Below are 72089 nucleotides of genomic sequence, written 5' to 3'. Positions count from 1 at the left end.
TGGTTTCGTCCAAGAATATAGTTATCCGCCCAGTCAAAAGGAAAAAAAAACGAAAGTGATCTTCAGTGTCAAATGTCCATGAATAAACAGGGCAGCTCGCGCACCTTTATTCCATGCTGCGACACGAAATAGTTTTATGACCCCAAGATATAGCGTTATTTAGGACAAGAGACTGGTATCAAGCGATGAAACTGTATGAAGCATTTAATACTCAGCAGCGCTCGTCCTTGCGTACTGGAACCAGCGCGGCACCCACACAACCAGCGCAGTTTCCAGTGCGAACCAGTGCCTGCACAGCACAAACCAGTGCGCCCCAGCGTCATGGCAATGAAACCAGCGTCTCTTCCAGTGTGACCCAGCTCTTATCCTGCGTTCTCACTGCTGTCCCAGTGAGTCCCAGCGAGCGCCAGCGTACCCAGTGCGATCCAGTGCCAAAAAACGCGCTGGTTTCACACTGGAAGGCACTGGAAGACGCTGGTTTTTGCAATAGAGTACTTTAGGCAGAATTAGACTTATTAAAAATAAATTTTATTGCATGCACGTTTCTGCAATTTGCACCGTCCCCATCGTTCAACACCTATAAACATTTTCTCAATATCACAATTTATTTACAGCAATAATTGGTGCACAATGCGTAAAGTAGTAGAAGCCCAAGTTTGGAAATGCTAAAAAGCTCGCGAGTTAATTGGCAGATATATGAAGCTGCTTAAAGGCTACATCTGTACACCTCACATCTGCGTTCAGTCATTTTCATGCGTCTTCTGTCCCCCCCCCCATATACTCGCATCCTGCTTCCTTTTAACTTACTCCACCTCGAAGTAGTGCACGCACTCTGCCTCTGGGAAAAGCAAGTGCGTTGGTATTTATCGATGAACGATTAATTGAACAAAAATATCCCACGAAACGATTAATCTTCATCAATGTCCACCTTTCATTTAATCGACTTCAATCAACTGAACGTGTTCGATTAATCGTTTTTTAGAGTTTGACAGGAGTGCCATCAAAATGTTGAAATCGTAGAATGGCGGAGCACGAGCATTGACTGTGCGGCTGTGATAGAATGACTGTCGACTGTTTTTGCGAGTCCCAAATGATGTCGAGCAGACTGCTTCCCTCTTCCCTCACACACCACCACAACGCCCGAAGCCGGAAAGCTTGAAATGTCCTCACAATTCAAGGCATACTATAGCAAGCCATGTTGTTGATCGTGGTGCCACATACTCTCAGTCCACTACAGACATGGCACAGCATTCGCATCGGCTTGGAGTGTGTATTTAACATAGCGATGGAGTTCATGTCGATTCCAGCAAATCTATAGCTTCGGATTGAGCGTCTATTCTCGCATGCTGATTGCGTGGCCATTTAAAGAAGCCGTCGGTTTCACCTGAACAACCCAGCCAATTGACGATTCTTCATTCTGTAGAAAAGAGCATGTGGCTTAAAATCCTAAACCAATAATTTTCTTTTCCCCTGTGTATATTGCAGTTTCTTGCATATTTTAGTTGGACTTCACCTTTCACTTTTGCCATTTTTCCTATTTCTTGTTTAACTGTAACATACAAGGATTCACTTGTGCCATGTATATCATTTAATTCTGTTCCAAGTTCCATTTTATAACACATATTGTTTATCTTCTCAAAAGCCACTAGTGCAAATTCTATTTAGCCTTTATTGAATTAAAGATTATTCTTTATCAAATTTTATGCACTAGTATATGTAACTAGGTTCCATCTCTCAAACTAACTGTTTTTCAGCCTTCTTAAGTGCCCAGAAAAAATTTATATTAATAAATTAATTGATGAAAACCCTGCATCAAAAGCGATTCACCGGTTAAAAGCTAAAATGATGAATGATTAAGCATTAATCAACCATTCCTAGAGTGGTGGTACCCCTCCTGAAAGATGCAGGGCAGTCTGAATGTGACAGTTCAATCCCAAAGACAATTAAATGCTTTGGTCTACGCAACACTTTTCGTGCTTTTAATAGTCAGGAGAACCAGTTATCGATAAAAGTAGTGCATTGTTCATAGAAATCTACTTGAATTCTAATTAATGAAGCATTAAATTTTATTACCATAAGCAATTCGTGCAGAAATTTCAGTAAGACCTCTGTATGGTACACAATTGTTTGCAAGTTTAAAGCACAAATGTATAGCGTTCAAAATATTGTACTAAAGACTGATTCTTGCATACAAACAGTATACAGTTAAACAACACTCGGTAGCTTTAGTGATAGCACAGTCAAACAAAAGATTTCACTGAAGCCAACATTTCAAAAAAGGTCTCTGTCAGGGACAAGTCTCCTTGTCGAAACAATGGCTTCAGCAACATTCCTTGTTTAACTACTGCTCTTCACTTCCAAGTTTACATCTTCCTTTGAAATTGTCGTTTTCAGTGGCTTTAGAGTGCATATTAGTTTTACTTGCCAGAACTAATGCTTTTTAGGTACAGTTCAATACATCTGTAAGAAGTTTTGCACCTAAAGAACAACACTTTAGTCTTGAGCTTATTAGTGTCATTTAAATTCAATAATTGCAATGCCACATATTTTAGCAAACATGATATCTAAAGGCATGGGGTAGAGATCAGGACAGTCATGTTTTCTACAGTACCTTATGTGCAGCACTTCAGCCTATCAGCAAATGCCAGATGTTTCTCTACAACCTTATTTAAGCATGAATGTGTGCAGTAGTGCACTATTAGGAAGCACTACTATCCGGGAAAACATTTCTTATGCACAATTTGCATTCACATTGCATTATGATTGCAATGTGAATAGATGCCAGAAATGAACGAGAAACACATAAAAGCAGATGCCCACAGGGCTTTATTCATTGTTGCTGTGAATTGCCATCGCAGTGACAGGAGGAGTACTGATGTTTTACAGCGAAGCTGCATATGGCTAGCATCCCAGCCATATGATTCTTTCGGGTTCACCGACAAAAACTATCATCATCAATGGCTCAAGCAAACAAAAAATGCAATGGCTCATATCCCCATAAGGCAAAGGTACAAGCACTCAGCAAAGTGAAGCAAACAGTGGTTACATTCTTTGGAATTACACATACAACATATAAAATAGCGTGCTGAAAACTCATTATCAATGGCTCATACCCCCATAAGGCAGCAGAGCTACAAGCACTCGGCAAAGTGCAGCGAACAGTGCATACATTATTTGGAATCACACATACAGAACAGGATACGTTTCAATACACAACAAGCTCAAAAAAAAAAAAAGGCATCTGAACCACATAATTGATGATAACACTCGTGATAGCAGTGCAAAGCAAGTAGCGATCCCTGCATACATTTCCCTGTAAAGATTACTGTTGCGCAAGCTGCCGTGGCGACGCCAGCTTGCGACTCAAGGTGTAACGTCCGTAGCTTTTCATATATAAAATAACCAGCCTAGCAACTGATTTTAATGTTGTTGCAGCACTGCTACGGGCAGCAGTGTGCTGCCAAAATTATGATTACTCACATTCCTACCATTACTCTAAAATAGCACTGCTACCATTACTCTAAAGCCCTGAAGCAATGCATACCTTCCTATGCACTTGTAGCGGTAGCTTTCAACAGCTTCGCTGCTGGATGTCCTCTTTCGGAGCGCCGGGATGACGAGTTTCTTTGTTAGTCGGCTAGAGCAGTAGCATCATATTTCATGACACCCACCAAAGTTAATTGGGAGGCAGCACTTTACGAATGCTTGCAATGCAATCAAATATGGCAAAGCCTTTAACAAATTGCCCAGTGAAACCTCTGCACGACTTCAAAGTCTGTTCATTTGACACGTCTGCATGACACCACCAATTAGTGTAACAAATGGAGAATGAAACAAGGCAACTAAGTGCAAACGGATGAAAATTTCTCGTAAACGTTCTACTAACACTTGTAAGTATAGCATAAATGATTTCCATCTCGAAGAAGTGACTACTAGCAAATACTTAAGGGTCCACATTAATTCTAACTTGTCTTGGCAACCACACATTAATTGTACTGTCAATAATGCTGACTGTATGCTTGGGTACCTGCGCTGTAGTTCTTCAATGGCCCCTTCTTTATAAGCCTTTAGTTCGTTCCAAACTAGAATATACATCAGCTGTGTGGGATCCATTTACTGAAAGTCTTATAAGTCACCTTGCAGCAGTAAAAAACTGTAGCGCACGCTTTATTTTTTCTAATTGCTCCCATCTATCCAGTGTTTTATCTATGAAAACAGCGTTATGGCTTTCGTCCCTTTCCTTATGCAGGAAAATAGCATTTCTCTCCTTATCTCAGAAGATTTACTACCATAACCTTTGTCTTAAGCAAGAATTACTTTCCCATCCTTCATTCATATCCTCTCGTATCGACCATAGTCATAAAGTGTTTGTTCCTCGTTGTCACACTAACCAACACTTCCATTCCTCAAACTTGTAATGATTGGAACCACTTGCCCACCTCCACTGTATCTATTATGGACCCAGGTGACATTAGAAATGTGCTTGAATATGTTACTTGACATTTGCCGTTTTTTTAATTGTTTATTTTTACCACTCCCTTCTACAATGCCTTATGGGCCCTGAAGGTATTGAAATAAATGAACCACCTGGCTCAAGGTTGCCATTAAGAAAGAGGAAAAGGGGGTTTTATATTCAGACTTCACACATCATTAACTAGCGTGAAAAGGACAACGGATGAGAGCAAGGAGCACACAGGCCAGAATGCTAACAAAAAATCTGCTTAGCGAAAATCCTGTGAGCACCAGGTGGCCTGTAGCGTGCAACGCCAGGCTAGTCGACTGCGTAGTGCCAGGTTCACTGGAGACACAACAATGCCAGTGGTTCAGAACCTCATTATTAGGTCCAGCAACACCGACAGTCCCCTAGGCTATGTGAACAACCTGGTGCCGGTGCCATACATGGACACCGCACCGCCTCAAGAAAGTAGCAGGGAAGTGCAGTGTTCCAGTCGTTTTCTTAGCACCACAAAAGGTATCGAGATTGTGCCACATGGTGAATGAAGGTCAATGTACTAATGCCTGCTTGAAAAAGCATGCCACATGCTTTGTTGACTGCCATGTGGCCATTGTTTACATAATTGCCCTATCCTGCGGCAAATGCTATGTTGGCCAAACGGGTTGGTGTTTAAACGACCGCTCGAGGGAACATAGGGTAGCTGTCAGTGCCTTAGCGGCTGGTGGCCATCTGGCTGATCATTGCCGTAGGCGCTCGTGCACCGCAAAGTTTCAAAGCACTCATGTGCTCAGGTGGCTTCAGAGGCAAGTCGACAGGGAACTATTAGTACTAGCATTTTGTCCTATGTGCTAGTCACTGTCATTCATTGTCCTTTTCACATTAGTTAATGATGTCTGAAGTCTGTAATAAGCACCAACTAGCCCAACTGTCTTCTCTGACTGTGCTTTATATTTGTGTCGAGAGCCCAAATATAACACGAGGCACATTCTTATACCAAACATGTTTGGGGAAAACATTACATTCGAGCAAATATGGTGGTCTGAGAAACTTGGAATGGAACCACATATCTAGCTGTAAAAACATTGTAGAGGTTTCTAAAAACTAAGTTCACTAAAAAATTATTTAAACTGTCACCTTCAAAAGAGTAATAGCAATATAGAGGTAAACAGGAAAAAGAACCTCCTACATACACATAACAGCAAGTATACGCCTTGTCAAAGCTAAAAGATAACCTTTTTTTAGCACTATGGAACAAAGGCACGCGTAACATTTTAAAACAAAGGAGCACACATGCATAACACACAGCGCAATATCATTACAAAGAAACGCATCAGCAGATAATATAACTATACAAGAATTTTCATTAGGAACATGAAAATTCAATACAGCATTGAAGAAGACACTGTGAAGGGTTACACAATAATTTCACTTGGCAATTAATGAATCACTCCCTCAACATGTGCTTCTTGTGAAAATGGCACAGAAAAGTCACCTGATGCATGCAACCATTTAAAATCACGGTTACAACTACAGGTACACGCAGGTTGTGTACCAGCTAGTGTAACTGCTGGTTGACACACACATTAAAACATGCAGAGTTCAATTTTGAATAACAGATGTACAAAGTGCAGCAAAATGAACAATGCAATAACAGTAAATGAAAGGGTGCACACAACATAACACACATTAATGCCCATTTGATAGGTATGCCACTAAAAAGTTATCTGCAGAGACCATCACCTGATCATATTCATAACAGCTTAATTACAGCTTTATTTACCAACTACAAAAAAACTTCAAATTCATGGTAATTAACCAATAATAAATGTGGTTTGTTTCCCCTCAAAATAAATATAACACCAATTGACAATGTAGTGGACAGTACTCACAAAGCCACGTGGTGGAAAAAGAGACTGGACTAGCGTCATCAGGCATACAGGCTCAACAATGGTAACCACAACATCAACGCAGTCCAGCGTACTGCAGTGCAGTCCGCCTTACAGCTTCCTGGGAAATCGTCGGGCCAGTCACTGATGACGGCTAGTGCTACTGGCTCTACATCAAGCCGTCTCTTCTACATCACCGACCTTGTCATGAAAGTTCGCTATCTTGTAGACACTGGTGGAGAAATTTGTGTAATTCCCCCTACTTTTCGAGACGATAGGAGACATCACCATGACAAGTCTTTTCTCACTGCCATCAAGGGTTCCAATATTAAAATGTACGGCCAGAAATCTGTCACTCTTGACCTTGGTCTACGACGCCCTTTTCGATGGCTATTTACCGTTGCTGACGTCTGCAGGCTGATCAGTGCTGATTTTCTGTGGAAGTTTAACCTTATCGTCGACCTTCGCAATTGCCGCCTTCTTGACTCAACAAACCCATCCGTACAAGGTATCACCATGTCTGCACAACCTTTGAGTTGTGTACAAGCACGCACCCAGGTACCAAAACCGTGGTCCACCATCCTGCTGGAATTTCCAGAGCTGTTCAAACCACCCTCGCCAGATCATCCAATAGTGCACAAAGTCACACTTCCCATCGTGACTAAAGGACTACCAATATACGCCTGACCTCGCTGCTTAGCACCATACCGTCTGAAAATTTCAAAGCAAGAATTCGAACACATGCTCGAGTTGAGCTTCGTTCATCCTTCCACTAGACTTTGGTCATCTGCTTTACACATGGTGCCCAAGAAGACGGGTGATTGGCGACTGTGTGGCGATTCCATGCCTTAAAGAAGTGACAATTTCCTATAGGTACCCTATACCTCACATCCACGATTTCACTGCATCGCTTCATGGGTGCTGCATATTTAGCAGGGTGGATCTAGTAAAAGCCTTCCGACATTCCTAAAAACTGCAATCATTACCCCTTTTGGCAGGTTTGACTATGTGCGCATGCCATTCGGCCTTCGTAATGCCACTTAAACATTTCAGCGGTTCGTCAATCAAGCACTTTGCAGCCTGACTTGTTGCTTTTTCTATTTATACGACATTCTTGTATTCAGTCGCTCTGCTGTGGAACACGAATCTGACCTACGTAATGTGTTTGAACGCCTCCGTCAATATGGCCTGGTTGTAAACATTCCGAAGAGTGAGTTTGGCATTGCCTCTCTCGATTTCCTGAGCCACAGAGTAGACGAGCATGGCCTCCATCCATGGTCCCACCGATGTCCAAGCCATTAAGGATTTCCCACGTCCATCTTCCACCAAGTAATTACGGGCTTTTCTGGGCCTCATCAATTACTATCGCCATTTCATTCCTTGTGCTTCAATTTTGCAGCCTCTGCACACCATGAGCTAGCACGCCGCACGCCTATAATGTAGACTAATGCTGCTGAATCTGCTTTTATCTCCGCCAAGAATGCCCTTGCTACCATTACTCTACTGGCACATCTGCAACCATATGCTCCAATGTCTGATCTGCTATGGTAGATGCCTCTGACATAGCTGTTGGCGCCGTGTTTCAACTACTGGTTGGCAAGACATGGCAGCCTATATCTTTCTTTTCAAGGAAGCTGACATTGCAAGAAACCCGCTACAGCACCTTCAATCGCAAATTGCTAGGACTCTACCTCGCAGTCTGCCACTTCAGTCACAATCTCGAAGGGCGTCTGTTCTTTATTCTCACCAACCAGAAACCGCTCCTTTCTGCTATTACCTCCAACAGTTCCTCGCACATTCCCCGTGAAATTCGCCAGCTTGCATATATCTCCGACTCCACTACTGATATTCAGCATATCAGTGGTGCCGATAATCCTGTCGCTGACACTGTCATGGATTCATATAAATGCAGGCCAAGCAAGTCGTTCCGGCACTGACTTTGTCCGCCTTGCTACCCCTCAACGCACAGACCGTGAATTTCAAACACTCCAGAATGCGAAAGATTCTCTGCGCTTCGAAGATATCTAACTGCCTGGCTTCAATGTCACAGTGATATGCGACATGTCTGTGGGTCATCCTGGACCGTACATTCCCCAACAATTTCGGCAGCAAGTTTTTGACGCACTACACTCCTTATCGCACCCTGGAGTATGTGTCTGGTCACTTCCCGCTACCTGTGGCTGCGTATGAACATTGACATCCGATGCTGGGCTCAAGCATGCATACAGTGCCAACACGCCAAGGTCAATCGACACATTATGAGCGCGCCTAGTCATTTTACACCACCAGACGTTCGTTTCGGCCATGTACACATCGATATCGTTGGTCTCCGGTGGAAGAAGAGACTGGACTAGTGCCATCAGGCATATACGCTCGACAATGGTAGCTGTGACATCAACGCAGCCACCTGTTGGCAAGGTAATTCTTTGTGCGCCTTCTGTTCCTACAACATGACAAATGAAAGCTGCTTTACTAGGTGTTTACGATGAAATATGCTATGCAAATAATACTTATGCTATACAGTGGATCTTTGTGTTGATAGTATCTACAGGCAGGGCAAAAAACTATTAAAAAGCATTTAATTTGAAGCAGTAAGCCTGAGAAACAACGGCAGTGCAATAACCACAACCCATGAATTCACTTTGCAAGCCGGAAAAAAAATTCGTTCCCACAGCCAGAACTACACTGAACCATGGAATCTCATTATGCATGCAATGAGCAGCCACTGTCATAACTTTCTGCAATGTTTATGCCAAGTCCACAAAACCCATCAGTGGCCATGTACGTCACCTTGTATTTCGTCCCTTATCATCTTGTGTTGCAAGACATTCATTGTGCTCCGAAAGTGCATGTTGTAATGCCCAAACTGCAGCCTTTAACCGTCATATAGTCTTGCTGTTATTCCTATAAGTGGATGTACTTTCGTTGACGTATTCTTTAGAAAAAAAGAAAAGTTACTCAGCTCACTGCCCATATGTGAGGTCTGCCCCAAAAGCTCATGCAGTGAGTCAACACAAAAGTGGAAGAGGGTGCAGTACCGCCTGCCTCAACTTGCCCTCTCCAATTGAAAACACTGGTTGACCTCTACTACGAATTGGACTGCTGTATGACAAGGCAGACCTTCAAAAAGACGGATGAAACAAAAGATCAAAATAATATTTCTTGTAAAACTGGGCAAGAATGAAACAGAATTAAATCAAATGTTGCAAAAGGCCTATGGATAAGATACCTCAAAGAAAATAGCTGCGTTGTAATGGTCCCAGCATTTTCGGGAAGGCTGCCAAGGTCTCAAGGAAAATACAAGACTGGAATGTCACTCCATCTCATGCAAAGATAAGAACATTGATCGCATGAATTCCGTTGGGCTCAGCCACCAATGAAAGACAGTTACAATAGTAGCATTAATTAAACAGTTTTGTGCCAAGATGGTGCCAAAGCTCCCGACTCCTGAGCAAAGGTTGCAACAAAAAGAATTTTGCGAGTAATGGACAACTTCAGGCGCCAGCAATAAGTTCTTGCAAAGGATCATCACTAGTGACCAACTCTGACTTACAAATATGACATCTAGCTGAAGCAGCAGAGGAACGAGTAGAAGAAGAATGAGCCAAGTTAAAAAAAATATCTGTGCATGGTGTGCTATGGATCATAACAGGCGCTACATTAGAGGATGAGGCTGATGCACGCATCACATAGAAGTTCTTGAGAATGTGGTAGTGCACAATCTTTCATCCCGGTAATACAAATGGCATTGATTACAATAATGAGCTGCTACACAGCACATAACCATAACGGATGATGTGCCAAGAATCAAGTGGTTGGAGGAAGACAAAAACGTGGATGGCGTGTGTGGCTATGACAAGATACTGCCGCCGCCACAAAATTTTTTACATAGTATGTAGCTTACCCCATTTACAGTGGCGAGGTGCCCAATACATTGGTAAGGCAAGTCTACAGAAAAAAATTGTGTGGACATATTGTGCATGTCAAACATGCTTTTAATTCTGTGCACCCACAACCACCATATAACCACTAGATTCTTGACCATTCCTTCTGGTTATTTTGGGTGGGAGAGAATTTCACTGTCACAGTAAAGTCAAGAGTTGAAATAAATAAGGGGACTAAAGGCACTCAATCCCCTTAAATTTTAATACTTCCTTGAAACCTCATTGTTTGAGCAACTGTGCCTAAATTTCACAATTGCACATACACAAAATAAAGAAAAGCACACATCTAAATGAATGAGGTAGCACTCCAATAATTTGAGCAACCAAAGAAATATTCCTGCAACTTAACAGAAATGGATATGTGACTTATGCAAGTAGGGCCATGATCAAATTGAGGTACTGTATTTGCACAAAAATAATGCGAGCAGAACTATAAGGCAAACAGCAATTTTTAAGCTCTACGAATACATATAACAATTGCAATGCAAAGTGATGCTGCGTTTAAACAAAAAAATAGTTTAAGCACTACAGAAAACAGAATTTAAAAAAAAAAATACTTCATTACATTCATGTAACTTAACTATAAATGAGTCTGGAAAATTTTTTTAAAGCTTTCTTATATATTTGTGCAAATACGGTAATTTTGCTTGCTGACAATGTGGCTGAATGAACACCAGAGATGCACGTCTATGTGCTAAAATGGGGCATTGAACATACATAGTACCTTAGTATAGCGAAAAATAATAATGTGAAAAGGCTAGTTCGAGGGTTTAACAGGCGAACTCTAGTATGCGGAGCTCTGGGTGCAAGTTGAAGAGCCTGATGTGGTCCATATTAATCTGCCGGCCACGGCGGCCGCATTTCGATGGGGGCAAAATGCGAAAACACCCGTGTGCTTAGATTTAGGTGCACGTTAAAGAACCCCAGGTGGTCAAAATTTCTGGAGTCCTCCACTACGGCGTGCCTCACAATCATGAAGTGGTTTTGGCATGTAAAACCCCAAATATTATTATTATTATCCATATTAACCTGCAGGCATCCCCTAAAACTCTCATTAAGCACTACAGAAAACAGAAACATTGTTGAGATGTTAAATCCTATCAATAAAGAAGCCTTGCCAATCTGAGTAACTCTTAGATCAATAACAGCGAAGGTTTATAAAAAAGTTCTTGCACCATTCAGGAGTTCTAGGGCTCTGTTCTGGAGCGCGAGGTCGCGGGATCGGATCCCGGCCACGGCGGCCGCATTTCGATGGGGGCGAAATGCGAAAACACCCGTGTACTTAGATTTAGGTGCACGTTAAAGAACCCCAGGTGGTCGAAATTTCCAGAGTCCTCCACTACGGCGTGCCTCATAATCAGAAAGTGGTTTTGGCACGTAAAACCCCATAATTAAATTAGGGCTCTGTTTTGCACTTATATGAACTCTACCCAAGACTTCGAAAATGCTTCACTACATCCAGTGCAATTCAATCACTATTTTTGAGCTGGGGTGCATGTGGAAGGAATTCTCAGATCATGAACAGCAGGTTGCCATTATCCCTCAAGAGAAAAGTGTATAACAGCTTTGTCTTACCAGTACTCACGTACGGGGCAAAAACCTGGAGGCTTACGAAAAGGGTTCTACTTAAATTGAGGACGACGCAACGAGCTATGGCAAGAAGAATGATGGGTGTAACGTTAAGGGGGGGGGGGGGAATAAAAAGAGAGCAGATTGGGCGAGGGAACAAACACGAGTTAAAGGGACACTAAAGCGAAACAATAAATCAGTTTAGAATGATGAAACATTGAGAACCCTGCAGGCAGTCATTTCACAAAAAAAAAAAAATAGTTTGGTTATTAGATGAGAAAATGAAGGTCCAAGTATCAGTATTTGAATTTCGCGCCGAAACCCCAGCGTGACGTCAGGGATACCAAAGTATGTTTCCGCATTTGGGCCGCGTTGGCTGAATAAAGGTTCCCGAAACTTGCCATGTTTAATATTTGGTTCCTTTAGAACACAATGTAGTCAATCTGTACCGCTATATATAATTAGTAGGCCCTAGAAGATGCCATCAAAATACAAGATGTCACAGCCCCCAGGCGCGGGAACTTAGGTAGGCGTCGCCACCCGTATTTCGTTCTTGCGCTTTTTCTGGCTTACCAAACGTCTCATCGTTGTAAGAGTGGTGTTTTTGGTGTTGCAGAACGGTAATTTACTGATGCAGAAGAAATCATTTTTCACTTTCCTTTAATGGCATCTTAGTTGAAACCAAGAAAAAGAAATGGGCATGGGCAGGACATGTAATGAGGAGGGAAGATAACCGATGGTCATTAAGGGTGATTAAGGACTGGATTCTAAGGGAAGGGAAGCGTAGCAGGGGGCGGCAGGAAGTTAGGTGGGCGGATGAGATTAGGAAGTTTGCAGGGACAACATGGCCACAATTAGCGCATGACCGGGGTAGTTGGAGAAGTATGGGAGAGGCCTTTGCCCTGCAGTGGGTGTAACCAGGCTGATGATGATGATGATGCGCAAGGAAACATATTTTAAAACGATTTATAATTGCATTTCAAAACAAATTCAGACCTCAAATGCAGGCTTCGTTGCTGGCTGTTCTTTGGCATTTGATACTGACCATGTTAGACCGCACACCTGTTTTTCCCAATGTCGGCTTTCACCTTCACTGCATGAAAACCACTATAAACCTCCACTTAACAGCTTCGCCATAATAACCTTACTGCTGACCATGCGAAATTACGCAAGAGCAAGTACACAGTTGAAACACAGCTTACTCTGCCTATAAGCATTCAATGCTTGAAATCACTTGCTGGTACTTCATTATTACAAGGTACAGTCTTGGTCAAAAAACTTGAACCCGCTGTGAACGGTCGGGGAGCGGCTGCGCTCCGCTATGGCGGCGCTGCCGCCGCCGGCGCGCGTTGCTGCTCGCCTGGGCCGAGGATAAAGAGAGCGAGGGAAGCATGCCTCTTACTCTCAAGTATGCTTTGATAACAGGGCTCGTGAAAAACTAGTGCCGCGTTCACTCTGCCAGCTGCGAGGTGGTCTTGCGGCCGCCGTGGTACGGCGCTTCATGCGAGCAAATGCGTTCGTCTGGGCAAAACTGCCCGGCTTCCATGCAGCGCATTATAGGACAAAATTTTCCTAATTATCAATTTATAACAATTTTATTCTACACATTCAAAGGCGAGAGCCCTCGCATTATGCTTTTAGATAAACATTTTGAATATGTTTCTAAGTGCGATGAAAACAAAAGATAAAAAATAAACTAACATCTCTCAGTGCTGTCTAGCATTGTTCCAGGTTTTATTATAATATGTGGGCAATTCAATCATCGTTCGTTTAGAAAAGACCAATTTCGACTACAAAGGCTCTCGGGGAAGGGCCTGTAACTACCGTTGTAATATTTGAAATACGTTGACCGCACTTCTCCATTAAGGAACGACCAAACGAGTGCGTTTGGCGTTCAAGTTTTTAAATTAAACCCACAGTGTGATTATGAAAACTTTTCGGGACTACATGTTTGCCCTGCATCGGTAGCAGATTGAGTTAGACCCATTCCCTAGGCATTTTGGAAAGTGCCCACTACCTCGCCTTTTTTCATATCTTCCTGCATACTGCATCATTGTCGTTAGGGCCCACTTTCATAAACACATGAGGCCAGTGTAGCTTCATCCCCTTTGCATTAGGCATCACGCGTTTGAATCGCCTAAAGTAGACCAGGGCCACAAGATTATAGGATTATCTCATAGTGAAGGCGTCACACCGGCGGTGCTGTCGCTGTCACGGGTTCATTGGAAGGAGTACTTAGATATAGTTTACTGAGGTATTGTTCGTCTCTACTAGAGAAGGTTTCACAGGCAGTTTAAAAGAAAGTGTTATACGTAGCGTCCTTTCAACCAGAGACCTTGGCTAGTTTACAGTCAAGCACATGGGTAAGCTGCAATTGTTCGGGGCAACCACAGACCAAGCCACACACAATGCCTTGAAGGCATGCTACCCCCTGTGATTTCGTCGAGAGACGCTGGTGCCACCCTGAAGCTTATGCTTTCTTGATTAATTTGTTACTTGTGACATCCATGATTACAAATTCTAGATGCCATTGTGGCACGTTATTTAATATATCATTAAGCTTCTGAAGTCAGATCTCAGCTACGATCCTCGCAAGGTGCCCTTGTTCGAGCATGCGCAGGGCTATTCACAGCGCTGTTCCTTTAATTTGGTCCCTGAAAACAATAACTAATGATTACGATATTTGGAATTGTGAAATTTGAGCCTATCACGTTTGACAGCGGTCGCCAGAGACCCCCGCCCGCTCATCCAGCATACGCTGCAAACAGCATGCTAGCCGGTCGTGTGGCTTCCGCTTCGCCACGGTCGCGTTTGCGCCGCGCTTGTCGTACTAGTTTTTCACGAGCGCTGTTATCAAACGACTCTTGAGAGTGAGAGACATGCTTCCCTCGCCCTCTTTATCCTCGGCGCAAGCGAACAGCGGCGTGCGCCGACGGTGGCAGCGCCGCGATAGCGGAGCGCAGCTGCTCCCCGGCCGTTCACAGCGGGTTCAAGTTTTTTGACCAAGACTGTACATGCACATCATTATTAAGTACTCCATTGCTTTGGAATGCCTTAACATTTAAATCATGAAGCTTCCAGTACAATTGTGTCACACAAACTGCACAGGTAAGTAGTTGCATTACATGTAAGAGCCATGCACTTTGTTACTCCAGATGCTTCTACAGTTGCAAGTTTACCAGATGGTTTAACTTGTTCAAATGTTAAGCTGTTGAAGCTGTATCGACCTGCCAAAACAGTTTCTGTAGATTCAAACATTTCAATGTGAAGGCTAACATCTGCTCTGTGGGGTGCGCACACACAACTTTGCTGACCACATTCACAAGGAACAGAGATGTCCAATATTCGACCAAAGAGAGAGCCCGACTTGATAAAAGAATTGCATCTCCTTGACTTGTCTAAATCTGCTGTGCAAAACAAAAAATGACCTGAGCCCATTTTCTTGAAATGGACCCTACCATTGCGTTTTCGTCCCCTGCCATACAAAAATATTCCATCCACATGCACACAGCTCTGCCTTAACCTGTAGCCCTTCAACAAGTCTAGGAAGTGCTTATCAATGGAACTTCCTCTTTTTCCTGCAGATACCTGCTGCCAAAGCATAGGCAGGGAAGAAAGAATGGAGAATTTATGTATTATTTGCAGTTCTGCATATCGTGTGCCAGAAACAAATTTTCCTAATCTTCCATTCATTGCTTCAAAAGGATACAGCGAGTAACCCCAGAGTGGGCCCCATTCTTTAACGCTGTCGACTAAATGAATGAGCAAATGAGCATTGTACGACATGTTCTCTTTGCCATAGAGCAATTCATATTCCTTCAAAAATTTTCGCATCTCATTTTTCAATACGCTGATCATTTCCAAGGAAATTTTGGGAGCAAGCATGCAGTGCATCATCTGTACAAATTTAATCCAATTTTTGAAATTTCTAGAAGGAATGTAACTCTGCAAAATGATGGGGGAATAAAATAAGAGCCAATTTCTCCATTCTGAGGATTTCCATCGCTTTGACTCTGAAAGAGGCCGTGAGAGTCGCGACAGTTCCCATGTTGGCGACATTGCCATCAGTTTAGTGCTGACCTCCTCCAGGCAACGGCGAATTCTGAAGCCTCTGCATTTTTCAGATTCTAGCCAAAGCAGTGTTGTTGCCTTCACAAAACCTGAGCACACGGCATGCATATAATCAACAACAAAGCCAGAACTAAAACTAAAGTAAGCAAGCATGGTCAAGACACTCAATCCCTTGACACCACAACTCACTTGCTTTGGTCTAGTTTTGGCTTTTTGTGCATGCTTTAGGAAAGAGTTATGTGTCCTGAGGCTTTTGGAGGAGGACTTTGAAGGGTATACACGACAGTGTCCTCTACCTTTTTCTACGACCTGTCCAGGATCTTCACACCAAGCACATCCATGCTTCCCATTAAATTGAGTCATAGACATGACCTCGCATCTAGCAACGCTATCAACAGCACATGGCCCAGGAAACACTTTTGATGTTCTTTCAGAACCATGCCCATCTATCCAGGTCATGCCTTCCCTTGACAATTTGTTCATTGTCTGCACAAAAGGGAGCAAGAAGGTGTTCATAGCAGGCTTTTTTTGCCCAAACCACAAGCCAGCAAGCAAAATCTTTGACACACGGTCTTTGTACTTAAGCTCATTTACCTGCAGCAACAAAGGCCACATTCCGTAGCCTGAGCTTTCGTACAAAGGTACCCCATCAGTGTTGAAAGTGACAGTGAGGTCTCCTGGACAGAGTGGGAGCTTCCGATAGCCTGGGCTCTCACTTATGTCACTAATTTCAAAGGATGGCATTGGCTTATCAGGTGTGCTACCTCTTTCTTCCAGTATGTGTTTCAGTTGAGTTTCAAAGTCTAAAGTGTAAAAATAAAAAAAATTCGCCAACAACACACTGACACGGAGCTTGGCTTTGCAATTAGTGCACTCAACTTCCACAGCATTTTCTTCAATCATCCCAACATATGCCATGCACTCATTGCAATAGAAATGTTGGCTCTTTGTTTCCCCATAACTAAAGTTCTTAAAGAAAGCATACTTTGTTGATGGGAATCCTGTACCATTAGGCAAGTGTGCCTCAACAAGCTTTAGCACACTCTCCGTGGCCTCCTTCGATGCCGAATGCCTCAGGCTGTGTGCCATGATTAGCAGAACGCTTTCTGCTTTGCTTAGTCTTGCACCCGGGTACAGCGGATCATCCTGCAAAAATAAATGTAGGCAAAAATTACTACTGCAATATTTGTCAGTTTTGAAAGTGTTTGGGAATTGCAGTAGCAGCTTAAAAACAAGGCATTATTTGATAAGCCTAAAAGAAATTGCCCGTTATAGCAACCAGAAACGGTACCTTGCAGAAAGAAAACGGATTAAGCACAGTAAACGAGTGACCAAAGTGCTGCATATGTGTAAGCAGATTCTTACCATTTTTGTCTGTTCCTGCTGATCTGTCCTTTCATCGTTTCCGCCCGATGAGGTTTCCCCGCTGGACGATTCCGACGAAAACTCGTCATCCGACTCGCCGCTGTTGTCGGTCTCGTCACACGAAAGGCTCAACGCAGAAAGCACACCATCTTGACCAGATGCTGCCGCGTTAGGCGGCTCATGCAACGCGGACTCGTTGCTTTGAGCCTCGAGCACTTCTGCCTCTGCCGACACGCCGCTCTCCGATTGCCGCGGATGGCGATAAAGAGCATTGGCAGCGGAAACTCCATCTTCCTGGTCGTCTTCCCTTTCTGCAGCTTTTTTGAAACGATACTTCGACCGCAGTGGTACTTCGCAACTTGGGTCTTGTAGATACCGACCGTACTTTCTCTTGTATGGCATTTTGGATAGCTAGCACATGGGTCGCGCGACTCGATCGGAACGGATTGGGTGGACTGCCAAACCAGATACAACCAGACAGAACTAACGACTCAACCTTACAGGCACAGAGATTACAACGTTACAACACAAGAGATAAATGTATGAAGTGTGCTCCTTCTGCTCTTTGAAGCTAGATAACAACCAGCGCCACTAAACAAGCAGCTTTTGTTTATCTTAATTTTTTAGAACTTTAATTATTATTATTTTGTTGTACAATGTACGTGGTGGCCACGGTGTATTGTTTGACCGGTTTCATTCGAACAGCAGGCTTAGTCCTATTTGTGTTCAGATCGATCTAGTTGGTATTAAGCCTGTCACTTTGTTTCCTATTGGCATATACATACACTGAAGGGATCACATGTAATATTTTGCTGGGTAATTATTCAGGCCTGCCAGAATGTATTTTAACAATTAGCCTAAATGCCAGATGATTTTAATGTGACATCGGTGTTTCACACAGACGCAGTGCTGTTAAACATCACGAAATGAAAAATAATTGCGCATCTAAGGTCCAACCCTGAAGGAAAACTTATTTGTAGTTTAAATTTGTATGATGAATTTAGCGGCCGTTACACTTAATAAAGTATGCCAGAAGACTACACATTCATTGCTACGCAAATGAGATTGCATTAGTGGGATACAATGTGTTTCAGTTAACGAACGACACAGAATTTAGTCCACTGCACCATGCGGACCCCATTTAGCGAAAATTAAAGGAGTGCAGACACCGAAATCTTGTGTGATAATTCTTTTTTTTTTCTTAATTAATGCGCAGTCTTTTAAGAAGCCTAAAACGGCCGTCATTTTCCCTATCTCGTCTGTAGTATCGAAATACCTACAAGCAATGTGGACCGCACACCTCATTCATTCATTCATTCATTCATTCATTCATTCATTCATTCATTAGCGCCAATAAGGCATTAAAGCGGGGGTGATTCGCAATGCAAGGGTGGTGATTGAAAAAGTACATAAGGCAGTACATGTCAAAAGAGTGAAAAAAAGTACTAAAACATTCTCACACACTGATCACGGCAGCAAAACAAGAAAAAGGCGTCATTAGAAACTGTCATTGTAACATACGGCAGTAACTATTCGAACCTGAAATTGTTCATATTTGATTTTCGTAGCTTTATTGATAATATGATCAACTCGAGAAGAAATGTAGTGTGGGCGGAATATATATATATGTCCCGTTCTATATGCCTGTTCTGCAATGTAATATTTTATAAAATGTTTCTAATCTCAGTTTTTGTTCCTACGCTTTTCAAGTGCGCCCCATCCGAGGTACGAGGTACCTTGTCACCAAATTTTGAACTCTAACATTTTTTGTCGTTTTGAAGCCATGGGTCCCATCTTGTACGAGCGTACTTAGCATGGACCGTACATATCTGTTTGATATAGAAGCTGTTTGGCTTTCTGTGGGAAATGCTTGGAATTTCGGCACAGGAAAACCAACACTCTGGAGGCTTTTGCTGTGACGTAATGATTATGTATGTACTGTATATAATCCTGATGTTAAGAAGATACCTGATATACGTCTGAAGACACCCCGCTTTCCGCCGGCTACACCCGGGGGGTGACAGAAGACCTAGCTACGCCTCTGGTCGTAAGTATTGAATGGAAAGAAAACATTTTTTTTTTTCGCTCGCGTAAGAATGACCTTCGTTTTTGCCGTTACTATTATCACGTTATGTTTGTGTGCGGAAGAGGGTGTGCGTTATCAGCAGCACAAGCACGTTGTCTGCGCATGGCGGATTTGTTGGCTTCCTTAGTGCACCACGGCTTGCTTTCACTGCGCCGTGTACACGACATCGCGTATTGTTCACACAGTTCAAATAATTTCGATTTAAATATGTTCCACAACTCTTGCACGTCCTTTGATTCAGTTAGTGTTTCAACACGTCATAGTTTTCATCGAGTGCGAGATATATGTCGCGTGTTTTGGCTTTGTAGTAGTGACACATAAGCCTGGGAACGTTGTTTGGTACTTTTACGTCGTCTATTGGAACTTCGCCTTTACCCTGATCGCTTATCCCGGGCATGACCTGGGTGGACTGCACTACAGCAGGTAGTATATTGTTCCTGCGGGTGGGCTGTGCTACGCATTGATGCAGTGAAAAGGGCGCGAATATGGCAAGCATTTCCTGTTTTGACACATATCCTACCGATTGCTTCGCCATTACGGGACCAATCGAATCCGGGAAGTTTAAAGTCGCCTCCTAGAAACAAGCAATCTGCGTCGACTGTTTCAATGGCGTTCGACAGATGCTAATATTTCGACAGATGCGTTCGACAATTTCAATATTTCTGCCGGCAGGTAAACGTTGACGAACATGACGTGCCACCGACGTCACGGATGCCACCTGAAGCACGAAAACGGTGGTGACAGCAAAACGTGCGTTGAATGCCAATCTCTAAGACCACGTATAATGTCAAACCAAAACCGATTTTGAGAACTCAATATACGTCATGACCGCCATGTTTACAACTTAAATCCATAGTCAGCGGTCAATCCAAGTCTGTAATGTTTGGACTTCGCCAGCCGCCAGGCGGGCCATTCGCATGTTCGCATTCCGAACTTTCTAACCCGACACTTTCCAGCACGAGCGAAATGAGCGAAATGAGCCACGTGTTAATTAAGTGGACTGAAGAACAAAAGTGGGACGTATATCCTATAAGCTGCATAACAGACGTGGCCATAGGATATCGTTTATATACAGACGAAAGCGCCATCGAAGAGTTACGCGGCACTGTGCTGATGTGCACATGGGAGAAAGGCCAAGAGGCTGCCCCTGCTGAGCTTTTGGACGTAGGTGAGATGCCAATGTTTCATTTTTTCATAAATGTTTAACGCAACTGCTTCTGCACCACTTAAGCCGTATTATATATTTTGTGCAGGCAAGCCGCGCGCTCTCGAAAAGAAGCGCGCGCGACTCGTCGCAGCCGCCGTAGGCGACATCGCCGCCGCCGATGACTGCTGCCTTTTGTCGGACGCATCGGGCACTTTCAGTGTTGATGAGGGAGAATCGGTAATTTTTTTGTTTTGCCTAGCGCGTTGTGGCGTGGTAGAGTGCTAATACCGTATTGCGTCACCTCGGAATTGCGCTTGCACTTTGTTATTGGCAACTGTGTCAATCTAAGAACCGTAAATGCAAGGCTTTGTGCAATTTTATTCATTGTAGCGATGACGGTACATGTTGTTCCGAATATGCAATTCATGGCAGCGTGACAGTGACATTAGCCTAACCAGAGACTGAGCATGTGATCATTTAACCTGTTGTTTTATCTTTGTTATTCGCTGATTTAACCCGCGGTTTTATCTGAATTTGCTGAATTAAATTTGCAGACCGCTTCACTGTTGACGAATATAGGACGTTTCAGGGTGAACCACGAGTGTGGCTGTGCTGGTAAACACGTGGTCGGGGATTCGATTGCTGAATGTAGCCGCCACACTCCCAGGAGCGGGGAATGGTGAAATAGTCGTGTGCCGAGCTTTGGGTGCACGTTTAAGTACTACAAGGGGTCCAGATATGATGTTCTCCAATGCAGTTACCCTTAATCCACTGTTGCAGGTCAGGGACACCAAACACCACAATTTAACTTCGTTTGAGGATGTTCTGCAGTGTGCCCATTTTTTATAACTTGTGCTTGTGCGAGTTGGTACTACATGCTGGGAAATTAAAATGGCAAAAGATGGAAGACCAGGAAAAGGAGGCAGACACAGCACTGACTCACAAAAAGGTTTATTTGTCCCAATCATGCAATATATACTTGCACAATCTATAGCAAAAAAAGAAAGAAAAAAACTATGAAAAACATTGTAAAATGAGTAGTCCATCATACACCATCACTGTAAGCCATATAAATTACTTTAGAAGTACTGACTGTTGGGCATGTTGGTAATCCATACTTGAGGAAGAATGGTGCAAATAAACGGGTACAAAATAAAAAAAACGTGGAAGTTTTTCTATCTTGTTCATGTTTGTTTGTGCCATTTTTCCTTGAATACAGATTGCACGTGCAAACATGCAATGCCAAGAAATTACAAAATAAATTTCTTTGTTAGATAAAGCGATTGAAAGCCTGCTAACACATGTTGCCTCGAGAATTTCGTCTGTCAGCTGGTCCTGGGGATGCTTTAAAACATCACAACGCTGAAAGTCAGGCTTGCAGCTACAGTCTTGGCAGTGACTACCATGGTGGCCAGATGTTGTCAAGAGTATGCTGTAGACTTACTCCCCTAGCCACTCATTGAGACAACAGCCTGTTAGGCCATTTTATCACTTGCTGCATGACAGGGGTAGGATATATACCACAACTTCAGAGCAAGGGACGAAATGATTACAGTGTTTCATCTTACAAGCTCAGTTTTCTTGCGCACTTGTGTTTACGGCCCTGCACAACCTAACCAGCCTTTCAGGTGTAGAAAAAAAAAAACCATTACATATGGCGGCAATATTTCAGAAGTTGTAGGCCATGCCGTGAAGGCACAAAACAATGACAAGATTTCTTCTGTCTCACACCTTTGTCTAGCTTGAGTGAGCATCCCAGGACTCATTCTGACAGTTTTGAAACTGTTTTTCGCTGCTTGCTTTAATTCATGAAGTTCCTGAGGGTAGGTCCATTAGATTCTTGGATTTAATATTAACATTGCGTCCTATCCACACTCTTTGGGCATATCAGCCTTGTCCTGACAAGCCATTGCTCCCTTTTGGATCTATGCACACAAAGGTTGTAAAGTGGGCCATTGTGAAGACTTGCTACACTAATGCCCTGCAAAAGTCTTGCCATCTCAAAATCTTGTTCAACTTTAAGAAGCAAACTGGAACGCCTCATAAAGGCTGGGTTCTTTTGTTATGTTTTGACATTTGCCAAGTGCCTGCTGAAAGAAACAGAAATGAGTCCTGGGATGCTCACTTGAGCTCGTCAAAGGGGCGAGACAAAAGAAGTTTTGTCATCATTCTGCACATCTACGGCATCGCACACAACCTCAAATGTGTCGCTGGTGGATGTAATGTTTTTTCTGCAGATTAAAGGCTACTTAGGTTGTGTAGGGCCGTAAATCCAAGTGCTAAATAAAACCAAGCTTGCAAGATGAAACACTGCAATTATGTCGTCTCTTGCTTTGAAGCGGTGGTGTAATCCCTGCCCCTGTTTTGCGGCAAGCGGTATATCAGCCAAACAGGCCGTTGTCTCAATAAGCGGTTAAAGGAGCATGCCTGCAGCATATTCTCAGTGACATCTGGTAACCTTTGTATTCACTGCCGAGACTGTGGCTGTGTGCCTGACTTTCGGCATTGACATTGTGATACGTCACTGGGACCAGCTGACCAGAGAAATTCTAAAGGATTTGGAGATGGCTAGGCTAGGCAACGTGGCCTTCCTTCATGTGTGTCAGCAGGCTTTTGATTGCTTTATCTAACAAAGAAATTGATTTTCTTGTTTCTGGACTTTGCAAGTCTGTGCACAGAATTTGTACGTCTTACAGTGATAGTGTTTGAATGAACTATTCCTTTTATTATCTTTATCATTGTTATTACTTTCATGGTTTTTTCCTTCCTCTGTTATTTACTGTGCAAGTATATATTGCGCGGTTGTGGCAAATAAATCTTCTTAGTCAGGGCCGCATCTGTATCCTTCTTTTACTGGTGTTCCGTACTGATGTTCGTGCTGATTTGAATTCCAATTATTTGTCACTTTAGGTTATTTTGACAGCGCTCAAAAACAGCACATCTGTGCAATCTCTTCGTTGGCATGCATGGAGGTTAGGTAAGTTGAGAACAAATGCCTGCTATGGTTTCCATGTGTGACCTTAGTGGAAGGTGGAATCTTCAGTCACTCAGTACGTGGATGGTTATACCACAGTCAGGCATGCAAATTTAGTGTCATTTGCAGGCTGTTGCACAGCAAGGTTTAGTGACACACAGTGTAGAATGCTCTTGCCAGTGTGTGCATCTGTCACACTCACTTCGCCCATCAAAGCTGTGTAACCTTGATAGCAGTGCTTCAAAAAATACATTACTCTAGTTGCAGGGTCGGCACTTGTTCTGAAAATATTTTTGTATGATTTCAATGTTACATGTATTACCACATTACATTCCATGAGTAGTCATCTGCAATCAAAATTGTCCTTCCTTAGCTTGGCTTCAATAAAGTGTTGTGTTGTATTAGGTTGTAATGATGGATTGTGTTAAGGTATGAGACCATGTTTAGAAAAAAAAAAAGCTTTGAATAAGAGTATGAAGGCTGATTATTAGGCTCTCTTACAGAGCACATTCTTCTGGGAAAACTAGTGTTGTATAACCTGTAAAAAATATTTTTTCTGGTTTGTAAACAAAGTGGCTCACACCAGCACTTGTAACATAAATTTAGCCTGCCATAGTAAAAAATATTTTTGGCAATCGCTTGGGAGAGATATTAACCTGTGCAATGAACCAAAACTAAGAAGTTCTGAAGTCCTGGGAGTGTGATCTTCAAAAAAAAGGGGGGGGGGGGGGGGGCTCTCTTGATAGATGCGCATTGCTATTAAGATGGACCCATACTGAAGGTTATTGTGCAAATTTTTTTGGGATGTTCATTGCACTTTAATACTTTGCAAAGTGCAACGTATAATTAAAAAATATTAAGTAGAAAACAGTTATGTCTGTTAATGTACGAAAGATCTGCATAAAAAAATTTCTTTTGAGAAAAAAAAAAGTTTGAAATAACTGCACTGCTCACAATAAACACTCAGGTAAGCTAAAATTTACCGAAATCTTAGCTTTTCTGCTCATGGTTTTTGTTTTTGTCTACTTTTGCTCTTAGGACACCTTATAATTCTAGTTCATTTCACAGCATCAGTACTGTAATGGAATGCCTTCACATTAAGTGGCTGGGGAATTGTGAGACAAGCTTTTATTGTGTTAATGCCAGGTTCTATTGTAACTGGTTTCCGCATATGAAGTACTTCTCGTGAAATTGCTGAAATGACAGAAAGCATCAGATTCAGCAAAGTTGAGTCGGAACGCTCAGATAGGTGTCTTTTCTAACTCTTTGCATATTCATACTCCATATTTTAAGGAGTCATTTAAGTCTAGACAGTGTTTCATAAAGTACCAAGGTCTGTTCTATTTTGCTTCCAGTGCAGAACTTGATTTTACAATATCTTGCACCCTCCAAATGTAAAATTCACGCACAAACTCCTCTGGTAGTTGCCTAAGTATGCGTAAGCATTGTGCCACTTGGTCATCTCAACACAGCCTGGTGTCACTGTCAATGTCATGAAACTTGATCTGACCATTATAAACCCTTATCGAACATGATCCGAGCCCTGCAAACTCTTTATCAGTCCTTATTAACATGGATGTCCTGTGAGTAGAAGTAATGTCCCCTGTATTGTCGTTGGTGTCATTGTTTTTTGGCTTCTTATGCTATGATTAACAGAATTAGCCAAGTTACTTTCCATAACTGTATTCCAAAATAATGCCTTCTCATGGTTAACACGAAACTAAAGTGCAGTTTTCGTTTAGTGATGATGCATGAAGCATAGCCAAATATTTCATATTGTTTTTCACGCTTTACATGTTAGTCTATAAAACAGTATGTTTGAATTGTTTGTCAATAAACCACTGTAGGTGTGCACCACATGTGAGCAGCTGAGGGAAGAGTTGGCAGCCCTCAAGCGAAGAAATCAAGAATTGGAGGAACTGCATGGTAGGCTTTCTTACTGTTTTTCACATTATTTGCCATATGGTGAGGCTGCCACCAGAAGCTTTTAGAAAATTTACGCCTTAGTTCTACCTTATTTGAATGAGGCCAAATTATTTTTTTTTTTAGAATGCCACAAGATGGTGAAAAAGCTAAAAAAAATGATTGAGGACGATGTCATCGGGGGTAGTGTGAAGCCATGCCCAAAGGTAAGACCTATGTTTAATGTGTGTATAATGTATAATTTTTGTAAATGTGTCTGCCATCTATATAGGGCCCGACATCTGGTCTAACGTCGCAATCAAAAATCCAGTTCCTATGTGTTGTCTGTCCATATAATGATATATGTGAAATTTTACAGATGAACATTATTGCAACAAACTCCCTTAAATTCACGAAATAGTTTGTTGTCAACATTCGCTACATAAAGTTACACTGAAAAACCTAACAGTAGTGCATATGAGTTGGCAGCCAGCATAGAATTCATCAGACATGTGAACGAAAGCAACTGTTCTTTGTGGCAAAAAGGACATAGGCAGCACTGCTTGTTTTTCCACATTAATGGTGCATCATGTTATGCCTTGCTTCACACTTGCAAGGCATTTCATATACTCTAGCCCAGTGCTTTCCATTATGGTAAAATAATGCCACACCGGAGTTAAGGTAGCTGCAGCCTCACAAGAAGTTGGGAGCGTAGGAGTCTTCAAAGTCCACAGTTTCAGCCTTGCAGGGTGCTGATGTGTAACCTTGGCAGCAATTTTCAAATCGGTCAGTCTATCAGCCACGTGTGACGTGCGTAGCATTTTCTTTGTGCACAACAGGGCTCCAGTGTGTGCCCGTGCCCATCCTCTCCAGTTTGGCTGCGCTGCATAGTGCGGACCGACCAGTTTTGCCCTTCACCTGCTTGACCAATGGATAATAGCCACATCAAATTTGCACATTCTGAAGTGTTGTCAATAGCTTGTCTCCCATGGCATCTAGCCAGGAGCAGCCTGGAGGGGGTGTGCGCTGGTAAGGATACATGTGGTCTGACCTTAAATTTTGCCTGCTTCGAAGCTAGTTTTGTTCAAAGCTAATTGAAATTAGCGAGGCTCAGCAGCTACGACACTCATAAGCAGGTGGTCAAAGTTTAATTCTTGCGTGGGCGGTGGCAGCCAAGCATGAGCAGAAGATAGCCAGTTTTCTCTAGAAATGTATGTAATTTTTATCAAAATTCAAAACCAGCTTTTTGCTTACTTGAGCCTGTTTAATAAAGTGCTTCAATAAATACACACTGTAACTGTAGGAAGAAACGGACGGATACACTCTTCTTGATTGGTATCAGCCAATAGCAGACGGCATATTTAAGCTGGTGACAGTTTCAAAGTGGGTGAAAAGGCCTCGTTTGAAAAGAGTTTTTGAAAAGTACTTGACTTCACACTCTACTTGTGAGCTACATGCTCTGCGCACGACTGAAAAATTTGGCTGAGATGTTCACAGTAGCATATGCCATCCATGGACTGCATTCCTTCAATAACCTCGATGGGCAGTTCAGGACCCATTAGGTGGGAGGTGGGTTAAAAAAAAAAAGATATCTTTGAGATGTGGGGCTGAAAACTTTATATATGTAATGTGACGAGCTTACTTTGAACATGCAGCCTATCTTTGTTTATGTCCTCTGGTTCTAGTTTTATCCGAGCTTCCTTTACATAATTTTTTCAAAGATTTGCAGAATACCAGTTCCTGAAATTTTGCTGAACAGGGTACCAATACCTTCTGTATGATTCAAGAGTGAAATTAGACCAACCTTATTGGTTTGGCTTGCCTAGAACAATAGCTGCAAGATTTCAAAGTTACTCGCCAAAAGAGCACCTTTTCGAGTTTCAGATTAAATTCCATACCTCGCAGTAGCCCCTAATCTTCGCAGGAGATAATTAAGGGAAGCTTGCATAGAACTTGAACAAAGAAGATAGATGAAAATGACCTTATATATTCAAAATAAGCACATAATATTACATATATGTACAAGTTTTCAGCACTATAACTCGCAGAATAACCATTAAAAAAATTTTTGGTATGCACTCACATTCCCTTTTAAGAAAGGGATTGTACAGAAAATCCATGTTATGCTTACAGTTGACACCTTCTATGACTACATAGTTGTCTTGGGAGTCTTGTGCAAAATTGCAACACATGGCTTCAACAACTCAGCTTGAACCTGCCGTGGTTGCTCAGTGGCTATGGCGTTAGGCTGCTGAGCACGAGGTCGCGGGATCGAATCCCGGCCACGGTGGCCACATTTCGATGGGGGCGAAATGCCAAAACACCCGTGTACTTAGATTTAGGTGCACGTTAAAGAACCCCGGGTGGTCGAAATTTCCGGAGTCCTCCACTACGGCGTGCCTCATAATCAGAAAGTGGTTTTGGCACGTAAAACCCCATAATTTAATTCAGCTTGATTTCCGATTAAGGCTCTTGGATTTCAGCTTCCATACGGTATATTGGCTCAGTTTAGAAATGTGAGCGGAGAAATGTGAAAACAATTTTTGCTAGAGTTCGGCAATAAAGTTGGATGACAAAGAAAGACCTACACTGACTAAATAAAACTTGAAAGCAAAATGTTGTGGCTTCCAAGCCCCATATTAAGGCTTACACAGATGTTTAATAGAAAGCAGCATTTATATGCCACATTACGTTCCTTATTTCACAAAGACTTGTGAACAAGTTCAGAAGTCCAACAACTTTGTAGTCACGAGTTCGATGAAAGCCTGTCTGGTCAGGATGAAACATGATAAAGAAAGATGTACACTGACCAAAGAAAACTTTAAATGCAAGGCGTTTTGGCTTTCATATGAAAACCTTGGGAAAGCCTTCCTATGAGGCTTGGAAGCCGAAACGTCTTGCTTTAAAGTTTTATTTGGTCAGTGTAAGTCTTTCTTTGTCATGTTTCATCCTGACCAGATGGGCTTCTGTAAAACTTTCGATTACAAAGTTGTTGGACTTCTAAACTTGTTCAGAAGGCTTCGCAAAATAAGGAATGTAATGTGGCATATAACTGCTGTTTTCTATTAACCACCTTGTTAAAAAATGTAAGCTGAATAATTCTTTAAATAGGAATTTGGCAGTTCTTTATGTGCATTGGTGCTGTATTGCCAAAGTTTAATTTTGTGTGCGCTTTGTCACTGTTCGGCATTTTTCGCAGATGGACATCGGAGGCGGAGTTGTCGTAGACAACGCAGTAATTGAAGGACTGCGCCGCAATTGCCCTGGGGCCCCTGCTAAGTTTGCAAGGGGCCTCATGCGGCATCTGTTCACAGCAGAGGAGCTGCGTGGCAAATCACTGTTTGGACGGCGGTCCAATGCGCATCCTTGTGCACCTCAACGGGAATGCCTGGACCCTGTCAAAGTGAATGCCATTATCGGTAAGCCATTTTCCCATTTTACTGTGAGCACGTATGTCAGCAGTATGTATGTAAGTTCATGATTTGGCACAAATTATGTGCTTTTATTTGCAGACCTAATTTTGATCCTTTATGATTCGCGTGAGCAAACAAGCATTGACCGCACGTTATATTAGCGCCTTATAACAGCAGCAAGTGCTGAGATAGGCAGTCATATGTGCACATATGCAATGCATCGTTCGGTGCAACTCTCTGCTGTGCTCCCCCCCTTAGGAGGGCACCTGCTCTGTATTCATGAGGCTCCATCATCAACACAACTTCCTGACCATACTTTGTGCATGCTGATAAATTCCCATTATTAATTTTATTCATTCCCTGGTGCGTGCATATCTGCAATGCACTTCCAATTTTCCTTTTGCATTACTGCACCAATAAGTACAACATTTATTATCTGGCACAGTTCTCTCACACTCGCCTTTTCAGGTGACCTTAAAGGGGGCATGACATGATCACCTAACATTTTGCAGTTTTCCGCGAGAAATTGTAATGAAGGGTCTGTTATGGCTATACACATTTAAAAACTGGGCGGTAAAAGCACATTTCTGTCCAAAATATGAGCAAGAACTCGCTGGCTCTAAGCGCCGCCCTCTGGCGCCCACCGCCATATTGCCAATCCATGCGTGATGTCATTTGCTGCATAAAACCGAGCGATCGTCTGGTACAAGATCAGCCACTGCACCACGTGAGGGCGGAGCATAGCTGCCGTCTGAACACCAACTTCGCGTGATCAAGCAAGCAATGAATCTGAGCAGCAGAAGCAGTGAAAGCGCTATGCATTTCGACTTCGACCTCATTGCCACCAGCTCAGTGAGGAAACATGGCCTCCGAGGTATGTGCACACCAGCCATGGGCTAAGCTGGCATATGCACATCTTCGAGGTCACGGCCAAAGACAGCCTAGTAAACATAGTCAATGTAAGATGATGACATTGGTACTGAGCGAAATCACTGAGTGAAAGTGCGCTCAGCCAGTGAACTTCTCACAGTGGCCACAGTGTCTATGCTACGTAGCACACTGCAGCTGTAGTGGGTATGTGCAGCATTTGCTTCGTGCACGACAGGGCTTCAGTGTGGGCTTGTGCACATGTGGTCCAGTCCGGCCATGCTACAGACCGGCTTTGCCCGCAGATTGATCAACGGATAGTGGTCAAATCCAACTGGTGCATATTGAAGTGCAAAGTCTGCCAAGGCATCTAACCAGGAGCTGCGACAAGTGACAGTGCGCTGGCAAGCGTGCGTATGTTCTGACCAAGTATTGTGTGGTTCTAGGCTAGTTGAAGGCTCCAAACTAATCGAAATTGGTGAGACCCGACCAAGCTGATGGCCATGACACCAATAAGCAGGGTAGCCAAAGTTTAATTCCCATGCGGGCGGCCGGAGCCATTCATACGTGAGCAGATAATAGTCGGCTTCTTGCAGAAGTGCGTAATTATTATCAAAATTTAAAAGCAGATCTTTGCTTACTCCAGCCTGTTTAAACTTCACCAAAAATTCTCTCAGTAACAAAAGGGAAAAGGGCACTGATCCAAACACCCTTCTTGATTGATGTCAGCTATTAGCCAATAGCAGCCACATTTTCTGGGCACTTTATTACGAAATAAATTGTCCGGAAAAGAGTGACGGGCAGGCTTCTGTTGAAAAGAGAGCATTTGAGAGGACAAAGACTTTGCACTCCGCTTGCGAGCTCCACATGCCGTACCTGAATGCAAAACCTGGCTGAAATGTTCACAGCAGCAAATGCTATCTGAAGACTTTATTTCACCATGCCTGAGTGGTGGTTCAGGACCCCTTTAAAAGAAAACTAAGATGTGTGCAAGCCACTGCGCTGCACTTCTGGTAAATGCTTGTGCATATTCCTTGTACGAGAGCAGCCATAGTTGTGCAACATTTTTGCCTCAAATCATTTGTAGTGTGTCATTCAACCAATGCTCACTGTGCATGGATACTGTAATTAACGTGGAAAGTTGGGCTAGTTGGTGTTGATGCATTTGCTGTGACATAGGTACTAGCGCGAACAAGACTACAGAAAAATGGTGGGACAGGCCAGAGCGCTAGTTTTTGAACTGTTGAAAAAGTAGTGCTCTGTCCTGTCCCACCCTTTTTCCATAGTCTTGTCCACGCTAGCAACTATGTCACAGCACATGGATGCTGTAAACACTGCCAGTCATACAGGTGTCGCTACTGCAGTTGGTAAGCATCTCTTAGCTGATAAAGTCTAAAGAGGAAGAAGGTTTGCCACTTGAGGTAAGGAAAGGCAGTAAAGAGAGAAATTATTGCTGACAGCTGCTACATTTCACTACTTAAGGATGCTGAAACTTCACAGTTACGTTGTCTGTTCAAAAAATAACTAACAATCTGTTTACTAATTTCTCTGCAACTTCTAGCAATAATAAATTTGTTGCAACTACCGTAAAAACCCGCATACAGTATGAACTTGCATATAGTGCGAGGTGAAATTTTTGAGACGCGAAATGGGAAAAGAAATTTTTGTCCACGTATAATACGAGTTAGGAAACTCTGAGGAAAAAATTTATTTAAATTGCACTCCGCACTTCAGTCACTGTCTTCCTCAGCTGCGCTCTCTTCGGATAGTTCCTTGTCGGACATATCTTCCCAGAGGTACTCATCCTCTGTGCCATCGAGCGTGTTCAAGATGCCGCACTTCTTGAATGTGCAACGCACAAGGTCCTCTGGTATGCTGGCCCATGCATCCATAATCCACTTGCGTAGCGTGGCTGGCGAAGCCCGCTTCAGCAGACCCGCTCGGCGTCACTGCAGGCTCACCTGCGCGCATCCAATCTACGTAAAACCGTTTGACTGCTTCCTTGAACGGCTTGTCCCCCAGTCATCTAAAGGCTGCAGCTGCGACATCCCACCTGGGATAATGATGAGTTCAGTGCCGGATTGGCGCAACAGCCTCTTCATTGAGTTGGCCAAATAATGAAATGCGTCCAGCACAAGGATAGACAGGAACAACAACAGTGCGCCGGGCCGCCTACACCAGACGGACTTTATCCAGTCGAACACAAGATTCTCGTTTATCCAGCCTTTCTCATGGCATCTCAAGACCACATTTTTTTGGCAGGACCTCACCTTTAGGCACTGTCTTGCGCTTGAAGACGACATAGGGCAGGAGCTTGTGTCTGACTGCCGTGCACGACAGGACGGTAACTTCGTGTTTTTTCACGGCCAGAGGACCAGACATAAACTTGTTTAGAGCCCTTGTTATGCACGTTGAGGGGTGATGGCATGTCCAGATAAACCGGCGTTTGGTCAGCATTGCTGATTTGTCCTAGCTGGAAGTTCTTGGACATGCGCAGTGAAATAACGTGGTGCTGGAAAGCCACAGCTCTTCGAACGATTCGGGCAGCTTTTGCGAAATCGAAGTTTGGCAACGTAAGGAAAATCCAGCAAGGCACGTGTAGTGATAAATCCAGTGCTTGCTTGCTTTGATGGTGGAGCGCGGTAGCTTTTTTTTCTCTAGCAAGCTCCTTAGCTTTTGCCTGTGTAAGCTCCACACTCACAGCTAGATGCGCGGCTCACTGTTTGCGTATGAACTCCGTCAGGCCTAGTTCGATTTCAGGGAATGTCCCACTTTTCGGGTCGTGAAAGCTTCTTCGCGTTCCCCTGCACGTGAAAAGGGCTTCCTTCTGTCGACGCCATCCGTGAATGCTTCCCTCGACGCCAAACTGCCTTCCGGCCGCACTGTTGTCAATGTCCTGTGCGGCTAAAATAACCTGTCTCTAGAAGGTAGTCGAGTACTGTTTTCTTGGTCTTTTAATGCAGAATTAAAAAGATGCACTTCGCGAAGTGTGGTTTGCACGTGTGCTGCCCAGGTGCACACTCAACAATAAAGAAACGATGCTGTAGTCGGGCAGCAATAACGAAACCAAGCTGTAGCTATGCAGCAATAAGGAAACGAAACCGTAGCCACTCAGCAATAAGGCAGTCAAGCCATAGCCACGCAGCATTAACGGAACCAAAACTTCTAGCCCAAATTTCTGACTGAAATTTTCATTCGGATCCACATATAGTACAAGGCGAAAATTTGGGACGCTAATAGGAAAAAATTATATGCGGGTTTTTACGGTATGTGGTTTCAAGCACCTTATTTCTTCTGCCTGGCCTATAGAACTTCTATGCAATAAACTTTAAAATTTGTGTAATTCCTGAGCGTAATTATTTTTCCATTTTTCACATGCCAAGTAGCAATACGGACCAATTTTAATGATTACCGAATTTAAAATTTTCTGCACTTAAAACTCAGTTCAGGGTACTCCTTAATGTACATGCACTAATCCTAGATTAGAAATTGGTAATTATTTCAAAAACTCAAAAAGCACAAATATACTGTCCCTGTTTATGTGACAGTGACATTGTGACTATGTTCCAAATATGACAAACTGGAAGTTGTCCAACTTATTTTGCAAAAACAATCATAAAGGTCTTATTGGCCCCATGCAATGAATACTTACATGTATGGTTATCATGATTGCTCAAAGTGTGAAGCTCCACAGGAGAAATTAAATACTAGCGTAGTTAAGCACAGTGCATACCAACTATTGCCATCAGTGCAGGGAACAATAATTTTTTTTACCCACTGAACAATAGAAGCCAGTAGGTCATTCCCTTTGTCTTCCAAAAATGCATTTGCTATGCACAGTGTGATATCTGTGTAGCAGTCATAGTTCATGGTTGTTCCTACTTGCTTATGTTATAAGCGGGAAGTGACTGCGTTGCTGTCTTGGGGCCATGTTCAACAATCGCTCTTAGAGATACTTTTAGGTCACTAGCAACGACATGTTAGCACCATGGGCATTGGTTCATTGCTAGTGTCACAAAATCTCTGGAAAGCAAAAGTATATTCAAAAGTGATTGTCTAAGAACTGCCCTTCTTCGCTACAGAGTGGGCAGGGAGGTCTGCTGCTTTATTGTTACAATTTGTACATAATATTTCCTGAAATACTGAAAGGAAACTTAGCATAGTGCCACAACTATATACATATAAATATTTATGGCATGTTTGTGCTGAATGTTCATTGCATCTTCTTAAAGATAATTTCAATTGTATTTTGCAGGCTTCACCGTTGCAGAGTTCCAGGCGGACCCTATGAGGCTGAAAAGTAGCCTGTCGTCGCTGCTTTCGCGGGAAGTAAAGTAGCTCGCATCAGAGCAGCAGCTGAAGCGCTCCGTACAGGTCAGGCTGGTGGTGTAAACTGAAATGCTAAGGCAAAATTTGTTTTTTGTTTGTGTATTTACTTATTTATTTATTTATTTATCATGCATACCTTACAAGCCTCCTGGGAGGAATATTGTTACTTCAAACTAGACATGTCATTCAAAAAGGGAAGAAAAAACATCCAGACAGCTCAGTAACATAATCATATTTTATTAGGCAATACACTTATACAAATAAAAGAAATGGCAAAATTTCAAGAAACGAAGTTGTATTGTTTTTGACCTTTAACTCTTCAATAAAAAACTAGATAACTATTCTATTAGTTGCATCTGATGCCATACTAAGGTTGGCAAAGTTTTTGCAATAAAGGGAGAATTCACCCCTTCATAGCAATTGCTACAAAGGGAACCCATACGGGTTCCACGAAAGAAAAGTCTCGTAGTTGAAGAAAAATTCCAACAGTGGTCCCAGGACTCGAACCCGGGACCACCGCCTTTCCGGGGCAGCCGCTCTACCATCTGAGCTAACCAGGCGGCTAGCGGAGGGCAGGGCGAAGTTGAATTTGTCAATAACTCGAAGCAAAGGCAAGAGTTTGACGTAATAGTTCTGCAGAAACCCGCAAGGTGGAGAGAAGTAATAAAGGGAAAATTAGACATCCACCCATTCGTAGCAATTGCTACAAAGGAAACCCATACGGGTTCAACGAAAGAAAAGCCTCGCAGTTGAAGAAAAATTCGTCCTGGTCCGGGACTCGAGCCCGGGACCACCGCCTTTCCGTGGTCCCGGGTTCAAGTCCCGGATCAGGACAAATTTTTCTTCAACTGCGAGGCTTTTCTTTCGTTGGACCCGTATGGGTTTCCCTTGTAGCAATTGCTACGAACAGGCGGATGTCTGATTTTCCCTTTATTACTTCCTTCTCTCCACCTTCCAGGTTTCCACAAGACTATTACTTCAAAGTTTTTGCTTAGGTATTGCATGCGTTAGTCTGGTTTGTATTCCCACCCTAATTTTGGAATGTTGTCTGATCTCAATTTATCTTCTTTTAACAAAATACAAGCTTTTAAAACTTTTTTGTCTTCGTCAAGCTTCTTTTTGTCAGGTGTCAACTCTAGTCGAGTCTTGCAATGTTATTTCTTGTTCCATACTCTAGTACCACCAGCTTGACCTGAGGTGCGCATTGGCAGCTACAGTTTATGTGTGCATGTTTGTGCATCCTAATTTGCTGCAGAAGACATGTCTTGTGCAGTATGGTCTAGTCTTTCAGTGCAATAAATGTTTAAAACAAGTCACTTCGTTGTAGTGCCAATTTTTTTGCGCTCATATACTGTGGTCTCTAAATGCTACAGTGAATTTCTCTAGAACTTTGGTAAAGAGTGAGCAATATACTTATAGACATGGGTTCTACAGACATTTGCCTTATAGGGTCTCAAAAGCAACCGCATAGAATTTTCCATTAAAATTTGCTTTTAGCAAATTTAAAGGAATGCTATAGAGATTTGTCTTTACTGTGCTTAAAGGAACTCTATAGAAATTTGTCTTTAGGATCTCTAAGGGAACTACGTAGGAATGTCCTATAGAAATTTGTCTTTAGGATCTCAAAAGGAACTACGTAGGAATGTTCTATAGAAATTTGCCTTTAGGATCTCTAAAGAAACTATGTAGGAATGTTCTATAGAAATTTGTCTTTAGGATCTCTAAAGAAACTATGTAGGAATGTTCTATAGAAATTTGTCTTTAGGATCTCTAAAGGAACTACGTAGGAATGTTCTATAGAAATTTGTCTTTAGGATCTTTAAAGCAACTCGATAGAAATGTTCTATAGAAATTTGTCTTTAGGATCTCAAAAGAAACTACGTAGGAATGTTATATAGAAATTTGTCTTTAGGATCTCTAAAGGAACTACGTAGGAATGTTCTATAGAAATTTGTCTTTAGGATCTCTAAAGGAACTACGTAGGAATGTTCTATAGAAATTTGTCTTTAGGATCTCTAAAGGAACTACGTAGGAATGTTCTATAGAAATTTGTCTTTAGGATCTCTAAAGGAACTACGTAGGAATGTTCTATAGAAATTTGTCTTTAGCATCTCTAAAGCAACTCGATAGGAATGTTCTATAGAATTGTGTCTTTAGAGTTCTTATAAGAATGCGGTGGCCAAATAACTTTTGGAACTCTATAGGAAAATTCTATAAGAAGTAAAAATAAACACAATACAATTCTATTGAACAAGTTCAAAAGACTTTCTATAAAAACACATTAAAAATTTTTGTAAGGGCATCTTCCCGCCGAAGTTGTAGGCCTTATTAGTTATGAACAGTTCCGTGAAGCCTTAGCTAATATTGTATATACAGGTACCATTTAAACACTCATGTAACCAACTGTCTTTGTCTTTTTGTATTTACCACTCCCCCTCTGTAATGCCATTGGCCCTGAGGGGTATAATAAATGAAAATGAAAAAATTATGTGCGCCGCTCGAGCTGACGCGAGTATAAGCGTTGGGACGCGCTGTCGCGGCCGATTGGTCAGAGGCCACTACTAATAGCCGAGGATGCCGCGTGCTTACATACTCGAGGCGCGCTCTGATTCGTCATCACAACGTGGATTGAGCCGTTCTAGTGCACAATTGTATTCGACGTTCGTGGCTGTTAAAGGCAGCAGCATTAATGGTGTGTTGTGAACTGCTGCCTAATGTCTCACGGGCTCTGTTACCTTATGCGTGCAGTAGCCCAGCTTTTCATACTCGTCATGACAATCTTTTGGGTGGTAGCAAACAGAAGTGCACAGTGTCCGTCCCTGACCATCGTCGAGTTTGTCATTGATATGTTCTCAGCATCTCTTAGCCTCAGCCTTACTTCTATTATATCGCCGTCACTTTCAATTCAGCACCAAGTCGAAGCGACGTACTGTGTCTATGTCCACGCTCATCATCTCACACGCCCACACGTATACGGGCACACACACACACACACACACACACATGCTCAGGCTCGGCAGGACCTAGGATCAATGTTACGACACATTGGTCTATCAGATCCGGTGCCATCGCGGCAGGCTAGATCTGTCCGTCCCGTCGTGGGGTTAGTCGGGTGCGCGTTTTATACCGTTTTGCTGGACCCAATAAAAGTTTACTCACTCACTCACTCACTCACTCACTCACTCACTCACTCACTCACTCACTCACTCACTCACTCACTCACTCACTCACTCACTCACTCACTCACTCACTCACTCACTCACTCACTCACTCAGATCAGGTGACATACCCTTGCGCGTGATTGAGCGCGCACGCGCGCGCGTATGTGATTGTGCCACTTGTAGTCGTTCCCGCTTCATAGCAAAACGAAAAGATTACTACTGCTTATTTGTCTTATGCAATGTGAAATGCAATCGGCAGCTGATGCAAAAATTTCGCTGGTGCTTTGTTTGAAATAAGCTGCAATACTTGTAACCTAGTAGGTGCTTCATCTGAGGGTGGAGTCACGAGTGTTTGTCGTTTATTAATGTATGACTTTGGGTTCACCTCATTTGTAATTGCCCATCTGTCTTTCAAATGGCATGGCATGGCATGGCAAGAACTTTAGTTTGGTCCAGAGAAACTAGGGCCCGAGGGCACAAGCCCCCAGGCTAAGTCGGTGGCTCTGCCCACGTAGGCACCGGTAGGCCAAAGGATTTCCCGATGTCGTGAGCTCTCCGGACGGCCAGGAGTTGATCTTGGAGGACTTCGCTGGACATGCGCCGACTCCAGTCCTCCTCCCTCTTGAGGTCCGAAGCCCTTTGGTTTGATGCATGCCGCTGGGCTAACTTCCGAATAAAAAAAGACAAGAAACACAGGCAGATGCATGTCGTAATCTAAGTGATTCTTAGCTTGTTTTAGTTAGCAAGGCAACGGCTGTAGCACATGACAAACAAGGTCATGCGTGATGCTTGTCGAAGGAAGAATGTTGTGTGCTGTAAGCACAGGAAAGTACGACACACGTCAGCACACATTCAAGACTTTGTACCCCTTCTGTGACAGCTGCACGTCCGTTCTGGGGAGTCGGCCAGGATTGAGCCCATAGCCACTGGTTCTGTTTAGTTGTCTACTCGGCAAGAGAGCGCCGTGCAGCAAATCGTCTATTCGGGTACAGATCCAGTGGCCCCCAACTTGCCTATATATATGTGTATATATATATATATATATATATATATATATATATATATATATATATATATATATATATATATATATATATATATATATATATCCACAAATAAATCCATGGCCGATGAAACGATGACGAACATCGAATTAGGAAGATTCAAGGAAAGCTTCGTTATGAAGCGACCGGAACGGAGCAACAAACAGCGTGCCGGCATCTTTCGAAGAAGAGAAAATTGAGGCGGTATCAAGACCACGAGCGCGCGTACCCTCTGGCCCCGTTCCGATGGGACTGGATTTTTCGACGCGTGATCTAGGCACGAGCTGCGCGCCCTGCTCGCAGTGAAATCGTTCCACGTCTGCCGTCGGAATCTGGCTGTCAGAAGCAAGGTTCCCGGAGCTTTCGCCTATGCTACGTGTCACAGCCCTGGCCAGCTTCAAGACATATGTCGACCGTCGCTGCTCGGAATCGGCACAGGAGGAGGAAGTTTGCAGTCGAAGCTGTCGTTCTTGGGTCCGGGGAGCATCGATTCCAGCCCCTCGCCGTCCGACATGCAAGCAAACCTTCCGGAACTCTTCGCCCTTCTCACGACGCAGCCGCAGGCCAACGAAAACGAGCGTCGGTGCGACGTTGCCGGAAACGCAAGAGAACCACCGGTCGCACGGCGCTTTTCGAACGGTGAGCTTCCGACTACTCCCGGAACAACGACGACTGTCAAGTGCGAAGCTCGGCCATCATCGGACAGCGCCAAGCCTTCGGACAGGAACGAATGCGAAGCAAGCGTATCTGATGTCGTCGAGAATGAAACGAGCTTCATTGCAGAGGAAAAAGTCGACGTCAATGAAGAGCCAGAGCCGAAGGCTCTCACCGCATCCGGCGTAGTCGTGAGAATGGTGCGAGAGATGTTGGAGGGAGGCTTGGCCGAAGAGGTTGACCAACTGGAGAATCGGCTGGTCACTTTTCCGGCTCGTATAATAATCGACGGCGCGCTGACTGCCTTCCTGGACCGGCGGCCGCACTTGTACTCGTCCATCTATCACCAGGATCCCGAACACGAAGAACGCGGCTTCCCATCGCTCGTTCAAGATGGAGCTACCGCCAGGTCGCGTTTGCGTCGTTCCAACGACAGCGAACGCCAGTACGCGGTGGCTGGTGACGGCAGACCTCGGCGCACACGTGCCCGTTCCTCGAGCAGGCCATCTTGCGAGTCCCCCCGGAAACGGAGAGGACAAGGAACAAGAAGAGCGCACAATGATGGAGGATTGGAGCCACGTGACTACATTTCCCCGTCGTCACTCGCGAGACCTGCAGGCGGTACGGGGAACGTGCGATGCCGACGCCCCAGACTTAGCAGTGGGAGCCTGTCCGGTGGTTCACGGAGCCCAAGAAGACACCAGTAACTCTCCAAGAGATGCGCATGCCGGCGAGGTGCATCAGCTTCGCGTCGAGATCAGGAAGCCACTCCGAGACACCGCCAGCACCATCACGCATTGGGTCCGAGGTAAAGAACAACTGCACTGCCCTGGGAGAGCAGAGGCACACCGCCGCGAATGGGACAAGCACGCAAGACGGAGCGCGGTCGTCCCAGCCGTGGCCAGTGCTGCCCCAGCGGTCTCCACCACCTCGTGCTAAGCAAGCACGAGAAGGGATAGGAGTCGCGCATGCATCCCATCGTACCGATGCGCCATCCTGTGTCCCCTGCTGACAAAAGAGTTGACGAGGTCGTTCGAAGCGACTGCCGGTGCCAGAGTTCCATCAAGTGCCCGGTCATATTAGGCAGGCTGCAGGCTGCTGCTCCGCGCTCGGACGTGGAGACCATACGTTCTAGCCACGGAGGGTCACCTGCGAAGAACAAGCCTGAGCAGCGGATGCCGATGACAGCGCAGACGGAGAAGAAGCAGCTGCCTGACTACACTGGCTCGGAGGTCCGTGGGCTGGTCGGACCACTTTCGCCGGTCACGTGGGCGGCTTCTCGCGGATTACCTTTCAACGCTTCGTGGCGCAGATCGTCCGACTGAAATCGGGACCGCAAGGAAAGGCAGTCCGAGGTTGCGGAGGCAGCGCGTCCCGAAAAATAGACGGGGACAAGAGGTATTCGCATGCTGCGACCACCTCTGGGGCACTGCGATGCCAGCTACGATTTTACTTCCGGTTTTTTGTTTGATTTCGTGCTTTCGCCAATTAAAATTTGTGTTAATTTGGTTCTTGTCGTATGCGGTGCCAATGTCGAGACGTTATAAACACCACGATTATTCGATTTACGGCCGAAATGCGGCGAGATTACGTAGGAATTCGTGATGTATAGCGCCTGCACAACCTCGTAAACCAGTTTTCTTCCTAACTCGAATATTTTCCCCAAGATTTCCCTAGATTTGCTCAAAATGTCGTTATCAGTTTCTCAAGACCATTTTTGTGAAAATAAATCTTTCGTATTCTTTAAATTAACTACAAGTTTCATCAACAAAATTTATCAAGCATGTATTGGAATAATGAAAAAATAATTACCGCCCAACCAGCGAAGCTGAAAAGTGCTGCCCCGCTGTTTGTCACAGGAGTCGCACGTCAGTGGCGGTATGCCCGCAGTCCGCCGCTGTCGCTTGCGTTTGATGTCTCCAGCTTGCTCGGCCGCGTGGTTTAGGAGCATTCGCCCGCCATTGACTCTTGCGATTATTCAAAATTCAATCTCGCCGTCACGTAAGACAATGAATGGCTCACACCCCCTTAAGCAATGGCTCATACTTCCGTAAACACGGCCTCTCCTCTACGACGGCAGAAGTGAAATTCTACGCTGCAATGATGGGGGCAACGGAGCCAGCTGTGGAAGAAGACGACGATGACCAACACGGGAACAGTGGCATGAGCGCGTTCCCGCGGTTGCGCCGAGGGGCGCCAACGAGCCAGCTGTGGAAGAAGACGACGACGCTCGAGCCATTGCTGGTGATGATAGTTTTCTGTACACAGGCGCGGTCGGACGCATTTTCTCTTCGACTAGCCATATAAAGCTTCGCTTTAAAAATTTATTGCCTGTCCACTCCGTGAAGAAGGGTAACCAGCAAAGCTGTATTGGGACGCCTGTATTGACAACTACAATGATTTTATGGTTATTGCAATATTTATTGAACAAAGACACGTAACTACGTGGTTTGGCAGTCGAACACAGAACGAACGACACGTGGCACCAAACGGGTTAGCCACAAACTCCCCGCTCGAACCTCGGCGTCGCCCTGGGGAAACGTTGCGACAGATTGCCGCCACGTCGTCGCCTTGCGTTTTCCTACTCACGCTACTCGGGGTCCTGGCGGGCGCATCTCATACGCTTGGCGTTTGCGACGCGCCCTATATACATGTGCATATATCATCGTAATGATTATCATCATTAACCTACACACGCACGCACGCACGCACGCACGCACACACACACACACACACACACACACACACACACACACTAGCTCGCACACCTCGACTGTCAAAGATTGGCAGGTAGACTGTGACTCGATAGATGGACGCAGAAATTTTCAGAACCTTGCCATATACAGCTTCGCTTTAATAATGAAGTCACTAGACTGGACGAGAAATGATGTCGCAGGGCAAGCTGTTATTGTTACAGTACAGCTTCCTGCTTACACGAAGCACTCAAAGATAGGCGGCCAGTTTTTATCTTTCCTCCAAAGCAAAACTCGCCGAAACACACAAGCACTGGGTTGAGTTGTCGTACCGCAAGTTGAGTTTGCGGTACGAAATTTAATACGGGGATGGTCGGCATTTATTTACGCTTTTAATATTCAACGTTTTGTTTTGCAGCGAAGCCGTTGGTCACTAGTTGGTCGGAATTTTTCGTGTGCGCGTCCGTTAGCAAAAATGTGGACCGATCCCGGCGGAATTGCAAGGCCAGGAGCAGTGCCTCGTACTCCCGTAAGGCAGAGGAGGCTTCAAGCACTCGGCAAAGTGAAGCGAACAGTACATGCTTTCTTTGGAATCACGCGTACAACATACGGAACAGCATTCCTTGCAATAAAGAACAAGCACAAAACAATCATCCGAACCACACGATTAATGATAAGGCGCTCCTGACAACAATACGAAGCACGCATACTTTTCCCGGTAAAGATGAAAGTTGCGAAAGTTGCCGTGGCGACGACAGCTCGCGACGTGGGAAGTGACGTCCCTAGCCTTTTGCACACGAAAGAAACAGCCTGGCAACTGATTTCAATGTTGTTCCAGCACCGCTATGGGCGGCTGCGTGCTGTCAAAATTGCCATTGGCAACTTTTGACAAGTCCGCTTGTTGGTACGTTGGCTCCCGCTTTCACCTTGTTCTCGTTTTGCTCATCGTCTTGAATTTCCATCTCCTGCCTTCCACCTGTGTTCCCTGTCTAACTGTCTAGCCATTTTTTTGTCTACCTGATTCACCGGGCAGACCGTGGTCGAACATATAGAGCGTCGGGTCTGCCGTGTTGAGGTAACAGGGTTCGAAACCAAAGGTCCGACCAACTTGGCTCACTGAGCATGTGTCAGTGTGTGCACCCGTGAGCAGCGATTTCGCGATAAAACTAATTTTCTCGGATGTCTGTGAATGCAACTTGGAATTGAATACTGCAGTGCAAACTTCGTTTCCCAAATTTTCCAGTGCTCTGGTCAGTTTCCGTTTATGAGTGTTAATTACGGAGAACTTCCGTTACCTCGGCGACCCTGTAGTCCATATGCTTTTGCTCATGGGGGTACATACGTGCAGATCTTCAATGAACCACTTTCACGTGGATATGGGTCTCCGTAAGATGCCGAATTGGGTAGGTACCGCTGTTCGAAGAAACTTGCGGACACGGACTTGGTTCGAGCCCTGGGATATGTGCCACTCGGCCCGTGCTGGTCTCCAACGAATCTATTTGATGCCAATTTGGGTCGCTGGGCAGGCGCCGTTAGGTGTGTCCCACTTTTAGATGGGTTCTGCCGCAATTTTTGTCCAACGCACATGGTTTGTTGTGACCATGGTAACAACGCCGTCGAAAAGAAAGCTTTGCGAAGTACACTACGGAGGCGAGACTTCCGATGTAGCTCTGCAAGAGGCCCGCAGTGATTGGAAACAGCCAGTGAGGTCACCATAGAAGAGTTAAATGCGAGATGAAAGGTTTTCCTTCGTCGTCTGCTTGCATTTTTAATATAGCAGCCGAGTAACTTAAGTTGCCACGTGGAAAGTGATCATTGTTTATTCGTTCATCTCAGTATTCTATAATAAACGCACTCCAGCAGTACAGAATGAGGTCGAAAAGCGAACAGCGCTAAAAACGGGGCCAAACAAAACCAAGACAGCGCACTATCGTGTGTCTCCTTGCTTGCAAGCCAGACTTTCTATAGCCCGGGTAACAGTGGAGACAACCGTTGTTTTCCAGCCAACTCTTCTAGGGAGTGCTACGGCCACGGCTGCGTACGGAAGAGGGCGGCCACTATTTTGCTAGCCCCCTATCACTGCTATGCTGTCGACATGCTATATTATTCTGGATTTAAAAGAAGGCAGGGTTGTAAAGACGGAAACACTTTAAATGATAGGCGACCTTAATTTTTGACTTAGGTGTCCTTTAGTGGCGCTCGCACCTCGGCGTTGGCTTTCTTTAGGTTAAGCGACCGAACGTATTTTCCCTGGCGTGACATGCGGGCGAGGAGCGTGAGAGGGCGAGGAGGAAACGCAGCGCGTGCCACCTGGTGGGGTGTAGCCCCCTAGCCAGTGGCGCACGAAACACATATCTCCGGTGGTGACGTCAGAGCATGCAACGAGCGAACGCTCGCAGCTGCTGCGAGCAAGCGAGCGAGCGAGCAGGTGTGCGTCAGGAGAGAAGCAAGAGAGGAGGGAGTGACGTCACATCCGCTCTGCTAGGCAGCTGTTCAGTCTCTGCCACGCAACTGTTTTCGATTAATCAGCCGGTTAAATATCGTGCCACCTTGTCGCGTGTGACGTCATTAGTGACGTCATTACTTCCGCTTTCTACTTCCGGGTTTTCAGGAATTTCGCCAAAGTCAAGCTCACGTGGCGGGTCTCTGAAGTCTACGACTCTGTGCTTTGGTTTGCGGTAATCAGTGATTTCAGTTACTCCCGACACTTCAGTAATTCCATTCGTAACTAAATGTATGCTCTGATATCCATAATGAAACCCATGAATTTTGTACGTACTGTACAACGCTATTGTACAACGCTTTGTACTGTACTGTACTGTACTGTACAACGCTATTGTACTGTACAACGCTACTGTACAACGCTACTGTACAACGCTACTGTACAACGCTACAACGCATTGCTATTTTATTCTGATTTATTTTGAAATTCGTCCCCGGTGGTTTCAGGAGATGCACCGGAAATGCTGCGCAAGAAACAACAGTGTGCCTCGATGGTCGTGCCACCAAGAAAGAACGTTGCAGGGCCCCCTTAAATGAAAATGCAAACGCTCCAAACCACAGAGAAAGCACTTAAAAGCGTGTGGGTGCTTTAAATAATTTAGTACAACTCCTGTTTCTACGACCTTCTTTCAATTCCGGTGCGCAGGCAAAGGATGCGTCGTGACGTCATTATACGTGACCCCCGACATAACACGCCGCTACACGCGAGCCTAACCAGATGGAATGCTCGCGGCAGTGTTGTTTATTTATTTATTTTTTACTCAACGGCGTCATCATGCCTAAGCCTTATCGTTAGACACACTCAGCGCATTTTGCTCCGACTCATGACGTCACGACAACGTCGACGACGCCAGGTCAGGGATTCCGAAACGTATAGTAGTATTAAGCTAAGATATGCTGTAAGCGTTTCCAAACCTTCAAACGAGCTGTTGCGGTCGAGACCCGTGGTTTGAGTTTTCTAGAACTTCGAAAAATATGTGTCACTATACTCCCTTTAACTATACTTAAGTGCTGCATATGTAGTTCATCTATCACCCCCCCCCCCCCCCCCATCCTCCTTGGGAGAGGTAGTTGGAGCTTGCTATGTCCGTCAACGAATAGATCTTTTTTTTTTTGCGGTTGGAAAATAGGCGCGAAAAAAAGTAAACAAATGGCCTGACAGGAAAGAACGTCCTTCACAAATGTTTATTTCCTGTCCGATTGTTTCCTGACATTCTTTTTTCGAGTATTCTTCCACCGCAAAAAGTACGAAATCACTATGTTCCAGCATCGAATAGTACTATACGAGCACTACGCCGAAGGTTTTCTCGGGCTCAGCGGGCGCATGTTTTGGTCGTACAGGTGATGGCGTACTACGTTCGCAGTGCGCTGTAGTTGCGCGCCCTTTCTCGTACGACGTGTGTTCTACTGGAAGACAACCTAAGCCCGAGCACTCGCGGGCAAACTTATAGACGATTTATAGACAACTTATGGACAATTCATGGAGTATTCATAGACCATTTATATACGATTCATAGATAATTCATAGACGATTCATAGATGATTCATAGATGATTCATAGAGGATTTATAAACAATTCATCGAAGATTCATAGACGTTTTATAGATGGTTCATAGACGATTTCACACCACCCACCATTCCAGTGGTTTATCAGTGTAGGAAAATGGGCTTATTGGGGGTTCACACTTATGGCTTTTCTTGAGGGACGCGACTGTCGTCGCATAACGGGGACCAAAGAGGACACGAATGACGTCACGTGTGTTCATTTCTGTACTCTTTTATGTTCCTGTTCCTGCGCGTGCTATTCCTCAAAGCTATTTAGCAGCGGTTCCTGTTTTTTCCAGTCGCGCTACACTGTAAAATTTTTAAAATAATTTATGCCATTAAAAGTCATTAAGTGTGCGAATGGGTCTATGACCCACACCCTTTTCAGGGTGTGTAAGGGTGTCAGTTATAGATCGATTAGCACTCCTGTTCGTTTTTAGCGCGCAAATTATTATGCAGTGCTTGCTTCATGGCCGGCCAGATATTCGGCTGGCTCTCGCGAGCCCGGACTGTAGCGAAGTAGTGACTGTAGCGAAATCTGGCGTCCTCGGCTCCCCAAATCACTAAATGACGTCGTCCTTGGTGCTACCGAACGTAGTGGATGTCGAGCTTTAGGAAAGCCAGTCTTGATAATCTCTAGACTGGCTTTAGCGCGGGCGTGACGGAGGAAATCCATTAGCTCGGTACTTTTGCTAACTTTGTTTACGCGTAGTAGGGCACCTTAGGAGGGGAACAATATGGCGGATCACTCTTACGGCCCTTAGGCTCCGATATCCCGAGGAAATGGAGTAAAAGTGGAGTAGCTTTCGTTCAGTATCCAGGAAGGCATGTAGGGAGTCACCATGGGCGCATGCCGGCCTACCTGTGCGAATTCGGTAGAGCTTGAGTAAGTAGGCGTTGTGCGCCTCTCGGTGGCAGTTGTCAGCTTGCTCCCTCCGTTTCTTTTGTGTGTTTGTATGTTTCCATAAGTAATAATAATAATAATAATAATAATAATAATAATAATAATAATAATAATAATAATAATAATAATAATAATAATAATAATAATAATAATAATAATCTCCGTCGAAAGGCGCTGCAAAGGTGTAGAGGTGTGGCTCGCATGAGCTACCTAAAGATTTGTCTGGCTGCGTATGACGTCATATATACCAATTAGCCCATAACTCCGTCGTATCTTGCAGTTGACTTTGCTGAGAGAGGGAGGAATATCGATACAGAAAGGGAGACGGCGTGTGCGTGTGTGTGCTTGTGTATACGCGAGTTTCATCGAATGTTCAACTTATTGGATATTATTACTTGTTGGTTTGCCAGATAAAAATTAAATGCGCATAACGACCAACGAAAAAAAAACACGTATTATTATTTAAAGCTACGTTCAACTCACCGAGAAGTAAAAGAAAGTACACATATTTCCAGTATAGTTCGACCCATTCTTTTGAGAGAAACGGTAGAATTTCGAAAATTACTCACACGATCGTTTACCGTGAGCCCGGCTACTGTAGTCTCGCTAGTCGATGGCACCAGCTGCATCCTCGTCGGAGCCGCCAGAGAAGCCTTCTTCCTGGGACGCTTCGCAAGGCGTCCTCGGTTCCCCAAACCACTAAATGACGTCGTCCTTGGTGCTACCGAACGCGGTTGATGTCGAGCTTTAGAAAAGCCAGTCTCGATAATCTCCAGACTGGCTTTACCGCGGGCGTGACGGAGCAAATCCATTAGCTCGGTACTTTTGCTAACTTTGTTTACGCATAGTAGGGCGATGTTTTTTTGGTCGCGAACGTAGGTCGATAACTCCCTTTTGGGCATCATTTCCGGAAGAAAAAGAAACTTTCGCCCTGTATTAGAATACGTATGGTATGTGTAATATCTTATCACTGCTTGTTGCTGGAATAGTTGGTTCGTACCTATCACGGTTTTATATGACACGAAAGATTTCTCAGTAACATGGAGAATTGCGTCAAAGGGTCGATGTTCTGCGCTTCGCCGAACTGCACACGTATTGTTGTTACGAGCGTCGTGGTCATTTCTCGATGCAGTATCCCTCTCCTTGGTGTAATAGACCCTGTTTCCCATCCTGATCTTATTTCGTGTTGTTTTGTGTCCTATCACGTCGAAACATCTTACGTGTTCTCTAATTTAGGGCAATAATTATTGATAAGTTGCTCACGGCTCCATATGAAAATATTTATCTATCTATCTCGCTTTTGTGGATTTCGAACTCGGGCGTATCGCTTCTTCAACAAAGGATCCTCCTTTTCGATTTCGCCGTCACGGATTTGTCTGTTTTGTGGCAACCAACTTCTCCGAAAAACGCTGTTGCCTCTTCAACTTTTCTTATTTTTCCTTTAATTTACGCCAATCTTCCAAGTACGCGTCCACAGTCCGCAGTGACAATATATTAGCTTCCGCAAAACGGGTGTTCCCACTTGGTGCGGTTTCCTGCGGCCAGCGCGGCCAGGCCCAGAAACTCAAATCGGCAGCGGGATGAGTTTCTCTCTGGAGCGTTTACAAATGACCCACTTTGTATGCACGGGTTTCATTACACCGTGAACGGCAGTTTGTGCTCGGAAAATAACTTCCAATCAGCGGCGCAAGAAGAAGGATGACGTTTCCTGAAACCACATGTGTCAGCCGGCGCTCTGCGGTTTGCAGGAACAACAAAAACAACAACAACAACAATTTACAACCGACCTACATTTTAGCATGAATAACAACACACAATCCGATTGTATTTTCCTTTATTACTCAAAAACCTTTGACTGTGTCGCTCATTGTCATCTAATCTCGAAATTATCTTCACTCAGGCTTGATTCGCTAACTCTTTCTTGGTTGCGGAATTTTTTGTCACTTCGCCAGCAGTTTGCAGTTGTTAACAGTTCGTATTCACCCCCTTGCTATGTCACTTCCGGTGTTCCACAAGCCAGCGTTTTAGGACCCTTACTATTTCCAATATACATCAACGACCTTCCTACTAATACACCTTCTTCCATACATCTTTTTTCTGACGATTGCAAAATTTACCGTGCCGTTAATTCGACTGATGACCACATTGCACTTCAAAATCACCTAAAAATTTTTCTCATTGGTGCAGTACCTGGCAAATGCATCTTAACGAATCTAAATGCAACGTTATCACTTTTAGCCGTAAGCACGTCAATTATAAGTTCATCTACTTTCTTAACTACTCTCAGGTCTCGGAAGCATCTTCATATAAATATCGAAGTCACCTCGCCCCTAACCTGTCCTGGGCATCCCACGTCACCGCCATTTGCGCCAAAGCCTCACGAACTTTGGGGTATTTACAAAGAAACTTAAAAAACGCCCCAACCAGCATCCGGAAGCTTGTATATGCAACATTTGTTTGGCCTCAACTAGAATTAGCAAGCCCTGTGTTGTCGCCTCACCAAAAATATCTAATCAATATGCTAGAAGCCGTACAGAACGGAGCAGCATGTTTTATTTCTTGCGATTATAACTATTCTCATAGCGTAACTGACATTAAACAGAATCATGACATCATTTCACTTGAAACTCGCCGTTGCATCGCACTTCCCTGTTTGCTCCACAAGTACGTTTATGGTAATAGGCTGTCTCCACTACCTCTCGAAAGGCCTTTGCGCATGTCAAAACGCCTGCGTAACAATTTCAGTTACTCGCGCATCTTCGGTCACATTAACCTTCAACAGCTCTGCGCTTCCGCGTGCCATTTCACTCTGGAACGATTTGCCAGATACTATCGCTTCCTTAACAAACCATGATTCCTGCTGTAACCAAATCAGCAGTCATCTTTCAATAAGACCCTTTAAATTTGTTCACCGACCGAATGCATTTCATTGTTATTTCTCAGTTGCATTCTGGTTTTTACTGCGCATAAGTTACATTTTGAAAGTATGCTGTATCCCTTGTGTTTGAATGCTTTCTATTAGAAACGTATAAGTGTCACTTCCTACATAATATGTTTACCAGTTCTTCAAGTACTGTTTCCTTTTATGGCCCCCTTACGTCACGCTCCTACGGGGACCTGTAAGGTCTTTGTAAATAAATAAAAAGTAAATAAATAAATAAATAAATAACACCAACAAAGATAAGAATAACAACAATAACAATAATAAAGCAATAATGATAATAACAGAACAATAGTAAATTACACGATATATCCGCTCTTATTCACTGTACCCTTGAGAAACATTCAGAATGCCAGATCGGAAAACATTATATCCAAGATTATCCCACCAATCTGCGGTTTCTACGTGAAGTTGTCTTTGAGTTAAGGAAGATTTTCCTCCTTTGCACAAATTTTAACGCGACAGCGTTAAGGGCCCCGTGCCTCAGAAAATGCGTTGTCGGCGTCCGCGTCGGCGTTGTCCGTGAGCGAAAATGTCCGCATATATATTAGGTAAAGGCATATGCCAGGCGTTGCTGTGCGACATGCGGTATATGGGGGTTATATTGCCACGCCATTCTACGACTAACGGTGCTCATACATTTGTCTTACATTCTTGGAAAAAAAATTATCCCTAGAAATTTTCAGAACGACAGCCCACAAACAAACGTCATAAAAACACACCGACAGCGCATGCCTTTTACGTTAAATCTTCTCAGACTGTAATATTAAAAGTGCGAAACAACAACAGAAACCTGAAAATGCTGCAATCTATCTTGTGCGCCTGCGCACTACCTCCGGGACCTGCTCACACAAGAGGCCGCGTTTCTACCAGAAAGCTCCCTTCAGGCATAGCGTTTGCCGCCAGCGTTTCCCCGTAAACATTACGGTTACATAAGCCGCAGTTGCCGGCAAGCGTAAGAAGCAGGCAGGGGATCTTTGAATGGCTGTCACGTTCCATTCTTAAGAGGAAGCTTTAGCTCAGGCCGAACTCCGATGCTGCCTACTCAAATACACGTAAAACGCAGATGCGCTTTTCTGTGATAACCACTGGACCGATTTTAATAAAATAAGCTGCATTTGGGAGAGAAAGTTAGATTCTAGTGACTGCTGGAAGCAGAATTTCGATTTAGGGGCTGAATATATTAAAAAGAATTTTCAGAACATAGTAAGTTTGAATAGAATATTGAAGCACGAAATTTACAAATCCGTAGCTCTGCATCAAGAACAGGTATCGCAGGTCTGTAAAATGCACTCGTTAGGGCATCCAAACCGGACAAATTTGATGTGTCGATTTGTAACTTACGTGAATTTGTGACATTGTTTACAGGGATGATGCGAAATTTCTACTCACACATTAGAGCTTTGCTTGATGTCCATGCATAATAAATAAATTTTGTCCGGTTTAGATCTACTATTAAAGTCAGTTTACAGAATCGCTATATCGCTTTCGGTTGTTGAGTTGCAGAGTTGCAAACTTGATAGTTTCATTTTCTGAAAATTTGAGATTTTTGCCAATGTCTATATTTAAGAAAATGACGGCATACATCGGAAATGCGCAGCCGACGGCCACTAGATCATAATTCTCGCTTTTCGACGCAACAAACCTAATCAATTTTGGTGCATGGGTTGCCGAGAGAAACGATTCTTCCTTTCCCATGCATTCTGATGCGAGCCCCCGAGCTGAAGCTCCCTCTTAAAGACGAAGCTTACGCGTCCTCTAAATTTTCCTCCACCATTTCGGGCTTTCACAGAGCTTATTTGCTTGATATAGTGCTGCTGTACCTGAAGTTGTCGACTTGTTTGGTTCTGCGCTGTAGCCTACCGGTTAGCTCCTCAGATGTTAGAACAACCGCCTCCTAGAAGCGTTGGTCCTTGCATAATACTGTACGTAGCGGAACGCGACGTATAGCGGCGAAACTACAGCGGCGCCTGCCAAAGAAACGCGAACAGATTTGCCAAATACTATATTTCTAGGAATGAACGCTATACAGGGGAATAAAGAATCGGGCAGGAGAGAGTAGAAAAAAACGGAAAAAAGAATCCTTACTTCCTGACTCTTTCTTTCCTTGTAGCACCAATATGCATGGCTCAGTAATCAGCCAACTCTCCCAGCAACTCATTTCACTGAACTATAAACTGACTAAATGGGGAGCTCCTTAGCTTCCTTTTAACCTTTTCAGTGTAGGTTTTTTTTCCTTCTCGCATTTGGCGCAGCGCCAGCGTCGTTTCTTTCTTCGGATATTATAAAACGAACGCAGCGGTTTATTTTTGGTTATGCAGAAATAGTTTTTTTTTAAATGCAATGGATAATGGCTAATGCTTTCCCATCAATCGATCAATCAGTCTATCTATCTATCTATCTATCTATCTATCTATCTATCTATCTATCTATCTATCTATCTATCTATCTATCTATCTATCTATCTATCTATCTATCTATCTATCTAGCTAGCTAGCTAGCTACTGATCGATTGATTGATTGATTGATTGATTGATTGATTGATTGATTGATTGATTGATTGACTGATTGATAGCGGCGGTCCTCACGTTATTATCTGATAACAGGAATGTCAAAAGGAAAACGGGGGGAGAGAAAGGCGGGAACGTACCGGTACGTCGGTGACGCTGCATGGAAGGGTCAAGTCGACCGGCGAAGCGTGCAAACTCGACTTTTCTTTGCGTCAACATGCAACAAAACCGCACACACCACACGCATGCACTCGAGAGCTCGCTGCACCATCGCCACTTCAGCGGAGAAGTCGCGAGCGCAGAACTCCATTCACGCGAGAGGTAATTTCCCCGGGACGGGGCCGAGCCTTTTCCGTGCGCCGCGAGCGGCGTTCATGTTTTTTTGTGTGTGTATGTGTGTGGCAGACCAGGCCCGGGTGCGCGCAGTTAATTGACCGCGATCATGTAGCGATGGAAACATTCAACGCGCCCGAGGAAACTGCGTGGCGCCCCCGGAGTCCCCCATCCTAAGCTTTATGGAACGGGCCTCTCGAGGGATCGTCGCGACGTGGGCTGGTCAAGCGAAAGAAAAGGAAAGGTTCTTTTTTTTAGGGAACAGGGAACGAAAATACATATGTACCGTATCGATTCGAATCTAGGCAGACGGCTTCAAAAAGAAAGAAACGAGTTACGAACTCCCGAGGCGGCTTAAATTCGCGGATTTCGTTAGGAGCCGTCGGAAGTTGGGTGAAAGAAAAATGGCATGCCGTAATGCCAGCGCGAAAAGATAGCAACGTAGCCATCACTATCACTACCACTGCGACACAGTAGGTACTACGTGGTGGGTACTACAGCGCACTGTAACGGTACTCCATTTCGACAACTTTGAACGCGGTACAGTGCGAACACAGTCGTTATTTTTTTTTCTTTTTTTGCGAGGTCCGCTTTCAGCGAGGCGCTGGCACCGAGTACGCGTTGTCAGTGCATACAATCGGCCAACAGTGAACGGGGGCAAGTGTGTGGGCTGAGCGCTGGTCATCCATGAATAAAATGTTTCTTGCTTTTCTTGCTTTTATTTTTATTGCGATAGCAATCATACGGACACTCCAGGCGAACTTCTGCCGTCGCCGTCGCCGTGAGGTTTCGTATAAAGTCTAAGGGCGATAATGTCGCATCGTGCCGTATACGCTGTTTGCACAAGCGAAATCTTGCAACGGCGAGCCAGCGATCGCTGCTCCATCTCGCGCACGCGACGGAGGAAACCGGGGAAGAAGCGCGCCGTCTTCCGTCGAGAGTAAGGCTCCCGGGGGGGGGGGGGAAGGGAGGAGGGGGGAGGCGGCGCTCTACTCCAGGCGTCCGCGCGCGACCGCCCGGGCCGCTGTATCTCGAAAGCCATCTGCGACGGGTACAAACTCAGCGGCGCGCTGTGTTCTCGCGGCTTTGTTCGCGTTAACGCGAGCGGCAGCACGAAGGTCGATTCGCTCGCTGCAGCTGCCGCGCTTGCTTACTCCAGCGTTCTGACAGCGATCTTCCGCGGTTATCGAGTGAGATGTGTTCCTGTTTGCTTGTGCGCGCGTGGCACCGCGCTTGTTAATTTAGTTAGTATGCCTGTGCTTACAAGTTTGTCCGGCCGATAAGACTGTTGTCCTTACTTCGTGTAGCTGTCCACTAATTTTGCTATCGCAATCGATGCTTCGCCTTTCGGGGCGAAACCGCGACATTCTTCTTCTTTAATGGGACAGTCGTCGTTAACTGTATTATCTGGGCCACGGCTTTAATTCTAGAAGATACATTTTTTTCTTAAGCCTACGTAATTCGGGGGCTCAGCTTAGAAGCACGACAGGTCACTATAGTTGGTTACTATCCTTGGTGCACGAGGGTATACGACTCAATTGTCGGACACGGGGCACAGATAGACGCTGTGAGTACAAGCGACGAGCACAAAGCTGCCGCATTCGCATACCCGTGTTCCTGTACCGGCACCATGCTGCGTTACTCCCCGAGCGGCGGCCTTTAGAGTCTAGGCGCGCCTAGATTAGGAGTAAATACGGCATGTGAAGCGAACGCGAAGCACACACGCACGCACAAGAGGGGTGGTACCGGGAGGTAGCCTAGATTACATGCCAGCAACAAGTCTTGCGGAGTGGCTTGCTTCACCCGCTGAGTGGGAGCAAAAAGGGGAGGAGGGGGCATGGGGAAGGTGGGTCGAAGGAAAGAGGGGGAGTGACTTGCGCGGCGGCGTCTGATTTATCGATCGAGCTGATATCGATCTGCGCGATGATGGTGGGGAGGGGGGAAGTGGAGGAAGAGATAGGGAAACAGGGAGGAGGCGCTTTCGGAAGGAGCGGCATGGAATTCATCGGGAGCGAGGGCTCATTTACGCTCGTGGCGCCTCGTGTTCTCCGTCGTCCTTCATTCTGTTCTCTGCACGGTGTCCCCTTCATCCGTCGTTCTATCGCACCAGCGTCGACCACCGCCCGAAAGAAATCGAACGGCCCAAAATTAAGGGGGGACGACAGACACAGCGCTGGCTGTACAAACCAGTCTTCATTGTACTTCGACTGAAATACGTAGGAAACGCGATCTGCACGGAAACCGTATAGTGTGTCTCTTTACCTACAGTCTTTTGTGCGCTGTTATTGAAAAAAAAAAGAAATGCTGGCCTCCGGGCCTAGGTCACGGCAAAGGAAGCTTCGCAGTAAAACGGCCGGGACGGAGCAACGAATAGCGCGCCCGCGTCTGTGGAAGAAGAGAAAGCTGAGGCAGCATTGGGGGCCTCGAGCGTGCGTGCTTTGAAAACCTGCCCCGATGCTGCCTGGCTGCATTCGCTGACTCGATCTTTGGATGCGCGGTCCGGGCTCGAGCTGTGCGCTCTGCTCGCGGTGAAATCGTTCCACGTCTACCGTCGGAATCTGGCTGCCAGTACCAACGATCCAGGAGCTTCCGCATGTACTACATCACAACCCTGGCCAGCTTCAAGACATGTCGAGCGTCGCTGCTCCGAAGCGCCACAGCGAAAGGAAGTTCAAGTCGGAGATGTGGTTCTTCGGACCTAGGAGCATCGGTTCCAGCAGCCCGCCGTCCAACACGCAAGCAAACCTTCCAGAACGCTTCGCCCTTCTCACGACGCAGCAGGAGGCTAACGAAGACGAGCGTCGGTGCGACGTTGCCGGGAACGCGACAGGACCACCGTTCTCCCGACGCCTTTCGAACGGTGAGCTTCCTACGACCCCAGAAACGACGTCGGCTGAGAAGTACAATGATGGGCCGTCATCGGGCAGCGTCAAGCCTCCGGTCTGGAAGGAATGCGTTTTGAGCGCGTCCGAGGTTGTCCAGAATGACGCCAGCTTCGTGGGAGAGGGCCAAGTCACCGTGCGTGAAAAGCCAGAGCCGGAGGCTCTCACCGTGTGTGACGTGGTGATGTGGAAGGGGCGAGAGTTCCTGCAGGAGAAAGGCCCGGGTGAGGTGGGCGTTCTTCCGGAGGCGCTGCAGTGCCACCCTTCCCAGTCTCGTCTGATGCCCGAAGGCGCGCTGCGTTCCTGGGCCGGCAGCCGCCGGAACTTCGAACGCTGCGAGAGGACTTGTGCTCGTTCATCGACTACCGGGACCTCGAAGACGAAGGTGACGAATGTGGCTGCTCATTCCTCGTCCAGGGACAGAGCTACCTCCGGGCCATATGTCTGGCTTCTTCCAGCAATAGTGGACGCCAGTACGCGGTGGCTCGTGAAGGCGGATCTCGTCGTGCCGTGCGAGTGCTTCGTTCAGCGTTTCTTGCGAGCCTCTGCGGCGGATAGCAAGGAACAAGAGCAAGAAAAGCGCCGAATGAAGGACGGCTGCAGACACACGTTGTCTCGCGTCAGGTGCACTGGACTGGCCGCTCTTAATTAACAGGATGCCGCCCTGTTCTTATACGCTGGGTCCACAACGTGGTCGAGCCACGGAGGATCGCACACGAAGAACGAGTTGGTGCAGAGGGTGAAGCAGCAGCGTACTGACTACACCAATCAGGAGATCCGTACGGTCGGAGGACTGCACGCGTTAGTGACGGGGCGGCTTCTCACATATGACCTTGAACTCCATCGCGTCATTGACGAGTGGCCGCCTGAAAGCCGACCCCCAAGAACGCGTGCGACCGCAAGTGTGTGCGTGCAAGTTCACGCGTGCGGGGACAGCGGTTCCCGAAAACTAAATCTGCGCTTCTATAAGTTCTTCCGATGCACTGCAAGCCGGCAACGGCTTTTTGTTCTTAATTTACGTTTGCTTTTACGCTGTCGTCAATTAAATAGTTCCTTTACTTAGTTGTCCCTGTGTTTATGGTGATTGAGAAACCGGGAAAACTGACCTCGTAACGTTCTTGAAATTTAGCTGTGGGCTCAGTTTATTGCTGATAAGATGGGGCCGCGTCGTGCTTGCTGCGACTGTCTTGCCACTGAATCATCATCATCATCATCATCACCATAGCGGAGGCTCCAGCGCGGTGTAGCCTGGTGTAGGCGGTGTAGGCCTTATTAGCCCGTGGCGCCGCGTCGTCTACGGAGTGCAGCTTCAACATGCAGCAGCAGTACTTACACGCCGCCTAGTGCTTCCATTGCAATGGCGCCAACTACGAAAACTGCTGCGTTAAGCGGCGCAGAAAGGCAACGGCGTCGACGTGCGAATCTCGCTTTGGTCCGGCTAGAGACACGCCAGGCGTGAGGCAGAACGCCTTCGCGCGTTCACGGCGCACGCTGCCAATTCTGCCACTCGCATTCCTGAAGCTGAGCGCGTCGTAACTCGACTGACTGCTCAAGGCACTATGGAGTCGGACCAAAATGTTCGTACCTTCAAAAGCGACTCGGTAGCAGGACGTCGCTCCCCAACGGGACGTCGCGCGCCAAGCAAACCTGCAGCCCGGTAACCGGCCCACAAATCGTGCAGCTTTCGTTGCAGCGGCGCCCTCAGTTCACGAAGCAAACATGCCACAGCTTCTGTGATGCCACGTTTCACTTTCGTGTTCAATCGATTTATATCACATACACACACATGGACAGATTAGTTTCGTAAAAGCAGCGAAGTAGGTAACGGTAGTAAAGTCCGCAGATCCAGTGCTGAATGTCAGTGAGGAGGGGGGAGGGGGCGTCCTGGGGCTACCATAAGTATGTGGTTGTGCGAGGAATTCGGAAAGGAGTAATGTCAACCGCGCTAACGTTGGCAAATGTCATTCTGTGCTCATTTAAAGTCAGACGTCTTGTCGATGTTGAATTAGAATTGCAGGGCCGTCGTATAATCACAAATGAGGTAGCGCATGGGCGACATGGGTTAGGCCTCTTTTGAAATCGGAGAAGCGCAGAGGAAGATTAGTTTTGAAGAAAGACTCTGGAACCTGGATGCAAATAGCGACTAAAGTGCACAAGTAACTCTACCTCTGAAGCGTGGACACAGAATGGGGTTAGAGGTCAGGAAGGCAACCCCGTGCTGGGGTAATTGTACTGGGTAAGTGTAAGTGGACAACCAGGAGTCATCAAACTGAAAGTCTGAGAAACAGAGACAGTAAACTGATTGCGTCGATGGAAGCGAAAAAAAGAAAGAAAGAAACCTAGGGACTTCCTAGCATGGCAAGAGGGAAATTAGAGAGGAAAATCTATAAGACAACATACTTGAGGCACGAGCTGGTTGCTTCATGGGAAAAGAAAACATATACTGGAGAAAATATTCGCAACAGGACGAGAACACATGCGAACGGGAGCAAAAAGTGCCGATGCAACTTAGCACGTCCTAATGGAATGCGAAGATATTCACCTAGCGAGACCCGCAGGTAAGGTCAACCTTCCAGAAACGCTGGTATTTAAAGCGGATGGCAGCATTAACCGATCAGCAGTCGACATAAGCAAGAGGCGCCGAGAGAATTCGCGGAGGAAAAAAAAGCAGGGATGAAATTGATAGGACCTGATCAGTTACAGATGTATGAAGAATGTGTAAAGATGTTTATTGTCAAGGTGCATGAGGAACGGGAAGGTTGAACTCGGTGCCAAGCCATCGCCCTTCGAGCAGCCAGAACTCGGCCTTTCCCAAATGGATCTCGGCACACATGGGAGAAGTAACCATGAATGCCCCCTCCCCACCCGCCCCGGTTGCTCAGTGGCTATGGTGTTAGGCTGCTGAGCACGAGGTCGCGGGATCGAATCCCGGCCACGGAGGCCGCATTTCGATGGGGTCGAAATGCGAAAACACCCGTGCGCTTAGAATTATGCGCAGGTTAAAGAACCCCAGGTGGTCGAAATTTCCGGAGTCCTCCACTACGGCGTGCCTCATAATCAGAAAGTGGTTTTGGCACGTAAAAACCCATGATTTGTTTAATGCCCTTCCCAACCTCAACGAGAAGGCCCACAAAGCCGCGCGAAAACTAACCCACCGCGGCACGGACAGTGACGGCCCAACACCCTGCAACCCCCAGGGAAGGGGGAAGGACTGCGGCGGAGGGGATGGAGGAGGCGGAGGAGAAGCGACAGAAGACGACAGGGACCGACTGGTCGCGTGCCACGACATACTGACACACTGACGAAGCAAAGAGAAGCATACCCCCAGCCCCACAAACAACTCGACAGGTGTCGAAAACAGACTGGAGAAGGTTGCAAACCAGAACGTTCCGAAACCAAGCACACTTAAGCAGAATAAATTCAACACAATACCCAGACGCCAGCTGCAAGCTCTGCAAACACGAACACGCAGACATGGCACACATATTATGGAAGTGCACACAGATCAGATCAGTATATGCAGAGGACAAGATAGAACCGGACCTTCTCGGGGAGCGATGGCTAAGCGCTCTGACTAGCTCGGAACTAGACGACCAATTATGGTCTATCTAGCGGGCCCGGGCAGCGGTGGCAAGGCTATGCCTCACCGCACATAATGCCCGGGTGGCCTGAGCCCGCTCGCAACCTCGCAGGTCCTTTTCCCACTAAAGTTTTTCCCGTCCGTCCGTCCGTAGACGCTGGTGATGCGCCTGACTGACCGACGGCTCTTCTTCGTTACATTCGCAATGCAGACGTAGAGGTTTCGAGGAAGAGAGAAAATATTAGGGAGGTGTAGGCAAAATGGAAGTCTGGTAAGCGCGTGTCTAGGTTCGAGGAGGCCAGGTGTATATTTTTAACTGCCCACTTTCGAAGGTGCTGCCGATAAATTACCATCATTAACAACATGTGGCACGGAGCTGTCCAAAACGGGCTTGATGAAGACCGTGGCAATTAAACAAATTGCTGCGGATCCACAACCAAGAAGAGATATCGCCATTATCCTGCAACTGTGGACTACGAAATTCACAAATCGCCGCCCGCTAGTGGACTTACCAGATAGCGAACCCCGCACCGAGTCAGTGCGGTTATTTACTGTCGGAAGCTAAGTGCACGAAGCTGAAACAAAAAAGGAAAAAGAAAGCAAAGGAAAGGACAAAACATTCAAGTGCAACATCTTTGTGCGCTAACAACTGGAACTCACACACACACACAAAAAAAAAGACGCCTCACTCGTTTCTCTAACACACAATAACCTGTTAATAGAATGGCGCATTATATTCAACGAATTCTTCCATTTATTTCACTTTAATTTCTTTATTAATTCGGTATCCGACGCAGGTCGTGAGCCTGCCATTGGCCAATCCTTGAGAATGGCTATGTGACACTGTGATCAGGCAGTATACAGGATCCTGAATTGCAGCTAGATATGTTCTTGCACCGCGCGATAACCAGTGGCAAGACGGTCGCAGCAAGCGTGCATGACGCCACCTCAAATTAGGAGTAAACTGAGCACACTGCTCAATTTCAAGAACGTTTCGAGATCTCATTTCGCGCTTTCTCATGCACCAAGAAATACAGCGACAACAACTAAATAACGCAAATTATAATTGGCGACCGCTTAAAATCAAAGAGGAATGAAGAAAAAAAGCCGCAACCGGCTTGCAGTGCATCGGAAGCACTTGTACAGTGCATACTTATTTTTCGGGAACCGCTGTCCCCGCACGCGTCAGCTTGCGCGCGTACACTTGATGTTGCGCGCGTTCTTGGGGTTCGGCTTTGAGGCGGCCAATCATCACTGACGCGATCATGCTCAAGGTCACGTGTGACAAGCCGCCCCGTGACCAACGCGAGCAGTCCGCCGACCGTACGGATCTCCTGGTTGGTGTAGTCAGTCCGCCACTGTTTCACCCTGTGCACCAACTCGTTCTTCTTGAGTGATCCTCCGTGGCTGGAACCACGGGGTGTACCAAGCGTCCAAGAACCGGGCAGCAGCCCGCTTATTAAGAGCGGCCAGGTCAGTGCACCTGACGCGAGACAACGTGCGTCTGCAGCCGTCCTTTTTTCCTTGCCATGCGCAGCGGAGGCTCGCAAGAAATTCCGGAGGAAAAACCCGCACTGCATGCCGAGATCCGCCTTCACGAGCCACCGCGTACTGGCGTCCACTATAGTTGGAAGAAGCCAGACATATGACGCGTAGGTAGTTCCGTCGTGGACGATGGCTGAGCAGCCGCATTCTTCGCCTTCGTCTTCGAGGTCCTGGTAGTCGATGAATGAGTACAAGTCCTCGCGCAGCGCTTTAAATCCCGGCTGCCGGTCCCGGAACGCTGCGGGCCTTCGAGAATTAGACGAGCCTGCGAAGAGGAGCACTGCAGTGCCTCCGGAAGATCGCCCACCTCGCGTGGGCCTTTCTCCTGCAGGAACTCTTGCCCCTTCCACACGACCACGTCAGACACGGTGAGAGCCTCCGGCTCTGGCTTTTCACCCACGATGACTTGGCCCTCTGCGGCGAAGCTGGCGTCATTTTCGACAACCTCGGACGCGCTCAAAACGCCTTCCTTCCAGACCGGAGGCTTGGCGTCGTCCGATGATGGCCGAGCTTTGCACTTGTCAGCCGACGTCGTTTCTGCAGTCGTCAGAAGCTCACCATTCGAAAAGCGCCGAGGGACCGGTGGGCCTGTCCCGTCTCCGGCAACGTCGCACCGACGCTCGTTTTCGTTAGCCTCCTGCTGCGTCGTGAGAAAGACGAAGAGCCCTGGAAGGTTTGCTTGCGTGTTGGACGGTGAGCTGCTGGAACCGATGCTCGTTGGTCCGAAGAACCACATCTTCGGCTTGGACTTCCTCTTCCAGTTAGGATTCGGAGCAGCGACGCTCGACATGTCTTGAAGCAGGCCAGGGTTGTGATGGAGTACTTGCGAAAGCTCCGGGAGCGTTGGTACTGGCAGCCAGGTTCCGACGGCAGACGTGGAACGATTTCACCGCGAGCGGGGCGCGCAGCTCGAGCCCAGATCGCGCATCCAAAGATCCAGTCAGCGAATGCATTCAGGCCGCATCGGGGCAGGGCACGAGGACGAGCACGCTGCAGGCCCGCAATGCTGCCTCAGCTTTCTCTTCTTCCACGGACGCGGGCGCGCTATTCGTTGCTTCGTTCCGGCTGTTGTACGGCGAAGCTCCGTTTGCAGCGTCCTAGGCCCGGAGGCCAGTATTGGGTTTCCAAAATAAAGGCGGGTTTCACAACCACCCCCTGTGTTCCGTCATTGAAGTTCGTCGTCGTTCCCTCGCCAGATATATTTGCGGATATGAGGTGCGCTCGCAGGCAGCTTTTTATCGTGCGAAAGGAGAACTGCGGAGGCAAAGGGCGCACAAGTAAGAGCGCTTTTCAATGTAGTCCCGCATTTTCAAGCGCAATAATTTAAGCTTGGGAAGCGAAAAAACAGGAAGATGCTATTTACAACAGCAAAATAGGACAGAATTCAGCCGCCGAGTTTTAAATGCGACTCATTTTTTCCCGTTCTTGTTTTTTTTTTTGCTCTGCACACACACGAACACACAAACACACACACACACACGCGCGCGCACGCACGCACACACACACACACACACACACACACACACACACACACACACACACACACACACACACACACACACACACGCACGCACGCACGCACGCACGCACACACACACACACACACACACACACACACACACATATATATATATATATATATGTGTATGTGTGTATATGTGTGTATATATATGTGTATATATATATATATATATATATATATATATATATATTATTTTCGCTCCACTGCAGCTGAACTGCTGGGAAAGCAGGCGCTCTGTTTTGCTTGCCAGGCCACTAGGCTCGGGCAATAGTCTTTTGTAGATTCACTGGTGTGTGTTGTTATTCGCACATCGTAGGGCTCAGCACTTGCCTATTTTAGGACTGTATCATAGGGAATCCGCATAGGTCCGCCGGTATGTGAAATCGCATGCGCGCTGATGAGATAAATTTTTAGGACCGGAAAGGTTAGCCAAGTGAAAGGCAGTTGGCACGCTATATACTGTAAATTTAATGTATCATAAGAGATCAGAGATGTAGAAACAAGAACAACAAAATGCCATACACACACACCCGCGCACCAACTCGGAAATATAGGCACCAGTTAGCCCAAGGAAGTGAACGAAGGGGAAAGCTGAGTTTATGGCGCCGTTTACAAACAAAATTGTGACCATCTGTGTCCCTTTAACATCACCAGTGCGGACCCTGTTCTTCAAAGGAAAAAAAAGAGAAAGGAAGGTGCAACGAATACATTAGAAACGACCATAGATTACTTATTTTTCACGGGAATCACGATATATCTTTTTTTTCACTAGAGTTTCCCCGCGGAGGAATTGTCATCTAGTGCGTAGCAATCTTTGCATTTTCAGTACATCTAGTATTTGCAATGCGCTTTGAGCTGACTGTGCCTGTAGCTTGTTCGGTAGCATACGTATCGTATTCATTAGTGATCTAACGATTACAACCACTTGCCGGTCCCGTTCTGTCAACTCTCTCGCAGAATATGACCGGGCTGGTCTACTTCCACCGCCATGTAGAGATTCTGCTGGTGGCCACCGTTTCGGCAACGCAGGTCAGGCTGCGGTGTCCGTACTCTTCCCAGCGCCCGTGTTCTTTGTAGACCGTTCCGGCGTACATGGCCTGATTGGCAGCGGAGGATGTGAGTTTGGACTTGGCATTGGCGTCACCGACGCAGAGGCTCTCTTTGAAGGACGTTACCGACGGGAGCGTCGCTTCCCGGTTTTAGTGGTGGGTTCTAGATGAGAGGAATCGTCTCTTGCCATCTACTTTGAGATAGCCATTTCATTCATAAACTTTGGGCAGTCCTTCGGCGAAGCCTCGTGATATCCGTGGTAGTTTGGACGTTTCACGTCAGTGGGCAGCACACTTATCCTCGGCGTGCGTCTCAGCGTAGCGGGGGCACACCGTGTCGTTCTCAAAGACAATGCTCACGTGTCCCAGCTTCGTGCAGTGGCGGCATCGGAGAGGCTTCGGAACGAAAGACTTGGGCAGAATGCCCAAAGTGGCCTACGTTAACGTGCGCCTGGAGGCAGGTGCTCTTGGAACACAATCGTTAGGCAACGGGATTGGCCGAGGCGGTAAACATACGACGTAAACGACGTTAGTGTCATTTGCGGCTTTAACCAGAATCGCCAAGTCTTCACTGAGGATGGCCCAGTCTGCCTCGTATATTACGCCGGTGATTACGTCAGAGCCCAGCTGGATGTCAGAGAGCACCTGCATGAGATCAAGGTCCGTTTCTTTGCGTAGAGCGCTAAGAGTACCCGCATGCAGAACATCAAGCGAGAGTATACAATGCTTACGGGTGTTCAATCTGATGTCCGTGATTTTGCTTTGCAACACGGCCTCCAGCAGCATCGAGACAGATTGCCTATTAAAGCCGCTTTATATTCACTGTGCCACCGTTGGGTGGAGTATGCATAAACAGGGTGGTGTTGGCATCGGGACTCCGCGTAGGTCCAACAGCTCGTGTACTGGGGTACTAATAGGACTTGGTGTTCCTTCTCTTCGAATAGCGGCTACGCGCAAGATCGAAGTCGCCATCGCGGAAGTGTCCTCGCTGCTGATCGAGTTAACATTGGTGGCTTCGCTGTCGCTGCCAGTCCGTGTTCTGGAGGCGTCCGTCGCTGACGCCGCCGTTTCCGGCGGACGCCCGGGACGATCCACTTCCGTCGCCACCGAATGAGGCGCGACGACGGATAGATACGCTGGAGATTTCGCTGAAATGGCGAGAGGTAGTGAAGAGAACACTCCGCCAAGAAACACTTTGTACCCGCCACGGTTGCGCAGTGGCTATGGTGTTGGGCTGCTGAGCACGAGGTCGCGGGATCGAATCCCGCATTTCGACGGGGGCGAAAACACCCGTGTTCTTAGATTTAGGTGCACGTTAAAGAACCCCAGGTGGTCGAAATTTCCGGAGTCCTCCACTAAGGCGCGCCTCATAATCGCAAAGTGGTTTTGGCACGTAAAACCCCATAAATTAAGAAACATTTTGTCGTCTTCAACTTCCAATACAGTCATCGCATCATCGCGGTATCTCTCCTTGGCGTGGATTTACGGTTACGTAAACTTGGAACAGGATTCCTTTTTGTTTTTATATGTGAACGAGTTTCTGCTCCGGACAAAGTTTGACTCTCAGTAGTTATTTGTCACTCGCCCAAAGCGTGTTAGCCGGGCGCTTTTGGGTTTCACCCACGTGCTATTGGGACAGACGGAGCTAGGACGCGAACCGCGACCTCGTTTTCGGTAGTACAGCGTGGTTGCCGCCGAGTCTCAGCGGCGGGCACGTCGCGTGTGCGCTGTGCAATCCATGCAACCTCGGCTACTCGGCCGAAACGCGTCGCCAATGAATGAATGCTTGTAAATCGCTTACGCGCTTTATCTTATCGCCGAACCGGAAGATTGCTGTAGCGCTCGAGGTGCACGTAGTCTACGAGCACGACGTCCGGATAATCTCATGCATGGCTGACCCCGATTACGGAGAGACGCTCTTGTTTAACCGGCGAGCTCCCGCGCGCACAGTTTCAAAGCGGAGAACTTTCTTTGGCTGTTTCGTCCGTTTTCGTGCTCGGCGGCGGACTTTCCACCGCCTCTCGCGCGACCGGCTCCCTCGCGCAACCAGGGCTCCTTCTCTCCCCCTACTTTCATTCCCTACCCCCTGTGCAGCGCGGTTGAGGTGTCCTCTGCTGAGAGACAGTTACTGCGCTGCACTTTACCCCAACCTTTCCTTCCCATACTCAAGAATCTCCTTCTCTCTCTCCCTCTCTCGCGCAATCGAGCCGCGCGTCGCGTTTGTCGCCGAGCGCCAACTATTACGGCCAATCACACATCTTTGAGACGCACGCGCCGCCTCTCTCGAGAGAGTTTTGGGGCACCTGAAGGTTGAGATATACTGCGGTGCGGAAGCTCGGAAAGATGAGAGAGGAGAGAGCCCAGTGGCCCGACGTTAGCGGTCCACGCCGACACTCGCGCCGCTAGAGACGACAGACGTATTCGAATCGGCATGTGAGTACAACCATCTGCACTACACACCACAGTTGCGCAGTTACGGAACTGTGCAATGGAACAACAAGCCCTACCTAGATGTTCTCGCTGGTGGTGGTGATAAACTTTATTGAAAGGGAGAAGGGTAAAGGGGGACGTGGCTGAGGGTTTGGGCTCAAGTAAGGCCCTGGGCCTGCTTGGCCTTTTCCGCCCAGTCCACCAGTTCAAGCTGTCGGTTGACGTCCCCGGAACTGAGCCAGGCTGTCCAGTCAGTCTCGCTGCTGACGGGGGGAAGAGAAAACGGGGGCGAGGTGCATTCCCAAATTATGTGTGTGAGTGTTCCTGTTTCTGAACAGAGCCTACATTGGTCGCTTTCCTTGCTCCCTGTGATTTTGTTAATGTATTTTGGGTGTGGGTATGTGTTTGTCTGAAGTCGCCGAAACGCGACCGCTTGCGTTTTGTCGAGTTGCTTGGCCGGTGGTGGGAGCGCGCGACGCCTCGAGCGATACCGATGGGCTATTTCATAATAAGTCTCGCAGGGTTCCTCTTCTCTCTCCTCCTCATTCACGCCGTCCGCATCCGCGGACGAGGCTCGGCGCGCGAGATCTCGAGCCAAACTGTGAGCCGACGCGTTGCCGGGCACAGCCGCGTGAGCGGGGGTCCACACAAGGGTATTCAAGCCGCTTAGGGGGCGTCCTGTGAGGACATGGTACGCCTGTTTGGAAATTCTACCACGGACGAAATTGCCGATGGGCTGCTTGGTGTCGCTGATGACGGTATTCGCTTCCGCATGCATGGCCATGGAAATCGCGGTTTCCTCCGCTTCCACCACTCGGCCAGCCGTGATTGTTGCATGTTCTATCAATCCTCCGTTGTGATCCGCTACCACCGCGGCCATGAGGTCACCGCGAGGGTGTCTGGCTGCGTCTGTGTAGACCACTCCATCTTGCGAGCCGTAGCGTCGCCAAATGGCTTCACTACGGGCCTGCCGATGGCCCTGGTGGAACTCGGAGTCTATGTTGCGGGGTAGAGGTGGGGCATATATATGCCCCCTGACCTTTCGCGGAATCGTCATGTACTCTGTAACCTCGGGGATAGCCTCTAGACTGAGCTTCCGGAGGACTGTGCGGCCAGCCGGGGTTAGCGAGAGACGACGGACTTGGGCTGTGTGGTGAGCGTCTAAGAGCTCCTCGATCGTGTTATGCATGCCTAAGGCCTCTAGCCTTGCGGTGGCCGCGTGGTCCGGAAGGCCCAAGGCTGCCTTTGGGCTTCGTCTGATCATTGTGTTTAATTTGGCTAAGTCCGTGGCTGCGAGTTTGACATATGGTGTCGAGTACATGGTTCTGCTGGTTATGTATGCCTGCACAAGTCGAAGCAGACCGCTCTCGCCCATGCCGTGGTGCCGATTATCCACCCAGCGAATGAGCTGTAGTGTGTAGTTGTTAGCCCTCTGGAGTTTCTTTCACATGAGCCCGCAGCGCAGCGTGTTCTGAAAGTCTAGCCCCAATATTTTGATACTGGGGCGCTCCGGGATGGTAAGTTCTCCGACCTTAAGTTCAAGGAAGCGCCTTCTCCATGGTAATCCCCTGCACAGCTACTTCTGCCGGGCTTGATCAGAAGGTACTCGGACTTTTCTGGTGAGCCCGTCAGGCCCCTCGACTCCGCATAAGCTTGTACGACGTCGATGCCGCGTTGCATGATCTCTTGAAGAGTTTGTGGACCATCCGCCGCTGCCCATAACGTCACGTCGTCAGCGTAGAGGCTGTGGTGAAGCCCAGGGATAGAGCACAGCAGTTCCGGGAAAGAAAGAGAAAAGGGGACATGACTGATCCCTGCGGCGTGCCTCGGCTCCCCAGCTCTATAATGTCAGTTTCAAGTTTCGCCGACTTTGATCCGGCACTTCCGGTCGGCGAGAAAGTTTTGGACGTATTGGTATGCTCGGTTTCCGACACCCAGTTGGGTCAGGCCCTCGAGCACCACTGCATGGGTGACATTGTCGAAGGCCTTCTTCAGGTTGAGGCCCAGGAGGCACCGGAATCGGCGAGCGTCCGCCGGACTTTCGGGTTGCATCACCTGCCTTTTTAACTGAAGGAGTACATCTTGGGAGAACCGGTGGGGTCTGAAACCAAACATAGAGTGGGGGAACTCGTCCCCATCTTCTACGTGTTCGTTGAGACGGTCTAGGACCACGTGCTCCATCAGTTTGCCGACGCCGCAACAAATATGCGCCTGCACGCGCGTCATTACTTTGACAAAGCAAAGAAATCGTTCGAGCTATTCGCCTACGTTGACAATCGCCGAGGATAGGTTTCTGCGCATTTTGTTTTATAATGCGTGAGTGTTGGGAGTGTCAAAGTGGGGGAAAATGTCCGCAGAGATTCTTAGAATTCTCCACTAGTTCGTACGCATTCTTTGGCTCGGCTCTCCCTTCGTTGTTGCTAACTTGCTTTTCCTAGCTTATGCATATGTACCCATCGCTTTTCCGGTGCCAGAGAAATTAAATCCGTGTACTGAACGGTATGGAGATATGTTGCCAGAAAGCGGCATGGCCCCATCAAGAGCTTGAAAAAGACCCCATTCATCATGGCCGCGGTGGCCGCATTTCGATGGGGGCAAAATCAAGAAATGAAGAAAAAAACGCTGGTTACTTAGATCTAGCCTGCACGATAAATACCCAGTGGGGTCGAAATCACAGGAGTTTGCTGAGCTGGGGGTTGGTAGGTGCATCTCGAAGCAGAACGAACAGCACAAAGTTAGAGGCGTGATTGAGGAGTGCCGACAGACACGATCAACTAGCGACTAGTCCTTATAGCACTTCAACCGCGATACATAGGAAACAAGATCTTCGCAGAAATGGTATGGTCTCGCTTTACATCTCCAGTCTTTTGCACGCTGTTGGATTCCTTTTCAAAATGTTCAATAATCAATCCGGAGCTCCCTCACTACGACACGCCTCCTAATCAGATCGTAGTTTTGACACGTGAGACCCCAAATTTCAATTCAGTTCGATCCACTTGCAAACGCCGAATGTTCAACGTGTCCGCTCGGTAAAACAGCAACTGCAGGAGCAAGTTGTCTGTTTGGGCCTCCCAGTCGATGGCACAAGTTTTTTATATACACTAGTAAACGAAAATATATATCGCGTGACGTTTCCCGCGAAAGATTATTTGCCTTTGTACGTTTCTAAAGTATTCGTTGCGCTTGTCTTTTATTTTTCTTCTTGATAATGTCTAGAGGTGCGTGAATAGTGACTTTCGAGACTGAATCGAACAGGAATCAAAAAGTGCCAGAAGCGAATTGAATCGAGTATCGAATTGTTTTCGAATGCTGAACAGCCGTTATCATAATTAATATAACACGATGTTCACAACCTTGTATTCTTGAAGTTAACAATTTCTGTCATTGCATAGTACCTTATAAAGTGTTGACTAATAAATTCCCCAATGGAGGATCAGGGGCATATAGTAGTTTCTTGGTACGCACAGGACTCTTCAGGGATAGCGAATAATCCCTGCATAGCCTGCAAAGTATGGCTACCTGCTCTATTACGCAAGTTCTGACGTTTTATGTCTATACTGTGCCCGTTGGGGAGAAAACTTACCGTACTTTCGTTTCAATCTTACTTTTAATTGGGCGTGGTTGACGTTTTGAAATATTCGAAAAGGATTCGAAAAATATTTTCATCTACACATCGCGTATATTCGATTCGAGGACCGAATCGAATAGGACAGTATTGGATTCGTTATTCGAAAGTTTCGAATTTTCGCACACTCGTGATATTGTAAAACAGGGTGTGCACTGGTGAAGCTAGACGAACATAGGTGGATAACCTTTTGTTTACTGACGGTGCCATAAAGTTCAGGTTTCCCCATTGTTAACTTCCTTGTGCAAGAGCTCTTGCCTACCTTTCCGAGTTTTGTGTGTGAGTGTATGTGTGTGCAATTTTATTTTTCGTCTCTCCACTTCTCTGATCTCTTATGATGTGCTAAATTTCCAGTATAGCACGACAACTGCCTTTCGCTCTGCCAACCTTCCTAGGCGTCAAAATTTACCTCACCACCGCGCATGCATTTTCACGTAGCGGGCTACTTGCAACGGTTTCACATTGGCCCAGACGTGGAATAGAAGGCAAAGAAAACTGGAAAAAAATGAGTCACATTCTACACTCGAGGGTGAATTTTGCCCTGTTTTGCTGTTGTAAATAACCCTTTCTTGTTTCCTCACTCTCGAAGATAAAAATTATTGCGCACGAGAATGCAGTACTATACTCAGGAGCGCTCTCGCTTCTGCGCGCGCGATTTGCCTCCGAAGTTTTTCCTTCGTTTCCACAGGGAGCTGTCCGCGAATGTATCGTATATCTGATAAGATATCTGGCATGGAAACGATGACGAATTTCAATGCCAGACAACAGAGGGTGGCTGTGAAACCCGCCTTTCTTTTGAAAACCAAAACTGGCCTCCGGGCGTAGGTGGCGGCAAAGAAAGCTTCGCCGTAAAACGGCCGGAACGGAGCAACGAATAGCGTGCCTGCACCTCTCGAAGAAAAGAAAGTTGAAGCGGCATTGGGGGCCTCGAGGGTGCGTGCCCTCGTGCCCTGCCCCGATGCGGCCTGACTGCATTCGCTGACTGGATCTTCGGATGCGCGGTCCGGGCTCGAGCTGCCCGCTCTGCTCGCGGTGAAATTGTTCCACGTCTCCCATCGGAATCTGGCTGGCCAGTACCAATGCTGTTGGACCTTTCGCCTGTAGTGCTTCACAACCCTGGCCCGCTTCAAGACATGTCGAGCGTCGCTGCCCCGAAGTGCCACAGGAAGAAGTTCAAGTCGAGGCTGTCGTTCTTCGCTCCGACGAGCGTCGGTTCCAGCAGCTCGCCGCCCAACGCACAAGCAGACCTTCCCGAACTATTCGCCCTTCTCGCAACGCCACCGGAAGCTAACGAAGGCGAGCGTCGGTGCGACGTTGCCGGAAGCGCGACAGAACCACCGGTCCCCCGGAGCTTTTCGAACGGTGAGCTTCTGACGATTCCAGGAACGACGCCGACTGACAGGTGCCAGGCTCGGCCACCTCCGGACAGCGTCAAGCCTCCGATTTGGAAAGAATGCGATTTCAGCGCGTCCGAAGCTGTCGAAAATGATGCCAGCTTCGTTGCAGGGGGTCAAGTCATCGTGCGCGAAAAGCCAGAACCCGAGGCTCTCACCGAGTCTGACGTGGTCCTCAGGAGGGGGGGAGAGTTCGTGCAGGAGAAAGGCCCGGATGAGTTGGACGCCCTTCCAGAGGCACTCCAATGCCCCCCTTCGGAGTCGCGTCTCGTTCTCGAAGGCACGCGGCGCTCCTGGACCGGCAGCCGAGATTTCGAACGCTGTGCGAGGACTCGCATTCGCTCATCTACTACCGGGACCTCGAAGACGGAGGTGACGAATGCGGCTGCTCATCCCTCGTCCAGTGACGGAGCTACCTCCGGGCCTTATGTCTGGCTTCTTCCAGCAATAGTGGACGCCAGTACGCGGTGGCTCGTCAACGCGGATCTCGTCGTACCGTGCTTCGTTCAGCGTTTCTTGCGAGCCTCCGCCGTGGATGAAAAGGAAGAAGAGCAAGAAAAGCGCCGAATGAAGCACGGCTGCAGGTTCGCACGTGGTCCCGCGTCAGGTGCCCCTCAGCTGGGAGCACTTAACTAGCAGGCTGCCGTCCGGTTCTCCGACGCTGGGTGCACCACGTGATTCAGCCACGGAGGGTTACGCAGGAAGAACAAGTTGGACCGCCGAATTGCGAGAATGGTGCAAAGGGTGAAAGAGCGGCGGCCTAACTATGCCAATCAGGTGACGCGTAGCATCGGTGGACTGCGTGCGCAGCCCACGGGGCGGCTTCTCACACATGACCTTGAACACCATCGCGTCAGTGATGATTGGCCGCCTCAAAGCCGAACCCCAAGAACGCGTACACGCGCAAGTGTGCGCGTGCTAGTTGACGCGTGCGGGGACAGCGGTTCCCGAAAGATAAATCCGCCCTCAGCAAGTAGTTCCGAGGCACTGTAAGGCGAAAATGCCTTCTTGTTCTTAGTTTACGTTTGTTTTTATGCTGTCGTCAATTAAATGTTGCGTTACTGAATTGTTGTGGCTGTATTTCTTGATGCATGAGAAACCGGGAAAACATATCTAGCAATGCCTTTGGTGAGTGTGCTCAATTCACTCCCAGTAAGAAGAGGCGAAAGTGTCCCACGCTTACTGCAACCGTCTTGCCACTGGTTATCGTGCCGTGCAAAAAAACATACTTAGCTTCAATTCAGTATTCGCGTGCTACTTGTGTCACAGTGGCACCCACTCATTCTTCAGCATTGGCCAATAGCTAGCACACGGCGAGTGTCGCCATACCGAACCGATAAATGATTGAAAAATAAATCCAAGAATTAGTGGAACGTAATGCGCCATTCCATTAACATGAGGTTGCGTTTTATATAAACGCGTGAGTAGGCACTTCTTTATTGTTCATGTTGTTGATTAGTATGCATAGCTTTTGCGCTTTAACCTTCTTTTGTTTTGTCTTTTGCTTTCTGTTCGGATTCATGAAGTTAGCTCCCGATACTGAATCACCGCACTCTCTGAGTGCGTTATTCACGATCTGGTAAATTTGTTAGTAAGCAATGATCGATGGACGTGGTGGTCGACAGTTATAGGAGAATTATGATATTTCACCTTGGTTGCGAATTTACAGTGATTTGTTGAATTTTCCTGGGCTTCATCAAGCCCGCCTTTGCCACCTCCATGCTACATAATGGTAGTGACGATGATTCATCGCCAACCCCTTCGAAA

At 46.4% G+C, this 72089-nt stretch overlaps 1 protein-coding gene across 1 annotated transcript; it reads left to right on the top strand.

Annotated features, from left to right (window-relative positions):
- The first annotated feature begins 20288 nt into the window (after window positions 1–20288).
- On the top strand, window positions 20289–34692 carry LOC142590999 (uncharacterized). The gene is made up of 6 exons (XM_075703374.1): window positions 20289–20545; window positions 20631–20761; window positions 25346–25424; window positions 25548–25627; window positions 28600–28819; window positions 33936–34692. Exons 1-6 carry the CDS (start codon window positions 20344–20346, stop codon window positions 34016–34018), a joined length of 795 nt encoding a protein of 264 aa, XP_075559489.1. The 5' UTR covers window positions 20289–20343; the 3' UTR covers window positions 34019–34692.
- The last annotated feature ends 37397 nt before the right edge of the window (window positions 34693–72089 follow it).

This window comes from Dermacentor variabilis, chromosome 8, assembly GCF_050947875.1.
Source record: "Dermacentor variabilis isolate Ectoservices chromosome 8, ASM5094787v1, whole genome shotgun sequence".
NCBI lineage: Eukaryota > Metazoa > Arthropoda > Arachnida > Ixodida > Ixodidae > Dermacentor > Dermacentor variabilis.
Note: the sequence above shows the minus strand (reverse complement) of the source record. Positions and strands in the feature narration are given on the sequence as shown.

Coding starts and splice junctions, on each gene's coding strand:
- LOC142590999 (XM_075703374.1), top strand. CDS start 20,344: ATGAGCGAAATGAGCCACGTGTTAATTAAGTGGACTGAAGAACAAAAG. Junction 20,546..20,630: donor TGCTGAGCTTTTGGACGTAG/GTGAGATGCCAA, acceptor TATTTTGTGCAG/GCAAGCCGCGCGCTCTCGAA. Junction 25,425..25,547: donor AGAATTGGAGGAACTGCATG/GTAGGCTTTCTT, acceptor TTTTTTTTTTAG/AATGCCACAAGATGGTGAAA.